Source organism: Mustela erminea, chromosome X (assembly GCF_009829155.1).
Source record: "Mustela erminea isolate mMusErm1 chromosome X, mMusErm1.Pri, whole genome shotgun sequence".
In the NCBI taxonomy this organism is placed as follows: domain Eukaryota; kingdom Metazoa; phylum Chordata; class Mammalia; order Carnivora; family Mustelidae; genus Mustela; species Mustela erminea.
In genome coordinates this window covers 54,628,457-54,700,545 of record NC_045635.1, presented here as the reverse complement: position 1 = coordinate 54,700,545, position 72,089 = coordinate 54,628,457, and the positions used below count along the sequence as shown (strand labels likewise).

Here is a 72,089-nt window from a genome sequence, read left to right as displayed (position 1 = left end):
AGGAAGGGAAGTAGGCTCCCCGCTGAGCAGAGAGCCCGACGTGGGGCTCGATCCCAGGACCCTGGGATCATGACCTGAGCTGAAGGCAGAGGCTTTAACACACTGAGCTACCCAGGTGCCCCCCAAAACATTTATTTTTAAAGATTCTATTTATTTGACAGAGAGAGAGAAAGAGCAAAAGTAGGCAGAGTGGCAGGCAGAGGGAGACAGAGAAGCAGGCTCTCCGCTGAGCAGGAAACCCCACGTGGTTCTCAATCCCAGGATCCTGGGATCATGACCTGAGCTGAAGACAGATACTTAACTGACTGAGCCACCCAGGCACCTCAATAATTTATTAATTCTGAAGTTCCCAATATGTGACAGATATTTTTAAACCCAAAAAAATCCAACTAGGAAAGGTAAAGTCTTCTTGTTTTAATTGTACAAGTGGCCGAACAAGCCAAAGGAAATAAAACTTTCTAGAGATTGTTTAGTCAGTGTCTGAGCCATAACTCAAAGTTAAATTTTTCTTACTCCAAGGTTAATGTCATTTTTTTTCCATTTTCCAGTTTTTATTTTGTGTTTAAAATATAAGCTGGGAAATTAGGCCAACTTTGACACTAGGGAAAGAGACTAGAGTAGAATGGATTATCTAATTGCTTTATACTAGTTTTTCTTTCTTTGAAAGACCTCATTTAGAAAAGCTATTTAAGGGAGAAAAAGTCCCTAGTGCCAGAGGAAAGGCAAGCAACACCTCTACCTGGGAGCACAAGCTAGGCCATAAAACCTTCCTTTAGATGTCTTCTTGACCTGTTCCACTTGAATGGCTTTTGCAGAGTGAAACATTTTTTGAAGATATTCCTCAGAGCTGAATCCGGAGGTTAAAGCAGAAGCTACTTTACTCTTCTTCCTTTCTGGAGACTAGCTCTATCTATCACTTTTCCCATTGGATATGTAACAGAAGGGATGTGAGTCAGCTTCACCATCAGTCTGCAAAACGGAAGGTATTTTTCTGTGTTCATGGGAAATATGAGGATGGCTATAGTTTGTCTTGGATTAAAACTAACGATATATGTTTTCTATCTTCCTCACAAGACTATGATTTCTTAAAGGTAGAGAAGATGTTTTATTCACCTCTGTCTTTTTTTTCCTCTTGCCACCATGTCCTAACAGTATGCCTAGCATAGAAGGTACTTAAATATTTTTTTGAGAAAATGGAAATCCATCCTTTCCTTCCAGGGTGACTACATTATGATATCCTTTAATTACCCCAAAAGATATCATGACATTCTCAAAAATAAAGAAACTGTCATGTAACATATATGGTGGAATTAAAGACTAAGATGCCTTCACTTACAGGGGATTGTTAGTCACCATGGTAATGTGAGTAGCCAAAAGGACCACTTCCCTTCCATGGGCCATATCTTCCTGATCCAATTCCTTTCGGAACTTTTTTTGTGTTGATAAAATGAACCAAGTTTAGGTGGTGGGACTGTGGGGGAAAAAGAGAAGCTACAACCTACTTATTCACCTAGTAATTAGTCTTAAACCTGGGCCCACCCCTTCTTTAATTATGGGGAATAAACAAGCCACTGGGCCCTGAATTTGGTTACTTGGATTCTAGTCCTGTCTCTGCTACTGATCAACTATGTGACTTTGGGAAAAATTTGTCCCTTCTCTGGGCCTTAGTCGCCCCATCTAGATCATCAAGGAATGGGGTTAGTTTGCCTTGAAGAATCCTTTTGGGATTCCATGATAATACATTTTCAATTATCTGGTTCTTTAAAGTTTTAACCAGCTGCCAAAGAGGGAAAAAAAATAATAATGGAATATGCTGTCATGTGAATAGAAGTACCTATTTCTAAAAATAAATAAAATAAAATAAAATAAAATAAAATAAAAATAAATCAAGTAAAGCTAGATGGCATGTCTTTATTGGGCAACAGGCAGTTGTGGCTGTTTTAAACTTTCTTCTAACTCTAAGAAGAGTTTTAAACTTCCTTCTAACTCTAAGATTGTAGGATTCTGAAAATTGTCTTATAGAATGTATGTTTACATATGAGATCACAGGTTTCTTACTATATGTCTCACCTTTCTCCCACTACCCTGCCAAGTCTTATATGTGTCTTCTTTTTATTGGGCACCCTTAAAAAAGGCAAAAGTATTTGGGTATCAATATCTCATATCCTATAAAGGCAGGCATTATTTTATGGACTGGTTCTCCCATTTCTGTTGGAAGGATAAGTGGACCTGAGCTATACTCTCAAATGCTCATCAGGTTGTATGTCTGCTTCTTTAGGATATTTTATTCTATGGCCAATAAGGAAGGAATGGTATGCTTGATTGGATTTAGATTGCTTCCAGAGTTAGGGCACTGTTCTTACAGAACAGTAACTACTGTTAGATGTAACTACTCTATATTGCTTGGTAAATTGGACAGACTGGAGATAATGTGAAGCAAAAATTTAAAAAATGCTAATAGAAATCAGAAATTAATACCCTTGACTGAGTTTTATCCAGTTCCCAACCCTGCAAAGAAATCATACCATGAATCAAGTTTCCAGTTGGGATAACTCAGCCAAAAGCATATCCTCCTTAGGAAGTCAATAAATATTTATCCCCAGTCCTTCTGGCGGGATACTGAACTTTTGATGATCCTGTAATTTCATGGTGCCTGTGGTTGTTGGTACATTAATAAGTGACTCACTTTGGCTAAGACCACAGTGAACCAAAACAGGGACTTTGCATATTGGCTAAGTGTTTATCTGGCCTGTGGCTTGTCCCAGTTCACTTTTCTCCCCCGCACTGGGTAGGATAGTAACAACAATCAAAGGAAATCTCACATGTGTAGCACCAGCCAGAGTTTCCAGAGCACTCTCACATGCATTATCTCATTTTCCCCTTGAACATTATCCAGGGAAGTCTATGTCTTTGCTCCACTTGGAAAGACTGTTTCAACAATCATTAAAATGATATTTCCACCCTTATAATCAGCCCAAATTTTGCTGGCTTTAATTTCATCCCACTTTTTAAATTAATTATATTGTTATGTTCTTAGCTAAACACTTCTTTTCTCCCCTCCCCTTAACAACTTTTTTTTAGCAGTTGCCTAATAAAAATCATTTATTTATTTTATAGCTTTTTCTCCTCAAATTGTCTTTTAAGTTATGCTTATCTTTTTAAGTTTCTGAATTTTCGTTTTTGTTGTTCTTGTGAATGTATGTGCTCACACATGTTTGAAGGAGAAATAATTTAATTCATATGGTTAACATTTGCTTTTGGCTGAGTAAACATGATCCAGTTCAGTTGGTTATTAATCCTAACTATACAATGATTATATACTTTTAGTAAGATTTTTTTTCTACCCCAGCATCTTTATTCTAGCAGATGCATTGTCTGTTCTTCTGTATACTGGAATAAAAGACAAGGTAAATAGGTGAAGCTTCTTTAATTTTGCACAACTCCCTTCATTCTCCTCTGTTTTTTTATTAATTATTTTTATTAACATATAATGTATTATTTGCCCCAGGGGTACAGGTCTGTGAATTGTCAAGCTTGCACACTTCACAACAACCCTCTCCAATGTTCATAACCCAACATTCTCCTCTGTTGATAATCTTGACATTGCTGGACAAGTTGTTGCTATCACTAATAGTTGAAATTCTTTAGTCACTTTGGAAATGGAAAGAGAAGCCTGTTAAAAACTATAAGTACCACCTGTAGTATCTGAATCACATCTATGAATGCATTATCATCTACTCAAACATTAAGACAATTTACTTTTATTGCATGCCCACAAAATAAAATCAAAATAATGCATCCCCAATGTTGATGATCCTCTACCGCCCTGTACCAACAGTTGACACTGCAGTTCACCTCTTACTTCTTAAAACTTTGCCCTGTACTACCTTATCTGAGTTTTATTCTTTCTTCCCTGGCTACTGATTCTTGGTTGCTGCTGGTTCTTCTTCCTCTTCTAGCTTCATATCTGAACTGATATTTTTCTTTGTTCATCTAAGCCTCCACTATAATTTACCTACACCAGTGGTTCTCAACCTCTCTCAGATGTTTTGATTTAATTAATTTAGGATATAGGTATTTTTTAAAAGTCCTCTTGATGATTTTGGTGTGTATTCATCTTTTATGCATTTGACTTATCTCTAAGCTCAACCTATGTTCTGCGTATTTTGATTGCCTGCTAGGTACCACCACTGACATTTCCTCTGTCCTCTCCATACTTAAAATGATTTGAAAACCCAACTATATTGACTTTTTTTCTAACAAGGAACTCTCCTTTCACACTCTTCATGACCTAGAGGTATTTCTGATTTCCCTCAATCTTCTCTTACTCATATTTTTCTTTTGACTCTCACATCCATGGAATTGTAAGGTTCTGTTTGTGCTTTTTATGAAGCCTGTTCCCCTTACCTTTTATAAAGTCTGCTCCCCCCATTACTTTCTATTATTGCTACCACCCATGTCCTGGCCCTTATCTCTTAAGGCTTGTGAAGTAACCCTGTCTAACCATTTTTTTAAATATAATCAGATTAGCATTCGGGAAATACCTTCTTGCCAAACAAAGATATAACTGATGGAAAATTAAATTTCAGTGATAGCCTGGGAGGACCTCAATTCCCTATTTTAGAGTTCACTGCCTTAGAAAGCATGCCAGATTCATAGATCCTAAATTCCCTGTGGTCTGGTATTGTTTCTTACTATATAAATAAATTCAGAGGAATCATTTTTTCTTTGAGACTTTTTAAAAATTTATTAATTGGTGATGATAATCTCTGGCTTACTCCTGGGGCTATTGTAAGGATCCATTGAGCTAATAGGAAACCATTTAGAAATTGTGAAACTTTTCACTGAGGCAGAAGATTGTGGTCATTATTTCATAGTCCTTAACCACTTATTAATTCAACAAATATTAATTTAGTGTCTATTATGTGCCAGAAACACTGTTCTAAGTATATGAGATAAAGCAGTGTGATCTCATGGTACTTACATTCTGAATGGAGGAAGAACAGGCCATAACGGTGTACATAAGATATATAGGATGTTAGATGGTCATAAGTAATATTGAGAAGAATGAAATAACAAAGGGATATAGGAGATATGGAGGAAGATATAGTTTTAAAGGAATGGCCAGAGAAGCCTCACTAGGAAGATAGTATAATAAGGAACTGAAGAAGATAAGGGCGGGGAGTCATATGGATGTTTAGAGGAAAACCTGCCTGGCTGAAGGAGCAGCAGATGTGAAGAACTTAAGTTGGGAATAGTTCTGTTAGTTTGAGCAATAGCAAAGAGGCCATCATGGCTGGAGCTAAGAGAATAGGAGGAAGAGTAGTAGATCATAAAGTCAAAGATGTAATGGTATAAGGGGAAATAGGCACATCATCTAAGGCCTCACTGACATTCTAAGGACTTTAATAGTATTGTGTGAGGTGCAGAGCCATCAATAGGTTTTGAGATTGGAAATGACATAATCTAACATGTTTTAAAAACTAACTCTCCACTCTAAACTCCTTGTCTTCATCACCCATTTTTTTTTCTAAAAACAAAATAAAACAAACAAACAAACAAAAAGAAAACAATAGGTAGACTCCAGTTCACTCCCTCACCATGTTTCCTCTGAATGTGGGGGAAACAAAAAACAAACAAACAAAAAACCCCAACTTTTTCTGACTACAGCTTATAGTCAGGCAAAACAGACAAGAACAAGAACAACAACAAAAACAACAACAAAAGCCCTTAAAACAGTGATTTTCAAAGTGGGCTCCACACAAAAATCATCTGATAAACTTTAAAAGTTCCAAATTGAGGCCACACCCCTGACTGGTTACATTAGAATCTCAGGAATTGGATTATCAGTACTTTTTGAAGCTCCCAAGGTACAACCTATACAAAGAACCACTAGTCGAGATCAGCCAAATTCAGTATGACCTTGAGTCTAGCACTGGAGAGGAACATGCTTCTGATGGGAGAGCTGGGCCTGGGATCATTCACTATACTGAGGAAAGTAAAATTAACAGATAGTGGTGCAGGAGGAAGGTAAGATACTTGGTAGTCTGGAAGCAGGTTATAAGAAAGAGAAAGCTGGGATAGGAGTGGTAAGGCCAGGAAATGAAGGGTTGAGAGCCAGCATCAAATGATAAAGCAACAATTGGATTATAGGCCAAATGTCTGGAAATAATGAAGGCACTCATTATTATAATGAGATTAGAAGTTTAATTTTCAAAAAATCAGAGTTCTCAAGGCCAGACTGAGCAACTGCTTTTATTTTTGCCAGTCTTATGCATGTGTGCCACTGAGTAGGCCCACAAGAAGGGAATGTACAGTGCGTGGACCAGCTGCTGTCTTCCTCAATCTCTTTAATACCACAACTCCTGCACTGCTCAGGCAATGTAAATATGTTCCCTGAAGTTCTGAGTTCTTAATTTAGACCTGTCATCCTGTTCTGCCCACCCATCCTAGATACAAAGAGCATATTTCACCCCACAAGCATGTGCAAATTGAGAAGAGCAGCAGCTGAAAGCTGCGGCCAAAGGCAGCTGCACCAGCAGCAGCCTGAGTACCTTACATCTACCAGAAACTTGGCCAACATTAATTATTCAGGGCACAATTAGCTAATATCAGGATTATTATTAATGTCAGTCTCACTACTTCTCCTCTTCCCTGTCTACTTGCATTCTTACTCTCCTAGGTTATTGTTATTATTTATTATTTATTATTATTATTTTGGAATCAGGACAGAGGCATGGTCAGGGAGAGTAGCCACATGACAAAGAAACAAAATAGACTAGTTATTTTGCAACTTGTCAGCAAGTGATATATTGATTGGTTAAACCCAGTCAATATACCCAAACAACACTTTGTTTGGATAAATGTGGGTGAAAAGTTGAGTAAAAAAAAATCACTGTTAGAGGCACATATAAGCATATTCATAGTAGCTATTTAAAATTCTAATTTTAAGGCTAACTCAGGTAGGTAAAAACTCCTGGATAATACAGGGTAGTTCATAGTATTAAAGAAAAAGCTGAAGAACCAGCTTTAAAAAAAATAAAAAATTGAGTTATCATTTGCATACCATAAAACTCACCTTTGTAAAATGTTCAATTCACTATTTCTTTAACATACTCACAAATTTGTGTAAACATCATGACTGTCTAGATCTAGACCAGTTCATCACCCCAAAGTGAAGCTCACCCATTAAACAGTCATTCCTCATTCTCTCTTTCCCCTAGTCCGTGGCAACTACTAGTCTACTTTCTGTCTCTATGAATTATCTATTCTGGAATTTCAAGTAAATGTAATCATACAATATTTGTCTTTTTTTGTTTAGCTTAGCATAGTGTTTTCACAATTAATGCATGTTGCAACACGTATCAAGTACTGCATTCATTTTGTGGCTGAATAATATTTCATTGTATGGTTAGAGATGGACATTAAGATTGTTTCTACATTTTGGCTACTGTGAGTAATGATACTAGGAACATTTGTGTACAAATTTTTATGTAGATATATACTTTCAATTATTTGGGGTATATACCTAAGGGTGGAATTGCTGGGTCACATGGTGACTATGCATAACATTTTGAGGAAATGCAAAAACATTTCTCAGAAGGACTGCACCATTTCGTGTTCTTTTTTACATTATATTCTGCATTATATTTATGTTTCAAATTTTTTAGAAAAAAATTATTCAGTGTTTAAGATTAAAAACTATAAGATTTTCCTTGCAGCTGATGAGTAAAAAGAAAAAAAAAGTTAAACATCAATTACCAACTGCTTAGCTAGTTAAAAATGTTTTGACTCAATGTAAAATTATAATAGATATACCAGTTACTTTATATAGGTCTAAGAGTTCTGGAGCAAAATAGGTCTAAACAAAATATATCATCTGAGAACATAGAACTAATGGGTATTTGAAATACTAAATAAGAGAACTGATAAAGAGAGGTTGTGTCAGACCTTTGATTCTTTAAGGCTTCTAGCACTTGGTTACGACAAGCAAGAATCCAGCAGCCAGTTATTTCACCTTTTTATTTGTCTGAGTTTAAAAAAACTCTAACCCACTAAGCAGGAATAAAGAGACACCTTATAGATCAGCTGGAAAACAAAGCAGTCCCAATTCTCCAGCAATATATGAGAGTTCTAATTTCTGCACATCCTTGCCAACACTCCCTTATCTTCCCTGTTTTTTATTACAGTCACCCTAGTGGATGTGAAGTGGGATTTCATTGTAATTTTTATTTGCATTCCCCTAATAGCTAATGATGTTGAGCATTTTTTCATATGCTTATTGGCCATTTGTATATCTTCTTTGGGGTAATGTATATTCAGATACTTTGCCTATTTTTTAAGAAGATCTTATGTATTTATTTGAGAGATAAATAGAGATTGAGTGTTTGAGCAGGGGAGAGGAGTCGAAGGATTCTCAAGCAGATTCCGTACTGAGCATAGAGCTCCACTCAGGGCTCAATTCCAAGACCCTGAGATCATGTCCTGAGCCAAAACCAAGAGCTGGATGCTCAACTGACTGAACCACCTGGGCACCTCCACTTTGCCCATTTTTAATTGAGTTGTCTTTTTATTTCTGAGTTGTAAGACATAACTATATATTCGTGTGTTTTATTAGATCTCTAGAATTTTCAGGGTTTTTCTCCCATTATATAGATTGTCTTTTTATTTTTAAGTGTCCTTTGAAGCACAAAAAATTTACATTTTGATTAAATATAATCTAGTTTTTCTTTTGTTGCTTGTGCTTTAATGTTATATCAAAAATTTTGCCTAATCCGAGGTCACCAATATTTAAATCTATATTTTTATAAGAAACAAATGAGAAATTATTTAAAAATTTTTCTTAAAAAGAAAATTCTTATAAATAAGAGTTTTATAGTTTTGTCCCTTACATTTGGGGCTTTGGTCCATTTTGAGTTAATTTTGCATATAGTGTGAAGGGTTCAATTTGATCAATTTTCATATGACTATCCAATTGTTACACCACCTTTAAAAAACTGTTCTTTTCCCATTAAATAGCCTTAGCACTCTTTTTGATAATTAGTTGACCATAGCATAACAACTTTATTTATAATAGCCACAAACTGGAAAAAGCCCAATGTCTACCAACCCCCCCAAAAAAGTATAAATAAATTATGGCAAAGCCATATAATGAGATGCTAAACAACAATGGTAAGAAAGAAATGTTGCTGAGCACATGATGGATGAATCTCACAGAAATAACATTGAGCTAAGAAAGCCAGAAATAAGAGTATTTTTGTATTAATTCAATTTATATGAAGTTCAAGGACAGATAAAACTAGTAACAGTGTTAGAAGCCAAAATATAAATTACTGGGGAGAAGGGGATGGTATTGACTAAGAATGGCCATGAGACAGCTAGTTGAAGCAATGAAAGGATTCTGTATTTTATCTGGATAGTGTTTATATGATTATATACTAATGTAAAAAAAATTATAGACCTGTCTATTTGATTTTGGATGACTCAGCCTCATCTTCTGTGACATTTTAGAAGTATGTCGAGGTGTAGTTACGAGACACCTCAGAGTAGTCCTAATTTTCTCAAAACCTAATTGTTATCTCTTACCTTCTCTTACAATAAAAAGGCAATTACATCTGCCAGAGGACAATTGATGACCACAGAGAATAATTTGTCATAACTTCTGAGTTTGTCTTGGATAATAATATTTAACCATTATTAAACAGTTTTCCTATATACCCTGACTTCAAAGCACTCCAGAGTCTATGCGATTTTGTTCTCTGTAATAAAGACAGTTTCTTAAGTTTATAATGAAAGACAATTTATTTTATATGCTTTAGATAAGCAGTTTGACCAAAAAAGGGGGGGGGGAGACTGTCCGTTCATTCCCTGGATTCTGCTATGTGGATTTAGTAATAAGCCTAAACATAGGTCTTAAAGCCCATGTTAGAGGGATGTGTTAAGATTCATGACAAATGACATTTATTAGAGAAATGAGGCTATGGAATTCAAAAAATTAGAGTGTTTTAGACACCCAGAGGCTAGAAGCAGCTGCTGTGGAGATTTCACATGCCTACATCAGGAGCTTATCTCAAGGCCAGGGCTGCTCTTTGGCTTCTGCCAATGTTTCTGCTTTTGTGGGTAGGGGAATGATACAGGGTAGTTGTCTGGGCCAGTATACTGGCTCTGTGCCCATGACACTTAATTCCCTTTTCATAAGGCCCATGAGATCAGTGATGGTTTTGTTCCTTACTAAGAAGTGTAGGTATGGAGGGGACTATGTTTATTGAGGCTGACAACTACAGGCCTGTAATTAAAACAACACAAGTGGAAACATTTTTTAATTTGTGCAAAAATGAATTTTGTAGCCCACTCTCTTTTGAATAAAGGAATGAAGAAGAATGGTCCAATTGATGGTGGGGAAAGACACATTCAAGCAACAATGCCAGCCAGGATGACTAAACCTAATACCACTGGGGAATTTTAAGGGGAAGAGTGGTGGCCTCTCAGAGTTCACATTCACTCTCCTCTCTTCCAACATACATACTTGGGATTTTCAGCACTTTGAATAGCCACCTGAAGTTCACCTTGGTATGAGGTTAAGGAACAAGCAAAAGAATCTCCCTCCACCTCTGTCTTTGAACAGTTCAAATTGTCTATATCAATTACTTGAGTTTACTTCATTAAAATTCATCTCTGTAGAAACCTCTCTGTCTGTATACTTAATTCTGTCTTGTTTCGTCTATCTTTTTAAAGACTTCACAATGGTCTAATGGGCCTTAGCTCATTTAATCCTCCCAAGATCTATATAAGGTAGGTAAGAAACATATTGTCCATTTTTTTTCAGATTAAGTAATTGTGGCCAGAAAACACAAAGTGACTCATCCAAGGGCATAGGTTGAAAGAAAAAGAATTAGGTGAGTTGAACGACCATCCCAGTTTGCCTGAAACTGTCCCAGTTTTAGCACTCAAAACCCCATATGCTGGGGAAGCCTCTTGGTTCTAAGCAAACCTGAATGATTGGTTACCCTATAGCCAGGATTAAAATCTGTATCTCCCAGGTCTCAGGCCAATACTAGTAATGCTGTCTTATGCCATCTGTATTCTGAGAACTGTTATCTGAGTAGTATTTCTCCTTCTCTACACCTTAGTGTACCAGGATATTTCTTCATGATGGGTCACCTCCCATCCCACTCTCCCTAGGACAGAAACAATGACAGCTAGTAGTGGCCCTCAAAGGTATTCAAGACAGTTTTGCCAAAAGAAAACCATGTTTCAGTTTTCTTATCCACAAAACAATGACAATAATCCCTATATTGCTTACCTCACATGGTTGTTGTGTGGGTCAAATAATAATGGATGTGAAAATGCTTTCTAATTTGTTAATAGCTGGTCACATTTAAGAAATTGTGGTTATTCTCTACCCACCGAGGTAGATGTTAGCTCCCTGTCTTACTCTCCTTCCAGTCAGCAAGCTGTACAGCAACTAATAGTGTGAACTTTGGGAAATATCTTGGCCTCTGTGCCTCAGTTTCCTCATACACAGATAATAATAATCTCTCATATGGTGAGGTAAAGTATTCAATTAATTATTATTAAATGTAAAGCATTTAAAAGAATTCCTGGCACATGGTCAGAGCTATGTAAGTGTTAGCAGTTTTGGATTGGCTTTCTCACCCCCTGTAGCTCAGAGCCAGAGACTATATAAAGTGGACCCATAAACCAAGTGACACATAAAGCAAGCCACCACCTTCCCTTTTCACTAGCTCCCTATTTTTTGTGTTATGTATCCACAGCCTTCCCGCCATGGATTGCCAAGAAAATGAGTACTGGGACCAATGGGGACAGTGTGTCACCTGCCAACTGTGTGGACCTGGACAAGAACTCTCTAAGGTAAGTACCTCTGATCAGGATACTTACTTCTGTCATATTCTAGGACTCAGCCTCACAACTGAGTGGTTCCACGATTAAGAGAGTCATTAACCTGTGGCTAATCCAGTTTATCAGACAAAACATGGAATCCAAAGATTATGATAATAGCAGTGACAGTGCCAACAAAAAAGTCCACTTGACAGGATCAGGGTCAGGGGAGGATTCCATGAGATAATGGCATATATCAAGAGCAAATGTGGAATGCAGAGGCCTAAGAAGACTGTTTAGCATTAGGGAAATCTGTCAACTAAATTAGGGCCCACCCTCTTGGGATTCAGGTGCCAGATGTCAGGTCTGATCTGATACAGAGGTACTTCAGATCAGGTAGCAGAGGAAAGCCTCTCTAAGGAGGTGTATTCTGGGGACAGAATATAGCTAGTACAGAATCCCAAGGTGGGAATGAACTAGTTATATACAAGGAAAAAGAAGAAGGTTAGTGCAGCTGATGTAAAGTGAAATAGAGTGTGGTACACAATGAGGTTGTAGAAGAAGGTCTGGGCCAAACCATGTGGAGTCTTAAAATCTATGATGAGAAATTTTCATTTTTTCCCTAGCTACACCAGGTACCCTTTGAAGGGTTTGGATTAGAAAAGCGACATGATCCTATAAGTAAAATAAAATACAGTTATTTAGCCCACCTTCCTATCTCTTTATTTCTCATCTTCTTCAAGGTAGAAAAATTAGTCTATCTATCAAACTGCTGTTACCAAACTTTTAAAACATGACCCATGATGAAATGTACATTTGTGTATTTCAACACCACTAGAAAGCTCAGAGAAAACAAATGAGATGCAATGTTGTGTTCCTGCAATAGCTTTATACATAAACAGATTGTACTTGTATAGCAGTCTGTACCTTGTAAAGGACTTTCATGTGCATTGTCTAATTTGGCTCTAAGTCCCACCAAGGAGGTATTAAGAACCCCATTTTAGATTAGGAAACTAAGACTCAGAGGATGCATGACTTTCCCAAAGTCAAAATGGCTCAGTAAAAATAAACATGAGCCAGATAAACAAGGGTTTGAGTCTAAGCTTTGCTATGAGGGAATTAGTTTATCTCTGACTCAATTAAGATGTGTTGTGGAGCATAACAAATAGCATGGAGGACATGGGGACTTAGAGTGGAGAAGGGAGTTGGGGGAAATTGGAAGGGGAGGTGAACCATGAGAGACTATGAACTCTGAAAAACAATCTGAGGGTTTTGAAGGGACGGGGGGTGGGAGGTTGGGGTACCAGGTGGTGGGTATTATAGAGGGCACGGATTGCATGGAGCACGGGGTGTGGTGCAAAAATAATGAATACTGTTATGCTGGAAATAAAAAAAATAAATAAACAAACAAACAAATAAATAAATAAATAAATAAATAAATTAAAAAAAAAAAAAGATGTGCTAAGTTAAAAGTAACATAAAGCAACAGTAATTTGAATGCTAAACACATTTATTTATGTAATAAAGTCTAGAGGTCAGGAGACTGTGTTTGGTTGAGCAGATCAACAATGCTTTCAGGGACCCAGGCTCTCTTTATTCTTCATCTTCGGTATCTTGTTTTGTCTTCATGCTTGTGTCCTCTTTTGCCATAACTCAAAGCATCACATCTTCACAGCATAGTCAAAGTCAGGAAGAAGGGGCAGGGACAAACTAGCTTGACTTTTATTAGGGAAGAATTATTTTCCAAGAAACTCCTCAGAGTAGATTTCTCCTTTTATATTATGGGTGCAAATTCGATGTTGTATCTCTAAACTCCAAGAAAGGCTAGGAAATGAATACCTGGCAAGTGGTAATGGGATTACCAAGATTAAGGCCAACCAAGAATCAGTTCTTGAGACTGGTTACCTTGCAAGTGATAATGAAATCAATGTGCTATTAATAAATAAGAAAAAGGGGCAATAACGTTTAGATAAGCAGTTAACATCATCTGACACAGCCTTGTTTTTACAGTTACGTATATTTAGTTTTAAAATTTACTCATATGCTATTGAGGTATGTGCCCTCTATCCCTACACTTTGAAGAGTTTTGAAAAAAAAAAAATTTACTCATATGGATTGTAAACATTATTATAAATAAATATTTACAGAAAATCAACAATATTACATCAGGACATATTTCTAAAAGTGCTATTACTATGCAAATTTATTTACACTGTTTAGAAATTCTTGAAATATATTAGCAGATAACACTTCTGAATTTTTTTTAATAATGTCCATTACAATTATAATTATTTTCAATAGTGCATGGATTTCTTATATTCCAAAAGCCAAATCACACATGAACAATGCATGTTTCTATCATCTATTAATTTTATACATTCCTTTGTAGTTTAAAATTACTAATTTATGAGAACTTTATATTATCTTACCTTTTTTTTTTCTATTTGATGGGGAAAATTTTTTTGGGTTTATTATCTATTTGCATTTTCAATTCTGTGAACAATTTCAGATTGTTTTACTCTTCATTGTTTATTGTTTCTTCTTTTTTTATTGTGTTATATTAGGCACCATACAATACACCATTAGTTTTTTGTTATATGTAAACAAGATTCATTGTTTACATATAACACCCAGTGCTCCATGTAATATGTACCCTCCTTAATGCCCACCACCAGACTCACCCAACCCCCCATCCCTCTCCTCTCTAAAATCCTTAGTTTGTTTCTCAGAGTCCATAGTATCGTGATTCATCTCCCCTTCCAATTTCCCCCCCTTCCCTTTTCCTTTCCTTCTCCAAATGTTCTCCATGTTATTCCTTAAGTTCCACAAGTGAAACCATATGTTAATTGACTTTATCTGTTTATTACTTACGAGTTAAAGGCACATCAGTAGGCAGACAATATGGCAGCATATGGAGTGTTTTTAAATCTTTTATATAATATATAAGATTTTTAAAAATCAGAAATGATTACAAATATTGTCACATTTTATTAACATTTGTTGACAATCTCATCTATTCTCCCCTTAACATGTTAATTCGATTGTATATATCAATAAATTCTAAATATTGAAATATCTTATATTTTTAGGATAAGCCCATTACGATTGTGATTTTTGGTTGCATGTCATTTTATGTTTTATTTAATAAGTTATCTATAATAAATAAATACATTTATAACACTATCAGCATCAGAATTTATGTAAGAATTATGCTAGCTGGATTCTCATATCAGATAAATTAGATTTTAAACTAACAACTGTAGTCAGAGATACAGAAGGACACTACATAATTCTTTTTTTTAAAGATTTTATTTGTTTACTTGACACACAGAGAGAGATGACAGGTAGGCAGAGAGGCACACAGAGGGAGAGGGGGAAGTAGGCTCCTCACTGTGCAGAGAGCCCAGTGTGGGGCCTGATCTCAGGACACTGAGATCATGATCTGGGCCGAAGGCAAAGACTTAACCCATTGAGTCACCCAGGCACCCCAACAGTACATAATTCCTAAAGGGATTATCCACCAGGAAGATCTAACAATTTGTAAATTTGTATGCCCCCAATATGGGAGCAGCCAATTACATAGGAAAACTTTTAATGATGATAAATAGTCATATTGATATGAATACATTAATAGTAGGAGATCTCAACACCCCACTCTCAGTAATAGATCATCGAAGCAGAAAATCAATGAAGAAATAAGAGCATTGAGAGACACATGGGACCAGATGGACCTCATAGATATATACAGAACATTCCGCCCTAAAACAACAACTGCTGGAGTGTGCAAGGAACCTTCTCCAGAATAGACCACATACTGGGTCACCAGTCAGGGATCAACCAATACCAAAAGACAGAGATTATTCCCTGCATATTCTCAGATCACAATGCTTTGAAACTTGAGCTCAACCACAAAGAAAAGTATGGAAGTAATTCAAATACCTGGAAGCTAAAGACCACCTTGCTTAACAATGCTTGCATCAACCAGGAAATCAAAGAACTGAAACAATTCATGGAAACCAATGAGAATGAAGACACTTTAGTTCAAAACCTATGGGATACAGAAAAGGTGGTCTTAAGGGGGAAATACATAGCCATCCAAGCCTCCCTCAAAAAAATGAAAAAATCCAGAATACACCAGCTGTCTTTATACCTTAAAGAACTGGAGAATCAAAAGCAAATTAATCCAACTCCACACACAAGAAGGGAAATAATCAAGATTAGAGAAGAGATTGATGAGATAGAAATAAGAGATACAGTAGAATGCATCAATGAGACTAGAAGCTGTTTCTTTGAAAGAATCAATAAGATCAATAAACCATTGGCCACACTAATCCAAAAGAAAAGATAGAAAGCCCAAATTCATAAAATTATGAATGAAAAGGGAGAGATCACTACTAACACCAAGGAAATAGAAACAATCATCAGAAATTATTATCAACAGTTACATGCCAATAAGTTAAGCAACCTGGATGAAATGGATGCATTCCTGGAAACCGATAAACTTCCAAAATTGAACCAGGAAGAAATTGACAACCTAAATAGACCAATATCTAGTAATGAGATTGAAGCAGTGATCAAAACCTCCCAAAAAACAAGAGCCCAGAACCTGAAGGATTCCCTGGGGAATTCTATCAAACTTTCAAAGAAGAAATAACACCTATTCTCCTGAAGCTGTTTCAAAAAATTGAAGCAGGAGGAAAATTTCCAGACTCTTTTTATGAAGTCAGCATTACCCTGATCTCCAAACTGGGCAAAGACGCCCCCAAAAAGGAGAATTTCAGATGAATATTCATGATGAATATGGATGCTAAGATGCTCAACAGGCTCGTAGCTAATAGGATCCAACAGCACATTAAAAAGATTATCCACCATGACCAGGTAGGATTCATCCCTGGGCTGCAAGGATGGTTCAACATTGGCAAATCAAACAATGTGATAGAACAAATCAATAAGAGAAGAGAGAAGAACCACATGGTCCTCTCAATTGATGCAGAAAAAGCATTTAACAAAATCCAGCATCCATTTCTGATTAAAATGCCTCAAAGTTTATGGATAGAGGGATATCATCCTCATCCTCATTATCATCCTGACAGCCTTCCCTTTGAGATCAGGAACACAACAAGGATGCCCACTCTCACCACTCTTGTTCATCATAATATTAAAAGTCCTAGCAACAGCAGTCATACAACAAAGAGAAATAAAAGGTATCCAAATTGGAAATGAAGAAGTCTTACTCTTCCTCTTCTCAGATGACATGATACTTTATATGGAAAACATAAAAGACTCCACTCCCAAACCACTAGAACTCATACAGCATTTCAGTAATGTGGCAGGATACAAAGTCAATGTACAGAAATCAGTTGCCTTCTTATACACCAACCATGCAAATACAGAAAGGGAATTTAGAGAATTGATTCCATTTACATAGCACCAAGAACCATAAGATACCTGGGAATAAACCTAACCAAAGAGGTAAAGGAACTGTACTTGAGGAACTACAGAACACTCATAAAAGAAATTGAAGAAGACACAAAAAGATGGAAGATCATTCTATGCTCTTGGATTGGAAGAATAAACATTGTTAAAATGTCTATACTGCTTAGAGCAATCTATACTTTTAATGCCATTCCAATAAAAATTCCACCGTTATTTTTCAAAGAGGTGGTGCAAACAATCCTAAAATTTGTATGGAATCAGAAGAGACCCCGAATTGCTAAGGAAATGTTGGAAAACAAAAATAAAACTGGGAGCATCATGTTACCTGATTTCAAGCTTTACTCCAAAGCTGTGATCACCAAGACAGCATGGTACTGGCATAAAAACAGACACATAGACCATTGGAACAGAGTAGAGAGCCCGGATATGGACCCTCAACTCTATGGACAAATAATCTTCAACAAAACAGGAAAAAATATACAGTGGAAAAAAAGACAGTCTCTTCAATAAATGGTGCTGGGAAAATTGGACAGTTATATGGAGAAGAATGAAACTTTACTTCTCTTACACCATACACAAACATAAACTTTAAATGGATAAAAGACCTAAATGTGAGGCAGGAATCCATCACAATCACAGAGGAAAACATAGGCAGTAACGTCTTTGATATCGGCCACAGCAACTTCTTCAAGATAGGTCTCCAAAGGCACAGGAAACAAAAGCAAAAATGAATTTTTGGAACTTCATCAAGATCAAAAGCTTCTGCACAGTATAGGAAACAGTTAAAAAAACAAAGAGGTAACCCATGGAATGGGAGAAGATACTGGCAAATGACAGTACAGACAAAAGGTTGATATCCAGGATCTATAAAGAACTTCTCAAATGCAACACACACAAAACAGATAATCATGTCAAAAAATGGGCAGAAGACATGAACGGACACTTCTCCAATGAAAACATACATATGGCTAACAGACACATGAAAAAATGTTCATCATCACTAGCCATCAAGGAGATTCAAATTAAAACCACATTGAGATACCACCTTACACCAGTGAAAATGGCCAAAATTAACAAGACAGTAAACAACGTGTGTTGGAGAGGATGTGAAGAAAAGGAAACCCTCTTACACTGTTCATGGGAATGCAAGTTGGTATAGCCTCTTTGGAAAACAGTGTGGAGATTCCTTAAGAAATTAAAAATAGAGCTTCCCTATGACCCTGCAATTGCACTACTGGGTATTTACCCACATGATACAGAGGTAATGAGAGAAGGGCCATCTGTACCTCAATGTTCATAGCAGCAATCGCCATAGTCACCAAACTGTGGAAAGAACCAAGATGTCCTTCAACTGACGAATGGATAAGGAAGATGTGGTCCATATACACTATGGAGTATTATGCCTCCATTAGAAATGATGAATACCCAACTTTTGTATCAACATGGACGGGCCCGGAAGAGATTATGTTGAGTGAAATAAGTCAAGCAGAGAGAGTCAATTGTCCTATGGTTTTACTTATTTGTGGAGCATAAGAAATAACATGAAGGAAAGAGATGGAGAGAAGAAGAGAGTTGGGGGACATTGGAGGGGGAGATGAACCATGAGAGACTCGACTCTGAAAAACTATCTGAGGGTTTTGAAGGGGCAGAGGGTGGGAGGTTGGGTGAGCCTTGTGGTGGGTATTATGGAGGGCATGTATTGAATGGAACACTGGGTGTGGTACATAAACAATGAATTCTGGTACACTGAAAAGAAAATTAAAAAATAAATAAAAATTAAAAGTAAAATAATTGTGCTAGCTGAGTAAAAATGATTAACAGTATTGATATACTTCTAATTATAAACCTTGTTAGTTTGGGGAGCCACATTGTTTGAGATAATTACCTTTGCCACGTAATTAGTAAAGAAGATTCTCAATATAATTTTTTCATTATACTTATTTTTTTTAATTTTCTAGAAAACAGCTCATTCATTTAGTCAAGAAGTGATTATTGAGGATAATTTGATAGTGTTTATTTTTTAATATTTTTAAAAGATTTTACTTATTTATTTCAGAGAGAGAAAGAGAGAATGCCTGGGGGAGGGGCAGAGGTAGAGAAATAAACAGACTCCCTGCTGAGTAAGGATTTCCCCATGTAGGGGTGGATCCCAGGACCCTGAGATCATGACCTGAGCCAAATCCAAGAGTCAGATACCTAACTGACTGTGCCACCCAGACATGCCCCCTAAAAAATAGGAATAAATTTAGGTGAGGAGGGGAAAGTGTTCTGCACTGAAAACTATAGAACACTGATGAAAGAAAGTGAAGAGAACATATACAAATGGGAGGATATTTCACATTCATGGATTGGAAGAATTCATATTGTTAAAATGTCAATACTATTGAAAGTGATCTATAGATTCAATGCAATCTTAATCAATATACCTATGACACTTTTATAAGAGTAGAAAAAAGTACTCATAACATTTATATTGAACCACAAAAGACCCCAACTAGTCAAAGAAATACTGAAAAAGGACAAAGCAGAAGGTATTGTGCTTCCTGATTTCAAGTTATAATATAAAGCTATCGTCATCAAACTGTATTGTACTCCTGTATAAATAGACATATAGACAAATGGGACCAAACTGAGAGCCCAGAAACAAACACAAACATATACAGTCAACTAATATTTGACAAGGGAGCCAAAATACTCAATGGAGGAAAGATGATCTCTTCAATAAATGATGCTGCGATAATTGGATATTCATATGTATGAGAATCAATCTGAACCCGTGTCTAAACACCACTCACAAAAATTAACATTAAATGAATAAGAGACTTAAATGTGAGACCTGAAACCATTAAACTTCTAGACAAAAACATAGAAACAAAGTGACTTGATGTGGGTCTTGGCAATGACTATTTTTTAATGTGATACCTAAAGCACAAACAACAACAAGCACCACAGATAAGTTGGACTATATCAAACCAAGAAGCTTCTGCACAGCGAATGAAACCATCAACAAAGTGAAAAGATGACATAAGAATGAGAAAAATACTTGCAAATCATATGTCACAAGGAGTTAATAACAAAATATATGAAAACCCATATAATTCAATATCATAATAATAGCCCAATTAAAAATGGGCAAAGATGCTGAACAGACATTTCTCCAAAAAGATATGGTTTTGAAAGTACAAATCTTTTGCCACTTTGGTCAAGTTCCTTCCTACATATCTTACATATCATACCTTTTTATCATATCTTCCTACATATCATATCTTTTTGGTGCAATTGTAAATGGGACCATTTCCTTGATTTCTCTTTCTGCTGCTTCATTATTGGTGAATAAAAGTGAAACAAATTTCAGTATATTGATTTTATATCCCACAACTTTACCCAATTAGTGTATTAATTATAGTAATTTTTTGGTGGAGTTAGATTTTCTGTACAGAGTATCAAGTCATCTGCAAATAATGAAAGTGTTCTTCCAAATTTGGATGGCTTTTATTTCTTTTTGTTGTCTGACTGTTGAGACTAGGCATTCTATTACTATGTTAAATAACAGTAGTAAAAGTGAACATCCCTGTCTTATTCCTGACCATATAGGTAAAGCTCTCAGTTTTCCCCTTTGAGGATGTTATTAGCTGTGGTTTTTCCATATATCACCTTTATTGTGTTGAGATATATTCCATCTATCCCTACTTTGTTGAGGGTTTTTATCACAAATGGATGTTATACTTTGTAAAATGCTTTTTCTACATCTATTGAAAGGATCATATGTTTCTTATCTATCACACTGATTGATTTATGGATATTAAACCACTCTTGCAGCCCAGGATAAATCCCTCTTGATCATATTGAATGATTCATTTAATGTACCATTGGATTCAATTCGCTAGTATTTTGTTGTGAATTTTTACATCCATATTCATCAGGGATACTGGCCTGTGTTCATTCCACTTTTGTAGTGGAGTTTTTGTCTGGTTTTGGAATCAAGGTAATGCTGGCATGAATTTGGAAGTTTTCCTTACATTTTGGGGGAGGGTGTAATTTGAGAAAAATAGGTTTTAACTCTTCCATAAATGTTTGGTAGAATTCTCCTGGGAAGTCATCTAACCCTGAACTTCTGTTTGTTAGGAGATTTTTGATTACTGGTTCCATCTCTTTGCTGGTGATCAGCCTGTTTAAGTTTTCCATTTCTTCCTGTTTCATGTTTTAGTAGTTTATATGCCCTTAGGAATTTATCCATTTCTTACAATTGTCCAATTTGATGGCATATAATTTTTCATAATATTCTTTTATAATTTTTTTTTGCATTTCTGTGGTGTTGGTTGTTATTTCTCCTCTCTCATTTGTGATTTCATTTGGGTCATTTATCTTTCTTTTTTATAAATCTGGCTAGAGGTTAATCAATCTTACTAATATTTTTAAAGAACCAGCTTCCAGTTTTATTGACCTGTTCAAATGGTTTTTGTTTGTTTTTTCCCCCTACATTGTTTAATTCTGCTCTAATCTTTATTATTTCCCTTCTTCTGTTGTCATTAGGCTTCATTTTTTTCTTTTTCTAGTTCTTTTAAGTGTAAGGTTAAGTAACTACTTGCTTCTTGAGGTAAGCCAGTATGCTATATACTTTCCTCTAAGTACTGTTTTTGCTGCATCCCAATGGTTTTGGACCATCGTGTTTTCATTTTCATTTGTTTCCATGTATTTTTTAATCTCTCCCTTAATTTCCTCATAGACCTGTCCTTTCTTTAGTAGCGTGTTCTTTGACCTCCTTGTATTTGTGGTCTTTTAAATTATTTTCTTGTGGTTGACCTCAAGTTTCTTCACAGCATTGTGGTCAGATAGTGTTCATGGTATGATATTAGTCTTCTTGTACTTATTGAGGACTGATTTGTGGCATAGTATGTGATCTAGTCTGGAGAGTGCCTGCTGTGCACTTGAAAAAAATGTGTATTCTGCTGCTTTAGGATGGAATCTTTGGAATATATCTGTTATGTCCATCTGGTCCAATGTGTCATTCAAAGTCATTGTTTCCTTGTTGATTTTCTTAGATGATCTGTCCATTGATGTAAGTGGGATGTTAAAGTCCCCAATAATATTTTATTAATATCAATGAGTTCCTTTATGTTTGTAATTAATTATTTTACATAATAGAGTGCTCCTATGTTGAGGAAAATATTTAAGCTTGTTAGATCTTCTTATTGGGCATTCCTCTTTATTATGATATAGTGTCCTCCTTCATCTCCTGTTACATTCTTTGTTTTAAAATCTAGTTTACCTGATATAACTATTGCTATTCTGACTTTCTTTTGATGTTCATTTGCATGGTAATTGATTATCCATCCCTTTTCAATCTGCAGTGTCTTTATGTCTAAAATGAGTCTTTTGTAGAGAGCATATACATGGGTCTTGTTTTTTTTTTTTCCAATCTGCCACCCTATGCCTTTTAAAAGCAGCATTTAGTCATTTACATTCTGAGTAATTATTGATAAGTATGTATTTAGTGTCATTGTATTACTTGTTGTTGTTTCTGGAGATTTTTCTCTGTTCCTTTCTAGTCTTAGTCACTTTTGGTCTTTCCTTACCACTCAAAGAGACCCCTTTAATATTTCCTGCAGGCCTGCTTTAGTGGTTAGAAACTCCTTTAGTTTTAATTTGTTTGGGAATGTTTTTATCTCTCTTTCTCTTCTGAATGTTATTCTTATTGTATATGGTATACTTGGCTGCAAATAGTTCCCATTCAGCACATTGAATATATCATGCCACTCTCATCTGACTTGCTAAGTTTCTGTGGAAAGATCTGCAGCTATCCTTAGGAGTCTCCCCTTGTAAATCAGGGACTTCTTTTGTCTTGATTCTTTTACCACTTTTTCATTATACTATATTTTTCAAATTTAATTATAATATGTCTTGGTGTTAGCCTGCTTTTGTTGATTTTCATGGGAATTCTCTGGGACTGCTGGATTTGTATGTATGTTTCCTTCTGCAGATTAGGGAAGTTTTCAGCTATAATTTCTACACCTTTTTCTCTCTTTTATTCTGAGACTCCTAAAATATGCATGTTCATACATTTGATGGCGTCACTGAGCTCCCTAAGTCTGTATTTGTAGTCCAAAATTTGTCTTTCCATTTTTTTTTGTTCAACTTCATTACTTTATATAATTCTATCTTCTATCACATATATGTTCCTCTGCTTCTTCCATCCTTGTGGTAATTATGTCCAGTGAGTTTCTAAACTTAGTTATTGTATTTTTCATTTTGACCCGATTTTTTTTTACCTCTTTTATCTCTGCAGTAAATGTCTCCCTGATGTCTTCCATGCTTTTCTCAAACCCAGCTAATATCCTTTTGATTGTTGCTTTAAATTCTGGATCAGGCATGTTACTCATATCTGTTTCAGTTTGATCCCTGGATGTGATGTCTTCCTGTTCTTTTCTTTCTTTCTTTTTTTTTTTTTTTTTCTGGAATGAATGCTTCCATTTTGGCATTTTATCTAGGTATCTGTGTTCTTCTCTGTGTTAGAAAAACCTGTTACATTTCCTGATCCCAAGAGTAATGGCTTTATAAAGAAGAGGCCATATAATATCCAGAGCCTGCCACTTAGTGTCTCTGGTGTGTGCTGTGTGCACTCTGCTGCTGTGTTTTGGTTTCTCTACCCCTCATGTCAGTCATCTGCAGAGTTTCTCTTTACCTGCTCTGGGGAGTGTGTGACCTTGGCCAGAGAGTGGCAAGTTTTAACTAGGTGTGCTCTGGTCTGCTTGTTAAAAGAGAGCTGATGCTATTTCCACTAGAACTGAAATTTTGCAGAACTCTGGTTAGTAGACATAGTGCCTCTGGTGGTTTGTTCTGGTCTTCTTGGAGAGGGGCCCTCTGTGCTGGTTACTAGGCACAAATTTGCCCAATAAAATCAGTAGAAATAGACAAAAGGAGTAAAAATTTGGTTTAAGCATGTTAGGCAGCCAATGTTGGCCCCATAGTGTTTACTGAAGTTGGCTTATAATGAAGGGTGAGGTAAAGAAATGGCAACAGTCAGCTCCTTTGTCCCTGGACAGGGGAGTCCATGCTTGCTGCTCTCAGGGAGCTACTTTAAGAGGAACCAATAATTTCCCCTTATGTATCATAAGCATTTATCAGATTGCTGACTTCATACTGTCTCTGGGTCAGTAGCTTGTCCAGAGTAGAACAGCACAACTTTGTCTCTAACATAACTAGGCCTGCTGGTTTTTAAAATTCTATGAGTGTGAGGACCTAAGCTGGTCCCCTGGAAAGGCTCTTGCCTTACTCAGACTAATGCAGGTTTGACCCGGAAGTGCAGCCATGATAGAGTTCAGAGGCATGGATTTGAAGCAAACATGCCATATAACCAATGTATGGGTTAGCTGCCCTTAGCAACTGTCTCTGAACCTATGCTGGGGGGGGGTGGGGAGATGGTGCCTGCTGTTTCTTTTGTCCCCATAGAAACAATGCCACCTCTCACAGATGTGCTTCAAAAAGTACGAACAGAGGCACAGAGAACCCTCCTCAAAATCAATAAAAATAGGTCCACAACCCATCATCTAATGTAAAACTTACAACTTTTAGTGACACTAAGAAAATCCTGAAAGCAGCTTGGGACAAGAAGTCTGTAACATACAATGGTAGAAATCTTAGATTGGCAGCAGACTTATTCACAGAGACCTGGCAGACCAGAAAGAACTGGCATGATATATTCAGAGCACTAAATGAGAAAAATATGCAGCCAAGAAATACTATATCCAGGTAGGCTGCCTTTGAAAATAGAGGGAGAGATAAAAAGCTTCCAGGACAAACAAAAATTGAAAGAATTTGCAAACACCAAACCAGTCTTACAGGAAATATTGAAAGAGGTCCTCTAAGCAAAGAGAGAACCTAGAAGTAGTAGACCAGAAAGGAACAGAGACAATATACAGTACCAGTCACCTTACTGACAATACAATGGCACTAAATTCATATCTTTCAATAGTTACCCTGAAGGCAAATGGGCTAAGTGTCCCCATTAAAAGACACAGGGGAAAAAAACAAAAACAAAACAATACCCATCAATATGTTTTCTATAAGAAACTCATTTTAGACCCAAAGACACCTCCAAATTTAAAGTGAGGGGGTATAAAATGCTTTACCATGCTAATGGACAGCAAAAGAAAGCTGGAGTGGCAATCCTTATATAAGATAAATTAAAGATTTTAAGCCAAAGACTATAATAAGAGATGAGGAAGGACACTATATCATACTAAGGGTCTGTCCAACAAGAAGATCTAACAATTTTAAATATCTATGCTCCTAACATGGGAACAGTCAAGTACATAAACCAATTAATAACACAATCAAAGAAACACATAGACTATAATACAACAATAGTAGGGAACATTAACACTCCCCTCACTGAAATGGACAGATCATCCAAGCAAAAAACAAAACAAAACAAAGTGAAAACCAACAAACAAAAAAAAAAAACAAAACAAAACAACCCCCCCACACACAAGGAAATAAAGGCTTTAAATGGGACACTGGACCAGATGGACACCACAGATATATTCAGAACATTCCATCCCAAATCAACAGAATACACTAGTTCACATGGAGCATTCTCCAGAATAGATCACATCCTGGGTCACAAATCTGGTCTCAACCCGTACCAAAAGATTGGGATTATTACCTGCATATCTCAGACCACAACACTCTGAAGGTAGAACTCAATCACAAGAGGAAAGGTGGAAATAACTTAAATACATGAAAGATACAGAGCATCCTACTAAAGAATGAATGGGTCAACCAGGAAATTAAAGAATTTTAAAATTCTTGGAAACAAACAAAAAAGAAAACACAACTGTTCAAAATCTCTGGGACACAGCAAAGACAGTCCTAAGAGGAAGCTATATATTGAAACAAGACTTTCTCAAGAAAAAAAGAAAGTCTCAAATACACAACCAAACCCTACACAAAGGAGCTGGAGAAAGAACAGCAAAGAAAGCCTAAACCCAGCAGAAGATAAATAACAAAGATCAGAGCAGAAATCAATGAAATAGAAACAAACAAACAAAACAGTAGAACAAATCAACAAAACTAGAAGCTGGTTCTTTGAAAGAATTAATAAGATTGATAAACCCCTAACCAGACTTATCAAAAAGAAAAGAGAAAGGACACAAATAAATAAAATTATGAATGGGAGAGATCACAACCAACACCAAAGAAATACAAACAATTATAAGAACATATAATGAGCAACTCTACACCAACAAATTTGACAATCTGGAAGAAATGTATGCATTCCTATAGTCATGTAAACTACCATAACCAAACCAGGAAGAAATAGAAAACCTGAACAGACCCATAACCAGTAAGAAGATTGAAACAGTCATCAAAAATCTCCAAACATCCATGTTGTCGCAAATTGCAAGATTTCATTTCTTTTGATGGCTGCATAGTATTCCATTGTGTATATATACCACATCTTCTTGATCCATTCATCTGTTGATGGACATCTAGATTCTTTCCATAGTTTGGCTATTGTGGACATTGCTGCTATAAACATTCGGGTGCACGTATCATGCTTAGCGAAATAAGGCAAGCAGAGAAAGACAACTATCATATGATCTCCCTGATATGAGGAAGTGGTGATGCAACATGGGGGCTTAAGTGGGTAGGAGAAGAATAAATGAAACAAGATGGGATTGGGAGGGAGACAAACCATAAGTGACTCTTAATCTCACAAAACAAACTGAGGGTTGCTGGGTGGAGGGAGGTTGGGAGAAGGGGGGGGGGATTATGGACATTGGGGAGGGTATGTGCTTTGGTGAGTGCTGTGAAGTGTGTAAACCTGGTGATTCACAGACCTGTACCCCTGGGGATAAAAATATATGTTTATAAAAAATAAAAAATTAAAAAAAAATGAATGGAAAAAAAAAATCTCCAAACAAACAATAACCCAGGGCCAGATGGCTTCCCAGGGGAATTCTACCAAACATTTAAAGAAGGATTAATACCTATTCTCCTGAAACTGTTCAAAAAAATAGAAGTGGAAGGAAAACTTCCCAACTCATTATATCAGTCAAGCATTACCTTGATCCCCAAACCAGACAAAGACCCCAACAAAAGTGAGAATTCCAGATCAATATCCTTGATGAACATGGGTGCAGAAATTCTCATCAAAATACTAGCCAATAGGATCCAACAGTACATTAAAAGGATTATTCAGCACAGCCAAGTGGGATTTATTCCTGGGCTGCAAGGTTGGTCGAACATCTGCAAATCAATCAATGTGATACAATACATTAATAGAAGAAAGAACAAGAACCATATGATACTCTCATTCGATGCTGAAAAAGCATTTGGCAAAGCACAGAATCCTTTCTTGATCAAAACTCTTCGATGTGTAGGGATAGAAGGTATATGCCACAATATCATCAACACCATCTATGAAAAACCCACAGCAAAGATTCTCAATGGGGGAAAAATGAGAGCTTTTCCCCTAAGGTCAGTAATGTGGCAGGGCTGTCCACTATCACCACTGCTATTCAACAAGTACTAGAAGTCCTAGTCTTGGCAATCAGACAACAGAGGCATCCAAATCAGCAAAGAAGAAGTCAAACTCTCACTCATTGCAGATGATATGATACTTTATGTGGAAAACAAAAGACTCCACTACAAAATTTCTAGAACTCACACAGGAATTCAGTAAAATGTCAAGATATAAAATCCATGTGCCAAAATCAGTTGCATTTCTATGCACCAACAGCAAGACAGAAGAAAGAAATTAGTCGATCTCATTTACAATTGCTCTCAAAATCTTAAGATACCTAGGAATAAACCTAACCAAAAAGGCAAAGAATCTGTACTCAGAAAACTCTAAAGTACTCATGAAAGAAATTGAGGAAGGCACAAAGAAACGAGAAAACATTCCATGCTCATGGATTGGAAGAACAACTATTGTGAAAATGTCTAAGCTACCTAAAGCGGTCTACACATTTAATGCAATCACTATCAAAATACCATCTTTTTTTTTTTTTTCAAAGAAATGGAGCAAATAATCCTAAAATTTATATGGAACCAGAAAAGACCCAAAATAGCCAGGGGAATGTTGAAAAAGAAAGCCAAAGTTGCTGGCATCACAATTTCAGACCTCAAGCTCTATTACAAAGCCATAATCAACAAGACAGTATGTTCCTGACACAAAAACAGACACATAGATCAATAGAACAGAATAGAGAGCCCAGAAATAGACCCTCACCTCTATGGTCAACTGATCTTCAAGAAAGCAGGCAGGCATCAATGTCCAATGGAAAAGAAACAGTCTTTTCAACAAATGGTGTTGGGAAAATTGGAGAGCCACATGCAGAAGAATGAAACTGGACCATTTCCTTACAGTACACACAAAAATAGACTCAAAATGGATGAAAGACCTCAATATGAGACAGGAATCTATCAAAATCCTTTAGCAGAACATAGGCAGCAACCTCTTTGATCAGCCACAGCAACTTCATCTTAGAAACATTGCCAAAGACAAGGGAAGAAAGGGCAAAAAATGAATTATTTTAATAAACTTTTTAAAAAGGTATAAACAGGGTTGCCTGGATGGATAGTGAGTTAAGCCTCTGCCTTTGGCTCAAGTTCTGATCTCAGGATACTGGGATTGAGCCCCACATCAGGATCTCTGCTCAGCAGGGAGCCTGCATCCCTCTCCCCCTTTTCCTGCCTCTCTATTTGTGATCTCTCTCTGTGTGTGTCAAATAAATAATTAAATCTTAAAAAATGTATTAACTCTGTCCCCATGCCTTTTAGACAATCCTGAGATCACACAGTCTGCCACAGGTTTGTTTTCCTGCTTCTGCCCCAGGAGTAAGGTATTGTCCTCAGGTTTCCAACCCAGTCAATCCTGGGGATCTCTAAAACTCCAGCCTGTGAGGCCCATGGGTGAGGAAACCTCATGAAATTCAGCACCTCTTTTTCCCTGCCAAATGCTTTGGGGAAGTGTTTACATTGTGTGTATCCATAAGTGCTATGCTCTCTCACCTTTCTCTGTAACCAGGGCTCCTTCTCCCCCACAGAAACTAAGACCCATTTATCCCCCAAACCATTTCTCTGCACTTCCCACCTTCCTCAAAGTGACCTCTTCTCTCCCTGTATTTGTGCAGATTGTTCTATTAGTCCTCAGGTCGTATTTGTGGGACCACCTTCAAATTCTCCTCTCTCTTCATTTTAGGTTACTTTTTTAACTTAATTTTTTAGGGATTTTTTTCTTAATTTAATTTTGTTTTATAATTATGTAAAAATACTGTATTCCAAAGTCAAATGTATAAAACAAAGCATATTCTCAAATTCTCACTTCTATCATTGTTCTGTCCCTCCTAATCTTTACTTGCATTTAAAGTTAATTTCCCTCTTGCCTTTATTTTGTCATTTTTAGTTTTATGGTTTATATTTATTTTGTTTATTTCTGTAATATAAGGAAAAGTTTGTGTGTGTGTTTGTGAACTGTTACCAACCTTACCTTACCCACCTGTTAGATAAATGATATCGTGCTTTTCACTACCTTCATGTTTTTCAATTGATAATATGTTTAGGAGATCAACCATTCCATTATCTAGATAATCTCTATTCTTTTATGCCTGCAAATTATTCCACTGTATATATTTCACAGTTTATGCAAGCAGTCTTCTCTTGATGGACAGTTTTGTTATTAAAAACAGTGCTATGAGTAGAGTTATACACACACCTTTGTATATGGTTGCAGTTGTACTGTGTGATATATTTCTAAATGTACAATTGTTGCGTTGAGGAATAAATGCTTATGCAATTTTGTTAGATACTGCCAAATTCCCTTATCAAGAGGCTGTGCCATTTTATTTTTTCATTTTTTTATTATAAAAGATTTTGTTACATTTGGATCATATTTATGTTTCCCATAATGCGATTTTTATCTTATAGTGAGTTTGCAATCCACCATACATCCTAGTTCCTCTCCTATTTTCTTTTTAATGTTCAGTTAACCAACATCTATCGCCACCACAATATGCCTGTTTCCCTATAGCTTTAGCAACAGTGCTGTGAAACATTTTAAATTTTTGTTAATCTAATAGGTTAGAAAAAAAGTACTGCAAAATGATTTTATTTTTTAATTTTTAAAATTTCATTGAAATTTTTGCATGCTATCATTTATCCTATTAGTTTCAGCTATAAACCATATTGATTGCATAAATCTATGTATTATGAATTGATCCCCACGAAGTACATTTACCATCTGTCACCATAAAAAGTAATTTCAATATTATTGACTACATTTTCTATTATGTACAATACATATCCATGACTTGTTCATTTTATAACTGGAAGTTTGTCCTACTTAATCTGCTTCACCTCTTTCCCCCACCCCTAATCCTCCCCCCTCTAGTAACCAACAGTTTGTTTCCTGTATTTATGAATCTGTTTCCATTTTGTTTTGCTTACTTGTTTTGTTTTGTTTTGTCTTAAATTCCACATAAAAATGAAATTATGTGGTATTTGGCTTTCTCTGTCTGATTTATTTGAGTTAGCATAAGACCCTCTAGGTCCATCCACATTGTTGCAAATGTTAAGATTTCATTACTTTTTATGGCTAATATTCCATACCCACTGCATCTTCTTGTATCCTTCCACCTATAGATGGACACATAGTTTGCTTCCATAAGCCACATAGCTTGGCAAATGTGAATGATGTTACAACAAACATGGGGGGGTGCATATATCTCTTTATATTGAGGTATTTGTTTTCTTCAGATAACCACACAAAGGTGGAATTGCTGGACTGTATGATCTTTCTATCTATGTTTTTTTTTTTTTTGAGGAAATGCCATACTGTTTTGTATAGTAGTCGTGCATATATATATATATATATATATATATATATATATATATATATACTCAGAAACAGTGTATGAGGGTTCCCTTTTCTCCACATTCTTGTCAACATTTTTTTTTTTTTTGCCTTTTTGATGACAGCAAATCCAATGGCAATGACATGGTACTTCATTCTGCTTTTGATTTCCATTTCTCTGATGATTAGTGATGTCAAGCATCTTTTTATATGCCTTGTTGTACATCTCTACATCTTCTTTGTTTCTTCAAGTCTTGTGCCAAATATTGAATCAGACTACTTTCTTGTATGAATTTGTGTAAGTTCTTTATATATTTTGGATATTAACTCCTTATCAGATGTATGATTTGCAAATAACTTCTCCCTTTCAGTAGAATACATTTTTGTTTTGTGGATAATTTCCTTTGCTGTGCAAAAGTTGTTGTTGTTGTTGTTGTTGTTGTTGTTTTAGTTTGATGTAATTCTATCTGTTTATTTTAGATTTGTTGCTCTTGCCTGAGAAAACTGGTCCAAAGAACATTGCAAAGAAAATGTCAAATTGCTTATTGTGTTTTCTTTTAGGAGTTTTATGGATTTAGGTCTTACCTTCAAATCTGCAATTCCTTTTGCATTTATTTTTTCTGTGGCTTAATATGGTGGTCCAGATCCATTGTTTTCCATGTAACTCTCTGTTTTTTTTTAAATCATTTATTTAAGGGACTCTCTTTTCACCATTGTATTATACAGTTACTTCTTTCATCATAAATTAATTGCATATATATATATATATATATATATATATATATATATATATATATATTTCATGCCAGTGCCATATTATTTTGATTACTATAGTTCATAGTATAGTTTGAAATCAGGGAGTGTAATGCTTCCAGCTTTGTTATTTCTCAAGAATGCTTTTACTATTTGGTGTCTTTTGTGGTTCCATCCAAACTGTAGGATTCTTCTACTTCTTATAGAATGCCACTGTTATTTTGACAAGGATTGCATTAACTCTGTAAATTGCTTGGTTAGTATACATGTTTTAACAATATTAATTCTTCCAATCCATGAGAACAGATATCTTTCCAATTACCTGTGTCTTCTTCAATTTTTCTGGTCAGTGTCTCATAGGTTTCATTGTATATGTCTTTCATCTCTTTGCTTAAATTTATTCCTAAGTATTTTATTCTTTTTTAAGCAATTGTAAATAAGATTATAAGATTATTTTTTCTCAATTTCTCTTTCTGATAGCTCATTATTAGTGTATAGAAGCAAAACTGATACCAATACTAATTTTGTATTTTGTGATTTTATGGAATTTATTTATTAGTTCTAATAGTTGTGTAGTGGAGTCTAGGTTTTCCTATACTTGTATTTTTGTATATCATGTCAACTGCAAATAGTGATACTTTCACTTCATCCTTTCCAATTTGGATGGTTTTTATTTCTTTGTCTTCCCTACTTGGGCTGATTAGGACTTCCAATAGTATGTTGAATAAAAATTAGAGTAGACATGTTTGCCTTGTTCTTGACCTTATAGGAAAAGTTTTTTCAGCATTCAATAAAAGGTGAGATGTTGGTTTGTCCTATATGTCCTATTATACTGAAGTACTGTCCTTATGTACACATTTTATTAAGAATTTTTATAATAAATGTTTGCTGAGTTTTTTTCCAAATTTTTTTCTGTCTTTATTGAGACAACCATATGATTTTTATCCATCGTTTTGTTAATGTGGTATATCATGTTTGTTGGTTGGTATGTAGATGTTGTACCATCCTTGCATTCCTGTAATAAATCCCACCTGGTTGTAGTGTATGATACTTTTATTTATTTTTTTTATTTTAAGAAAGGAAGAGGAACTCTTTTTTGTTATTTTGGTTGTTTTTTATTTTCAGTTTTTTTTTTCCTTTCTTTCTTTATTATTTTTTTTAAATAGAAGGAAACAAAGAGAGAGAGAGAGCACAAGCAGTGGGTAGGGGCAGAAGGAGACAAGTAGGGAGAATCCTAAGGAGGCTCCACACCCTAACATGGGGCTCGACCTAACAACCCTGAGATCATGACCTGAGCCAAAATTAAGAGTCAGATGCTTAGGGGAGCCTGGATGGCTCAGTGGGTTAAGCCTCTGACTTTGGCTCAGGTCATGATCCCAGGGTCCTAGGATCAAGCCCCACATTGGGCTCTCTGCTCAGCAAGGGACCTGCAACTTCCTCTCTCTCTGGCTGCCTCTCTGCCTACTTGTGATCTCTGTCTGTCAAATAAATAAATAAATAACCTAAAAAAAAAAAAAAAAGTCAGATGCTTAACTAACCAAGACACCCAGGTGCCCCCCCCGATCCTTTTAATGTATTATAAGATGGGTTTTTTAATATTTTTTGAGAATTTTTCATCTATGTTCTTCAGGAATATTAGCCCTTAATTTTTTTTTTTTTTTTTTATGGTGTCTTTGTCTGGTTTTGGTAGCCTTTTAATTCTGGCTTTGTAAAATGACCTTAGAAGCATTCCTTTGTATTCAGTTTTTTGGTGTAATTTAAGAAAGTTAAGTATTAACTCTTTTTTTAAATATGTAGTGGAATTCACCTGTGATTCTGGTCACTGGATTTGTCTTGGGGGAGTTTTTATATTAATGATTCAATTTTATTGTGTGTAGTCAGTCTATTCACATTTTCTTTCTTTATGATTCAGTCTTGGAAGGTTGTATGTTTAAAGAAGTTTATCCATTTCTTCTAGGTTTTCAAGTTTGTTGCTATATAATTATTCATAGTAATCTACTATGACCATTTGTATCTTTATGGTGTCTATTGTAACTTTCCCTTTTACATTTTTGATTATTTATTGGGGCACTTTGTACTTAATGAATTGGGCTACAGATTTAGCCATTCTGACAGGTGCAAGGTGGTATCTCATTGCAATTTTGATTTGTATTTCCCTGATGAGTGATGTTGAGCATCTTTTCATGTGTATCTTAGCCATTTGTATGTTTTTGGGAAAAAAATGTAAATTTATGTCTTCTGCCCATTTTTTTTAATTGGACTTTTTGTTTTTGTTTTTTGGGGTGTTGAGTTTCATAAATTCTTTATATTTTTTGGATACTAATCTTTATCAAATATATCTTTTGAAAATATCTTCTCCCATTCCTTAGATTACCTTTTAGTTTTGCTGATTCTTCACTCTGCAAAACATTTTTATTTTGAAGAAGTCCAAATACTTTTTTTAAAGATCTTATTTATTTATTTGACAGATAGAGATCACAAGTAGGCAGAAAAGCAGGCAGAGAAAGAGAGAGAGGAGGAAGCAGGCTCCCTGCTGAGCAGAGAGCCGAATGTGCGGCTCCATCCCAGGACCCTGGGATCATGACCCGAGCTGAAGGCAGAGGCTTTAACCCACTGAGCCACCCAGGGGTCCCCCAATACTTTTTAAATTATTTTTCTTTCCCTTGTGTCAAGAGAAATATCCACAAAGAAGTTGCTACAGCCAATGTCAAAGAGGTTACTCCCTCTGTTTTCCTCCAGGACTTTTATGGTTTCAAGTTCAAATTTTGGTTTCATGGTTTCAAAATTCAAATTTTGAATTTTTTTGTGTGTTTGGTGTAAGAAAGTGGTCCAGTTTCATTTTTTTTGCATGTTGGTTTCCAGTTTTCCCAATAACATTTGTTGAAGAGACAGTGTTCTTTCCATTGGATATTCTTTCCTGCTTTGTCAAATATTAATTGACATTATATTTGTGGATATATTTCTGGGTTTTAATTTCTGTTCCATTGATCTATTTGTTTATTTTTATGCCAGTACCATACTGTTTTGATTACTAGAGCTTTGTCATATAACTCCAAGTCTGAAATTGTGATGCCCCTACTTTTGCTTTCCCTTTTTTAGGTCGTTTTGACTATTCAGGGTCTATTGTGGTTTTGTACAAATTTTGGTATTATTTGTTCTAGCTCTGTGAAAAATGTTATTGTTTGGATAGCATTGCATTGAATGTGCAGATTGTTTTGGGTAGTATACATATTTTAACAATATTTGTTCTTCAAATCCATGTACATGGAATGTTTTTCAATTTCCTTGTTTCATTTTCTATTTCTTTCTTCTGTGTTTTATAGTTTTCAAAAGTCAGGTCTTTTACCACTTTGGTTAAGTTTATTCCTAGATATCTCATGGGTTTTGGTGTGATTGGAAATTGGATTGATTCCTTGCTTTCTCTTTCTGCTGCTTCATTGTTGGTATATAGAGATGCAACAGGTTTCTGTACATAGATTTTTATACTGTAATTTTATTGAATTCTTGCATCACTTATAGCAATTTGGGGGGGGGACTTTTCAGGGTTTCTATATAGAGTATCAAGTCGTCTGCAAATCATGAAAGTTTAACTTTTTCCTTGCTCATTTGGATACCTTTTATTTCTTTTTTCTGTCTGTTTGCTTTGGCTAGGACTTCCAGTACTATGTTAAACAATACTGGTGAAAGGGAACATTCCTTTCTTGTTCCTCACTGTAGAAGAAAAAAGGAATAAAGCCATATATGAAAAGCTGTTTTTCCCCATTATGTAATAGATTAGGTGTAGAATTGTATAAGTTCTTTTTTATATTTTAGGTAGTAACCCTTTATCAGATATGTCATTCATAAATATCTTCTCCCATTCAGTATGTTGCCTTGTAGTTTCTTGTGATATAATTTTAGCCTGGTGTTTGATTAGCCTACCTCATTGGATGTTAAGATATATTCCCTCTTCTTTAATTTTTTGGAAGATTTTGAGTAATACTAGTATTAACTATTTAAATTCTTGGTAGAATTCACCAGAATAGCCATCTTATGCTGGACTTCACTTTATTGAGAGGTTTATGATGATTCAATTAAGCTCTTTGTAATAGGTCTGTTGATACTATTTCTTCTTGAGTCAATTTAGGTAATTTATGGATTTCTAGGAATTTGTCATTTCATCTAGATTATATAGTTTGTTGGTATGTAATTGTTCATATTATTCTTTAATAATCCATTTTACTTCTGAAATTTGGTAGTAAAATGCCCACTTTCATTTTGAATTTTAGTTATTCTTATCTTCTCTCTTATTTTTATAACATATCTAAAGGTTTATCAATATTTTTTTAATTTTTTTTTATAAACATATATTTTTATCCCCAGGGGTACAGGTCTGTGAATCACCAGGTTTACACACTTCACAGCACTCACCAAAGCACATACCCTCCCCAATGTCCATAATTCCATCCCCTTCTCCCAACCCCCCTCCCCCCAGCAACCCTCAGTTTGTTTTGTGAGATTAAGAGTCACTTATGGTTTGTCTCCCTCCCAATCCATTCTTGTTTCATTTATTCTTCTCCTACCCCCTTAACCCCCCGCCCCGTTGCATCTGTACTTCCTCATATCAGTGAGATCATATGATAGTTGTCTTTCTCTGATTGACTTATTTCGCTAAGCATGATACCCTCTAGTTCCATCCACATCATCGCAAATGGCAAGATTTCATTTCTTTTGATGGCTGCATAGTATACCACATCTTCTTGATCCATTCATCTGTTGATGGACATCTAGGTTCTTTCCATAGTTTGGCTATTGTGGACATATATTTTAATATATTATTTATTTAGTTAACAGACAGAGATCACAAGTAGGCAGAGAGGCAGGCAGAGAGAGAGAGGTAGGGAAGCAGGGTGTGTGCTGAGCAGAGACCCTGATGCAGGGCTCAATCCCAGAGCCCTGGGACCATGACCTGAGCCAAAGGCAGAGGCTTTAACCAACTGAGGCACCCAGGTACCCCACAAATAGCAAGATTTCATTCTTACCGATGACTGAGTAATATTCCATTATATTTATACATATATGTGTATATTATATAAATAAATATAAAATATATATTATACATAATTTTCATACATTTAATATTTATTGATATATACTTATATAATACATATCAATAATTAAAATTATCAATTAATAATATTAATAATAATAGGTATAATGACACATATTATATATTAATATATTATATAATATATTATATAATTATATACATAAACATATATAATATATAAATATATTATTTATATTTATATTTTATTTTTTATATTTTTATATATAAATATTTTTATATTTTACATATATTTTTATATATATTCTTATATATATTTTTATATATAAAATATATTTATATATACTTTATATTTATATTTATATTTATATAAATATACATATATATAATCTCATAATACAGTACCTCTTCTTTATCCATTCATCAATGGATGGACATCTAAGCTCTTTCCATATTTTGGCTATTGTGGATAATGGCTATAAACACTGGGATGCATATATCCCTTTGAATCACTCTCTTTTTATCCTTTGGGTAAATACCTATTAGTACAATTCCTGGGTTGTAGGGTAGCTCTATTTTTAACTTTTGAAGGAACCTCCATACTGTTTTCCAGAGTAACTGTACCAGTTTGCTTTCCCAGTAACACCATAAGATGTTTCACCTTTCTCTGCACCCTCACCAATATTTGTTGTTTCCTGAGTTATTAGTTTTAGCCATTCTGGCTGGTGTGAGGTGGTATCTCATTGTGGTTTTGATTTGTATTTCCCTCATGATGAATGACATTGACCTTTTTTTCATGTGTCTGTTAGCCATTTTTGTGTCTTCTTTGGAGAAATGCCTGTTCATGGCCCCTGCCCATTTCTTAACTAGATTTGTTGGGAGGTGGAGTGTTGAGTTTGGTATGTTTTTTATCTATTTGGGCACTAGCCCTTTATCTGATTTTTTTTTCATTTGCAAATATCTTCTCCCATTCCACTTGTTGCCTTTTAGTTCTATTGACTGTTTCCCTTGCTGTGTATAAGATTTTTATCTTGATGAAGTCCCAACAGTTCATTTTCACTTCTATTTCCTTTGCCTCCAGAGATGTGTCTAGTAAGAAGTTGCTGCAGCTGAGGTCAAAGATATTGCCACCTGTATTCTCGGGGATATCGATGGCTAATTGTCTCAGATTTAAGTCATTCATCAATTTTGGTTTGATTTTTGTGTATGGTATAGGAGAGTGGTACAGTTTCATTCTTCTGCATGTTGCTGTCCAATTTTCCCAACACCATTTGTTGAAGAGACTGTCTTTTTTTCCATTGGATATTCTTTCCTGCTTTGTCAAAAATTAGTTGACAATAGAGTTTTAGGTCCATTTCTGGATTCTCTATTCTGTTCCATTGATCGGTGTGTCTGTCTCTGTGCTAGTAACATACTCTCTTGGTTGTTTGTTTTCCATTTCTGGTGATGTTAGCATTGATCATTTTTTTCTTCTTTTTTTAAAAATTTTTATTCATTTTTTTAAAATTTCTTTTCAGTATTCCAGAATTTGTTTATGTACCATACCCAGTGCTCCATGCAATATGTGCCCTCCATAGTACCCACCACCAGGCTCACCCAGCCTCCCACCACCCGCCCCTTATTGAGATTATTCCCTGAATATTGTCAGATCACAATGCTTTGAAACTGGAACTCAACCAAAGAAATATTCAGAAGGAATTCAAACACCTGGAAGCTAAAGACCACTTCGCTTAAGAATGTTTGGATCAACCAAAAAATCAAAGAAGAACTTAAACAATTCATGGAAAACAAAGAGAATGAAGACACTTCCGTCCAAAACCTATGGGATACAGCAAAGGCAGTCCTAAGGGTGAAATACATAGCCATCCAAGCCTCCCTCAAAAAAAATGGAAAAATCCAGAATACACCAGCTGTCTTTACACCTTAAAGAACTGGAGAATTAACAACAAATTAAGCCAACTCCACACACAAGAAGGGAAATAATCAAGATTAGAGCAGAGATTGATGAGATAGAAACAAGAGATACAGTAGAATGCATCAATGAAACTAAAAGCTGGTTTTTTTTGAAAGAATCAATAAGATCGATAAACTATTGACCAAACTAATCCAAAAGAAAAGAAAGAAGATCCAAATTAATAAAATTATGAATGAAAAGGGGGAGATCACAACTAACACTCAGGAAACAGAACCAATCATCAGAAATTATTATCAACAGTTACATGCCAATAAGTTAAGCAATTGAGAAGAAATGGATACATTCCTGGAAAACTATAAACTTCCAAAACTGAACCAGGAAGAAATTGACAACCTCAATAGATCAATATCTAGTAACTAGATTGAAGCAGTGATCAGAAAACCTCCCAAAAAACAGAAGCCTGAGACCTGACAGATTCCCTGGGGAACTCTACCAAACTTTAAAAGAAGAAATAATACCTATTCTCCTGAAACTCTTTCAAAAAATTGAAGCAGAAGGAAATCTTCCAGACTCTTTTTATGAAGACAGCATTACCCTGATCCCCAAACCAGATAAAGACCCCACCAGAAAAGGAGAATTTCAGACCAATATCCCTGATGAATATGGATGGTAAGATTCTCAACAAGATCGTAGCTTATAGGATCCAACAGTACCTTAAAACGATTATCCACCATGACCAGGTGGGATTTATCCATGGATTGCAAGTGTGGTTCAACATTTGCATAACAATCAATGTGATAGAACAAATCAATAAGGAAAGAGAGAAGAATCACATGGTCCTCTTAATTGATGTAAAAAAAGCATTTGACAAAATCCAGCATCCGTTCCTGATTAAAATGCTTCAAAGTATAGGGATAGAGGGATCATTCTTCAACTTCATGAGATCTTTCTATGAAAAATCTATAGCAAATATCATCCTCAATGGGAAAAAAAGCTTGCAGCCTTCCCGTTGAGATCAGGAACATGGTAATGATGCCCACTCTCACCACCCTTGTTCAACATAGTATTAGAAGTCCTAGCAACAGCAATCAGACAACAAATGGAAATAAAAGGTATCCAAATTGGCAATGAAGAAGTCAAAGTCTCTCTCTTCGCAGATGACATGATTCTTTATATGGAAAACCCAAAAGTCTCCACCCCCAAACTACTAGAACTCACATAGCAATTCAGTAACGTGGCAGGATACAAAGTCAATGTATAGAAATCAGTGGCTTTCTTATACACTAACAATGAAAATACAGAAAGGGAAATTAGAGAATTTATTCCATTTACTATAGCACTAAGAACCATAAGATGACTGGGAATAAACCTAACCAAAGAGGTAAAGGATCTCTACTCAAGAAACTACAGGACACTCATGAAAGAAATTGAAGAAGACACAAAAAGTTGGGAGACCATTCCATGCTCTTGGATTGGAAGAATAAGCATTGTTAAAATGTCTATACTGCCTAGAGCAATCTATACTTTTAATGCCATTCCGATAAAAATTCCACTAGTATTTTTCAAAGAGCTGGAGCAAACAATCTTAAAATTTGAATGGAATCAGAAGAGACCCTGAATTGCTAAGGAAATGTTGAAAAATAAAAACAAAACTGGGGGCATCACATTACCTGATTTCAAGCTTTACTCCAAAGCTGTGATCACTAAGACAGCATGGTACTGGCATAAAAACAGACACATAGACCAGTGAACAGAGCAGACAGCCCAGATATAGACCTTCAACTCTATAGTCAAATAATCTTTGATAAAGCAAGAAAAAAATATAGTGGAAAAAAGTCTCTTCAATAAATGGTGCTGGGAAAATTGGACAACTATGTGTAGAGAATGAAACTCGACCATTCTCTTACACCATACACAAAGATAAACTCAAAATGGATAGAAGACCTCAACGTGAGGCAGGAATCCATCAGAATCCTAGAGGAGGCCACAGCAACTTCTTTCAAGATCTGTCTCCAAAGACAAAGGAAACATACTCTCTTATTAATTATAGCTTTGTAATACAGCTTGAAGAATTTTAATGTCTCCCACATTGGTTTTCTTTTTTTAAAAGATTATTTTGACTATTCAGGATCATTTCTGGTTCTATACAAATTTTAGGATTCATTATTTTAGCTCTGTGAAAAATGCTAATGTTATTTTTGTTAATTTTTTTTAATTTTTTATTTTTTATAAACATATACTTTTATCCCCAGGGGTACAGGTCTGTGAATCGCCAGGTTTACACACTTCACAGCACTACCAAAGCACATACCCTCCCCAATGTCCATAATCCCACCTCCCTTCTCCCAACCCCCCTCCGCCCAGCAACCCTCAGTTTGTTTTGTGAGATTAAGAGTCACTTATGGTTTGTCTCCCTCCCAATCCCATCTTTTTGCTAATGTTATTCTGATAGGGATTGCATAGAATTTGTAGATTGCTTTGGGAAGTATGGACATTTTAAGAATATTTATTCTTCCAATCCATGGTCATAGAATGCTTTCCATTTCTTTGTTTCTACCTCATTTTTTTCATATGTGTTCTATAGTTTTAAGACTACAGTCTTTTACCTGTTTGGCTAGGTTTATCCCTAGGTATCCTATGGTTTTTGATACAAATGTAAATGGGATCAATTCCTTGATTTCTCTTCCTGTTGCTTCATTATTGGTATATAGAAATGCAACACACCTCTGTGCATTGATTTTATATCTGGCAACTCTGCTAACTTCCTGTATCAGTTCTAGCAACATTTTGGTGGAGTCTTTTGGGTTTTCTACATAGAATATCTTGTCATCTTTGAAGAGTGCAATTTTGGCTTCTTTGATGGTTTAGATGCATTTTATTTGTTTTAGTTGCTGATTGCAGAGGCTAGGACTTCCAGTACTATGTCAAACAGCAGTGGTGGGAGCGGATGTCCCTGTATTGTTCCTGACCTTATGGGAAAAGCTCTCAGTTTTTCCTTTTGTGTATGGCTTTTATGATGTTGAGCTATGTGGCCTCCACCCCTACTTTGTGGAGGGTTTTTATCAAGAAAGGATGCTGTATTTTGTCAAATACATGTTCTGCATCTATTGAGAGGATCTTTTGGTTGCTATTCTTTCTTATATTGATGTGGTCTATCACTTTGATTTTTAGGGGATATTGAATAACCCTGCCATTCTGGAATATAGACCATCTATCCTTTTTATTATCATTATGTTATGTTAGTCACCATACAGTTTGTCATTAGTTTCTGATGTAGTGTTCCAAGATTCATTGTTTATGTATAACACCCAGTGCTCCATGCAATAGGTGCCCTCCTTAATACCCATCACTGGGCCAACATACCCCCACCCCACCCTCTCCTCTGAAACCCTGTTTGTTCCATGGAGACCACAGTCTCTCATGGTTTGTCTCCCCCTCCGATTCTAGCCCCCCTTCATTTTTCCCTTCCTTCTCATAATGTCTTCCATACTATTCTTTATGCTCCTTAAGTAAGGAAAGCTTATAATAATTGACTTTCTCTGCTTGGCTTATTTCACTTAGCATAATCTCCTCCAGTCCCATCCATGTTGATGCAAAAATTGGGTATTCATCATTTCTGATCACTGAGTAATGTTCCACTGCATATATAGACCACATCTTCTTTATCCATTCATCTGTTCAAGGGCATCTTGGAGCTTTCCATAGTTTGGCTATTATGGATATTGCTGCTATAAGTATTGGGGTACATGTGGCCCTTCTTTTCACTAGACCTGTATCTGTGGGGTAAATACCCAGTAGTTCAATTGCTGCATCATAGGGTAGCTCTATTTGCAATTTTTGAGGAATCTCCACACTGTTTTCCAAAGTGGCTGCACCAACTTTCATTCCCACCAGTAGTGTAAAAGAGGGTTCCCCTTTCTCCACAGCCTCTCCAATATTTGTTATTTCCTGCCTTGTTAATATTTGCATTCTAACAAGCATAAGGTGTTATTGCAATGTAGTTTTGACTTGAATTTCCTTGGTGGCCAATGATGAAGAACATTTCTTCATGTGTCTGTTATCCATTAGTATGTCTTCATTGGAGAAGTGTCTGCTCATGTCTTCCGCCCATATTTTGACTTATTTGTTTTATGGGTGTTGAGTTTAAGAAGTTCTTTATAGATCTTGGATATCGGACCTTTGTGTGTAGTTTCATTTGCAAATATCTTCTCCCATTCCATAAGGTGCTTCTTTGTTTTGATAACTGTTTCCTTTGCTGTGTAGAAGCTTTTCATCTTGATGAAGTCCCAGAAGTTCATTTTCATTTTTTTTTTCTTTTGTCTTTGGAGATGTGTCTTGAAAGAAGTTGCTGTGGCTGATGTCGAAGAGATTACTGCCTATGTTCTCCTCTAAAATTTTGATGGATTCCTGTCTCACACTGAGGTCTTTCATCCATTTTGAGTTTATCTTTGTGTATGGTGTAAGAGAATGGTCAAGTTTCATTCTTCTGTACATAGCCATCCAATTTACCAGCACCATTTATTGAAGAGACTGTCTTTTTTTCCACTGGATTTTTTTTTCCGCTTTGTTGAATATTATTTGACCATAGAGTTGAGGGTCCATATATGTGCTCTATACTCTGTTCCATTAGTTTATGTGTCTGTTTTTGTGCCCGTACCATGCTACCTTGGTGATCACAACATTGTAATTAAGCTTGAAATCAGGCAATATGATGCCACCAGCTTTGTTTTTCTTTCTCAACATTTCCTTGGTGATTCAGGGTCATTTCTGGTTCCATAGAAATTTTGGATTTCTTTTCCAGCACTTTGAAAAATGTCATTTGGTATTTTGATTGGGATGATGTTGAAAGTATATATTGCTCTGGGCAGCATAGACATTTTAACAATGTTTTTTTCTTCTGATCTATGATCATGGAATGTTTCCCCATCTTTTTGTGTCTTCTTCAATTTCTTTCATGAGTGTTCTATACTTCCTCGAGTATAGATCATTTACCTCTTCGTTTGGGTTAATTCTAAGCTGTCTTATGGCATTTGGTGCTGTTGTCAATGGAATCAATTCTCTAATTTCTGTTTCTACAGTTTCATTGTTAGTGTATAAGAAAGCAAATGATTTCTGTGCATTGATTTTGTATCCTGCCACATTACTGAATGACTATATGAGGTCTAGTAATTTGGGGATGGAGTGTTTTGGGTTTTCCAGATAAAGTATCATGTCATCTGTGAAGAGAGAGAGTTTGAATTCTTTTTTACCAATTTGAATACCTTTTATTTCTTTCTGTTGTCTGAATGTTGCTAGGACTTCTTGTACTATGTTGAACAATAGGGACAAGGGTAAATACCTTTCGTCTTTGTGAATATTCCTTTTTTTTTTAAATTTTTTATTTTTTATAAACATATGTTTTTATCCCCAGGGGTACAGGTCTGTGAATCACCAGGTTTACACACTTCACAGCACTCACCAAAGCACATACCCTCCCCAATGTCCATAATCCCACCCCCTTCTCCCAAACCCCCTCCCCCCAGCAACCCTCAGTTTGTTTTGTGAGATTAAGAGTCACTTATGGTTTGTCTCCCTCCCAATCTCATCTTGTTTCATTGATTCTTCTCCTACCCACTTAAGCCCCCATGTTGCATCACCACTTCCTCATATCAGGGAGATCATATGATAGTTGTCTTTCTCTGCTTGACTTATTTCGCTAAGCATGATACGCTCTAGTTCCATCCATGTTGTCGCAAATGGCAAGATTTCATTTCTTTTGATGGCTGCATAGTATTCCATTGTGTATATATACCACATCTTCTTGATCCATTCATCTGTTGATGGGCATCTAGGTTCTTTCCATAGTTTGGCTATTGTGGACATTGCTGCTATAAACATTTGGGTGCACGTGCCCCTTTGGATCACTACGTTTGTATCTTTAGAGTAAATACCCAATAGTGCAATTGCTGGGTCATAGGGCAGTTCTATTTTCAACATTTTGAGGAACCTCCATGCTGTTTTCCAGAGTGGCTGCACCAGCCTGCATTCCCACCAACAGTGTAAGAGGGTTCCCCTTTCGCCGCATCCTCGCCAGCATCTGTCATTTCCTGACTTGTTGATTTTAGCCATTCTGACTGGTGTGAGGTGATATCTCATTGTGGTTTTGATTTGTATTTCCCTGATGCCGAGGGATATGGAGCACTTTTTCATGTGTCTGTTGGCCATCTGGATGTCTTCTTTGCAGAAATGTCTGTTCATGTCCTCTGCCCATTTCTTGATTGGATTATTTGTTCTTTGGGTGTTGAGTTTGCTAAGTTCCTTATAGATTCTGGACACTAGTCCTTTATCTGATATGTCGTTTGCAAATATCTTCTCCCATTCTGTCAGTTGTCTTTTGATTTTGTTAACTGTTTCCTTTGCTGTGCAAAAGCTTTTGATCTTGATGAAATCCCAATAGTTCATTATTGCCCTTGCTTCCCTTGCCTTTGGTGTTGTTCCTAGGAAGATATTGCTGCGGCTGAGGTCGAAGAGGTTGCTGCCTGTGTTCTCCTCAAGGATTTTGATGGATTCCTTTCGCACATTGAGGTCCTTTATCCATTTTGAGTCTATTTTTGTGTGTGGTGTAAGGATGGTCCAATTTCATTTTTCTGCATGTGGCTGTCCAATTTTCCCAGCACCACTTATTGAAGAGGCTGTCTTTTTTCCATTGGACATTCTTTCCTGCTTTGTCGAAGATTAGTTGACTGTAGAGTTGAGGGTCTATTTCTGGGCTCTCTATTCTGTTCCATTGATCGATGGTTCTGTTTTTGTGCCAGTACCATGCTGTCTTGATGATGACAGCTTTGTAATAGAGCTTGAAGTCCAGGATTGTGATGCCACCAACATTGGCTTTCTTTTTCAATATCCCTTTGGGTATTCGAGGTCTTTTCTGGTTCCATATAAATTTTAGAATTATTTGTTCCATTTCTTTGAAAAAGATGGATGGTACTTTGATAGGAATTGCATTAAATGTGTAGATTGCTTTAGGTAGCATAGACATTTTCACAATATTTATTCTTCCAATCCAGGAGCATGGAACATTTTTCCATTTCTTTGTGTCTTCCTCAATTTCTTTCATGAGTACTTTATAGTTTTCTGAGTATAGATTCTGTGCCTCTTTGGTTAGGTTTATTCCTAGGTATCTTATGGTTTTGGGTGCAATCGTAAATGGGATTGACTCCTTAATTTCTCTTTCTTCTCTCTTGCTGTTGGTGTAGAGAAATGCAACTGATTTCTGTGCATTGATTTTATATCCTGACACTTTACTGAATTCCTGTATAAGTTCTAGCAGTTTTGGAGTGGAGTCTTTTGGGTTTTCCACATATAGTATCATATCATCTGCGAAGAGTGATAATTTGACTTCTTCTTTGCCGATTTGGATGCCTTTAATTTCCTTTTGTTGTCTGATTGCTGAGGCTAGGACCTCTAGTACTATGTTGAATAGCAGTGGTGATAATGGACATCCTTGCCGTGTTCCTGACCTTAGCGGAAAAGCTTTCAGTTTTTCTCCATTGAGAATGATATTTGCGGTGGGCTTTTCATAGATGGCTTTGATGATATTGAGGTATGTGCCCTCGATCCCTACACTTTGAAGAGTTTTGATCAGGAAGGGATGCTGTACTTTGTCAAATGCTTTTTCAGCATCTATTGAGAGTATCATATGGTTCTTGTTCTTTCTTTTATTGATGTGTTGTATCACATTGACTGATTTGCGGATGTTGAACCAACCTTGCAGCCCTGGAATAAATCCCACTTGATCGTGGTGAATAATCCTTTTAATATACTGTTGAATCCTATTGGCTAGTATTTTGTTGAGTATTTTCGCATCTGTGTTCATCAAGGATATTGGTCTATAGCTCTCTTTTTTGATGGGATCCTTGTCTGGTTTTGGGATCAAGGTGATGCTGGCCTCATAAAATGAGTTTGGAAGTTTTCCTTCCATTTCTATTTTTTGGAACAGTTTCAGGAGAATAGGAATTAGTTCTTCTTTAAATGTTTGGTAGAATTCCCCCGGGAAGCCGTCTGGCCCTGGGCTTTTGTTTGTTTGGAGATTTTTAATGACTGTTTCAATCTCCTTACTGGTTATGGGTCTGTTCAGGCTTTCTATTTTTTCCTGGTTCAGTTGTGGTAGTTTATATGTTTCTAGGAATGCATCCATTTGTTCCAGATTGTCAAATTTATTGGCGTAGAGTTGCTCATAGTATGTTCTTATAATAGTTTCTATTTCTTTGGTGTTAGTTGTGATCTCTCCTCTTTAATTCATGATTTTATTTATTTGGGTCCTTTCTCTTTTCTTTTTGATAAGTCTGGCCAGGGGTTTATCAATTTTATTAATTCTTTCAAAAAACCAGCTCCTAGTTTCATTGATTTGTTCTATTGTTTTTTTGGTTACTATTTCATTGATTTCTGCTCTGATCTTTATGATTTCTCTTCTCCTGCTGGGCTTAGGGTTTCTTTCTTGTTCTTTCTCCAGCTCCTTTAGGTGTAGGGTTAGGTTGTGTACCTGAGACCTTTCTTGTTTCTTGAGAAAGGCTTGAACCGCTATATATTTTCCTCTCAGGACTGCCTTTGTTGTGTCCCACAGATTTTGAACCGTTGTATTTTCATTATCATTTGTTTCCATGATTTTTTTCAATTCTTCTTTAATTTCCTGGTTGACCCATTCATTCTTTAGAAGGATGCTGTTTAGTCTCCATGTATTTGGGTTCTTTTCAAACTTTCTTTTGTGGTTGAGTTCTAGCTTCAGAGCATTGTGGTCTGAAAATATGCAGGGAATGATCCCAATCTTTTGATACCGGTTGAGTCCTGATTTAGGACCGAGGATGTGATCTATTCTGGAGAATGTTCCATGTGCACTAGAGAAGAATGTGTATTCTGTTGCTTTGGGATGAAATGTTCTGAATATATCTGTGATGTCCATCTGGTCCAGTGTGTCATTTAAGGCCTTTATTTCCTTGCTGATCTTTTGCTTGGATGATCTGTCCATTTCAGTGAGGGGAGTGTTAAAGTCCCCTACTGTTATTGTATTATTGTTGATGTGTTTCTTTGATTTTGTTATTAATTGGTTTATATAGTTGGCTGCTCCCACGTTGGGGGCATAGATATTTAAAATTGTTAGATCTTCTTGTTGGACAGACCCTTTGAGTATGATATAGTGTCCTTCCTCATGTCTTATTATAGTCTTTGGCTTAAAATCTAATGGATCTGATATAAGGATTGCCACTCCTGCTTTCTTCTGATGTCCATTAGCATGGTAAATTCTTTTCCACCCCCTCACTTTAAATCTGGAGGTGTCTTCGGGCTTAAAATGAGTTTTTTGGAGGCAACATATAGATGGGTTTTGTTTTTTTATCCATTCTGATACCCTGTGTCTTTTGACAGGGGCATTTAGCCCATTAACATTCAGGGTAACTATTGAGAGATGAATTTAGTGCCATTGTATTGCCTGTAAGGTGACTGTTACTGTATATGGTCTCTGTTCCTTTCTGATCTACCACTTGTAGGCTCTCTCTTTGCTTAGAGGACCCCTTTCAATATTTCCTGTAGAGCTGGTTTGGTGTTTGCAAATTCTTTCAGGTTTTGTTTCATTTTCTTGAGGTATTAGGAGGACAGACAATAAATAAATAAATAAATAAATAAATAAATAAAAATAAATAGTGCAGATGGTGAGGATAAGTGCTATGGAGGAAAAATAAAGAGGAAAGAGGACACCAAAATGCTGGTGGAGGGCGGAGTCAAGATGGCGGAGAAGTAGCAGGCTGAGACTACTTCAGCTAGCCGGAGATCAGCTAGATAGCTTATCTAAAGATTGCAAACACCTGAAAATCCATCGGCAGATCGAAGAGAAGAAAAGCAGCAATTCTGGAAACAGAAAAACAACCACTTTCTGAATATTCCTTTTAATATACTCTTGGATTCCATTAGCTAGGATCTCATTGAGAATTTTTGCATCAAGTTTTATCAGGGATATTGGTCTATAATTCTTCTTTTAACTGGAGTCTTTGGTTTGGGGATCAAGGTAATGCATGCTTCATAGAATAAGTTTGGAAGTTTTCCTTCCATTTTGATTTTTTGGGACAAGTTGAGAATAATAGATATTAACTCTTCTTTAAGGGTTTGTTAGGGTTCCCCCTTGAAAGCCATCAGGCTCTGGACTCTCCTTTGTTGGAAGATTTTTTTTTATTCAATTTCTTTTATGTGTTTGTTCAGATTTTCTATTTCTTCCTGATTCAGTTTTTGTAGTTTATATGTTTCTAGGAATTTATTGATTTCTTCCAGATTGTGTAATTTGTTCACAAGCAACTGCTAATAATATTCTCTTATAATTGTATTTTTGTGGCATTGTTTGTGATGTCTCCTCTTTCGTTCATGCTTTTATTTATTTCAATACTTTGTCTTTTCATTTTGATAAGCCTAGCTAGATGTTTATCAGTCTTGTTAATTCTTTCAAAGAACCAGCTCCTAGTTTTCTTGGTCTGCTCTACTGTTTTATTGATTTGTATATCATTGATTTCTGTTCTAATCTTTATTATTCCCCTTCTCCTGCTGGCATTAGGCTTTATTTGCTATTCTTTTTCCAACTCCTTTAGGTGTAATGTTACATTGCATATTTGAGACTTTTCTTGCTTCTTGAGAATGGTCTGTATTGCCATATACTCCCCAATTAAGAGTGCCTTTGCTGCATCCCTGAGGTTCTGAAATGTCGTGTTTTCATTTTCAGTTTCTTCCATTTTTTTTTTAATTCTTCCTTAATTTCCTTGTTAACCCACTTGTTCTTTAGCAGGGTGATCTTTAACCTCCATGTATTTGTGGTTGTTCCAAACATTTTCTTGTGGTTGACTTCAAATTTCATAGCACTCTGGTCTGAAAATATGCATAGTATGATCTCAGTCTTTTTTGCAGAGGTTGAAGCCTAATTTGTGACCTTGTAGTTGATCTATTCTGGAGAATATTCCTTGCGCACTCGAAAAGAGTGTATATCCTGCTGCTTTTGGATGAAATGTTCTGAATCTGTTAAGTCCATCTGGTTCAGTGTATCATTCAAGCTTGTTTCCTTGTTGATCTTCTGCATAGATGATCTGTCCATTGATGTGAGTAGGGTGCTAAAGTCCCTTACTATTACTGTATCATTATCAATCAGTTTCTTCAAGTTATTTTTTTATTAATTGATTTACATATTTGGCTGCTCCCAAGTTAGAAGCATAAATATTTAAAACTGTTGGATATTCTTGCTGAGTGGACCCCTTTACTATTATATAGTGCCCTTTTTCATCTCTCATTATGGTGTTTGTTTGAAAATCTAGTTTGTCTGGTATAAGTATGGCTACTCCAGCTTTCTTTTGATGTTCATTAGCATGATAAATGATTCTCTACCCCCTCACTTTCAAACTGGAGGTGTCTTTGTGTCTAAAATGAGTCTCTGGTAAGTGGCATATCAATGGGTCTTGAAGATTTTGTTTTTGTTTTTGTTTTAATTCATTCTGATATCTTATGCCCTTTGGAGCATTTATTCCACTTGCATTCAGAATAATTATTGACATATATGAGCTTAGTGCCAGTATATTACCTGTAAAGTCTCTGTTTCTGTCTAGACTGTGTTGCTTTTGGTCTCTCTTTCTCAGTCAAATGGTCCCCTTTAATATTATTGCAGAACTGGTTTAGTGTTCATGAACTTATTTAGTTTTTACTTATCTGAGAAACTATATCTCTTCTTCTATATTGAATGCAGAATAATTATTGACATATATGAGCTTAGTGCCAGTATATTACCTGTAAAGTCTCTGTTTCTGTCTAGACTGTGTTGCTTTTGGTCTCTCTTTCTCAGTCAAATGGTCCCCTTTAATATTATTGCAGAACTGGTTTAGTGTTCATGAACTTATTTAGTTTTTACTTATCTGAGAAACTATATCTCTTCTTCTATATTGAATGACAGACTTGCTGGATAAATAATTCTTTGCTGCATATTTTTCCTTGTAGCATGTTGAATATTTCCTTCCACTCCCTTCTGGCCTGCCAAGTTTCAAGGGACAGGTCTGCTGCTACCTTATGTGTCTACACTTGTAGGTTAAGGACTTTTTTTTTTTTTTTCTCTCATGACATCAAATAATAAAGATGTAATATATGTTAGCTAGCACAACAAATAATTTTTTAAAAATTCTTTCCCTAGCTGCTTTCAGAATTTTCTTTTACCCTTGTATTTTACAAGTTTCACTGTGTTATGTCTTGGTGTTGACTTGTTTTTATTGATTTTGAGGTAAGTTCTCTATGCTTCTTGGATTTGAATGCATATTTCCTTCCCCAGATTTGGGAAGTTCTCAGTTATAATTTGTGTCAAATAAACTTTATGCCCATTTTTCTCCTCTCTTCTTCTTCTGGGGCTCCTATGATATGGATATTATATTCCTTTATGGACTCACTGAGTTCCCTAAGGCCACATGCATGATCTAGTAATTTTCTTTCCCTCTTATTTTCAGCTTCATTATTTTCCATAATTTCATCTAGCTATTTATTTATCTATGTATATCACCAAATATCTCTTCTGTTTCTTCAGTTCTTGTTGTGATTGTATCCAGTTTTTCATCTCAGTTGTAGCAATTTTTATGGCAACCTGACTAATTTTAATTCTTTTATATCTGTAGCAAGGGTTTCTCTGGTGTCTTCTGTGCTTTTTCAAGTCCAGCTAGTAGTCTTATGACTGCTGCTTTAAATTATTTTTCAGATATATTGCTTTTATCTGCTTTGAGAAAGTCCTTAGCTGTGATTTCTTCCCAACCTTTCTTTTAGGGAGAATTTCCTCCATCTTTTCATTTTGGGTAAGCTTCTGTCTTTTGCATGTTTTATAAGTGTGTTATCTTTCCTACACCTGAGAGTAATGCCATATTAAAAAGGGGTCATACACTGTCCAGGGCCTGACACTTTAGGAAGTGTTTTTCATGTCTGCTATATGTACTTTGTTGTTGAGTTTTGTCTGCTCTTTTCCACTGGTCCAACCCTGTAGAGTTCCTCCTTACTTGTGGTGGGGAGTGTTTGGACCTTTAACTAGGAAAAAGGGGGGGAAATCTGATTAAAAAAAGAAAAAATAATAACAGGAATAAGAACAAATAAAAACAATCAGAAACCTATAAGCCTGATTCTTAAGGAAAGAAAGAAAGAAAGAAAAGGAAAGCAATTCTGATCCCATGCCCCCCCCCCCCACAAAGAGAAAAGGAAGGAAAACGAAACAAACAGAAAACAAAAAACAAAAAACAAAAAACAAACAAACAAACAAAAAACTATGAGCCTGATTCTAAAGAATAGAAAAAAACTAAGAAGTAAACCCTGGTCCTATGATCACCAGAACTGCTGCTGACACTTTGAAGCACCCTATGATCAGTAGACCTTGTGCATGTGGGGTGCTGCCTATGCTGGTCTTCTAGAGGAAAGGCTCCATGCACTGGCTCAGAATCAAACATGTCCCAGTACATATGCAGTCGCTAGGCACAGGGGGGCAGGTTTTGGTATAAGCAGGTCTCACCTCCTCTTGGGGCCACTGTGTTGCACTCTAAAGTCTGACTCTGTTTTTTGTTTGTTTTTGTTTTTTAAGATTTTATTTATTTATTTGACAGAGAGAGATCGCAGGTAGGCAGAGAGAGAGAGAGAGAGAGGAGAAAGCAGGCTCCCTGTGGAGCAGAGAGCCAGATGCAGGGCTTGATCCCAGGACCCTGGGATCATGACCTGAGCTGAAGGCAGCGGCTTTAACCCACTGAGCCACCCAGGTACCCCAGACTCTATTGTTTTTGAGAGGAAAAATGGCTCCACCCCACTCTCTTGTCCCTGTCAGGAAGACCTTACAAAGTAGCAGGGACCCTCAGCCCACCCAACACCACAGTTCTTCATTTTATCTTTGCTGTTTGATGAATTCAAAATTTCAAATCTTAGAGAACCTGGCACTGCTTGGGCCTATCCCCATCCTTTAGCATGGAGCCTCACCCTGCTGTATCTGGTGTCCTTTATCCCAGAAAAACAGTCCCTTGCCTGTGCAGTGCATGGAATCTATGCTGTAGCACAATGAAATGCAGCAACCAGGTTAGCCACCCTCTGAATGTGCCTTCCCCTATTGATGAAAGGCCCTTTGCTGGCACCTGAAGTATCTTTTGTCCTTAGAGAGGCAAAATACCCTCTTCCAAATGTACTCCAAGAAGGGGAACACTCTCTCCCAGTGTGACCCAGGATATTCCTACACCACATTATATGCTCCGAGGCTAGCTCCCTTCTCCCCAGGAGTGCATGTCATAGTTGCACTCTGGTGAAAGTCATGTTTTTCCAAAACCTCAGAGTTTGAGTTCCATACACTATTTGCAAAAATCCTGCAACACTCACTACCCCTCACTCTCCAGTCCTTGGTCCAAAGAGGTTTTCTTCTTGTGTGAACCTGATGCTACATTCTTTCAACCCTCTCTCTTTCTCTCTTTTTTCTCTCTCCATGGAAATTATTCCCTCCTTTCTACAGAACCACAGTTTTTCTCTCCTCAAATTCACTTCCATGCACTTGGCACTTGCCAGGTTATCTCTCTCCAAACATGGGTATCCTCTCCCATTCATCAGGTTAATTTCATGGATGTTCTAAGTGATATGACCTCAGTACAGCTGTGTTCAAGGAATGAGGAAAAGCCCAGGGTCCCCTTACTTCTCTGCCATGTTAACTGCTCTCCCCTCTTCTTTGTTTCTTATAGATTTCTTGTTGTTGTTGTTGTTGTTCATGGTCTATTTTATATGGCATCAATACAGATACCCCAGGGCTCTTTTTGTTACTATTTGCAAGGAATATGTTTTTCATCCTTTTACTTTCAATCATTTGTGTCTTTGAATCTTGTACGCAGCATATGGGTGGGTCATGCATGTATATTTTTGTTGTTATTTATCCAGTCTGCCAATCTCTACCTTTGGAGCATTTAGAACATTGACATTAAGAGAAATACTTAAAAGAGAGAGAGAGACAAAGAGAGAGAGAGAGAGACAGAGAAAGAGAGAGAGATTGTTAAGGGAGTACTTCTTACATCTTGTTATTTGTCTTATGTATGGTTTATACCATTTTTGTCCCTCATTTCCTACATTATTACCATTTTTGCTAGTTGATTTTCTTTGCAGTGAGTTTTATTAATTTCCTTTTCATTCCTTTTATATATATTTTAGTTATTTTCTTTGTGTTACCATGCAGATTCCCTTTAATATCCTAAATTTTAACAATGTAGTTTGAATTGAGATCAAGCTAACTTTAATAGCATACAAAACCTCTAATTTATACAGCTTTGTCTCATTTCTCTTTATGTTATTATTTTCACATTTTATATTTTATTTATTTATTTGGCAGAGAGAGAAGTAGATCACAAGTGGGCAGAGAGGCAAGCAGGGGGTGGGGAGCAGGCTCCCCACTGAGCAGAGAGCCCAATGCCAGCCTTGATCCCAGGACCCTGAGATCATGACCTGAGCCAAAGGCAGAGGCTTAACCCATTGAGCTACCCAGGTGCCCTTCACTTTTGTCTTAACTATGTGCCAATATCATATATTTATAACTATTGCATTTTCTTTTAAATAGTATAGGAAATAAAAGGTGGAGTGGAAAACTTAAAATGCAGTAATTATGCCTTTTATATTTGTTCATGTATTTACCTTTACCAAAGATATTTATCACTCTGTATGGCTTTAAGTGACTATCCAACATCCTTTCATTTTTTTTCTTAAAGATTTTATTTATTTATTTGACAGAGAGAAAGAGAGATCTCAAGTAGGCAGAGAGGCAGGCAGAGAGAGAGAGGGAAGCAGGCTCCCCACTGAGCAGAGAGCCCAATGCGGGGCTTGATCCCAGGACCCTGAGACCATGACCTAAGTGGAAGACAGAGGCTTAATCCACTGAGTCACCCAGGAGCCCCCAGCACCCTTTAATTCTAACCTAAAGAATTACCTTTAGCATTTCTTGCAGTACAGGTCTGTTAATATTAAACTGCCTCAGCTTTTGCTTATCTAGATATGTTTTAATTTCTCCTTCATTTTTGAAGAATTTTTTTTTTCCTGGATAAAGAATAATATGTTAGCAGTCTTTTTCTTTCTATACTTAAATATGTCATCTTATTGCCTTCCAGGCTCCATATTTTTTTTTTTTAGGAAAAATATGATCTCTTGTACTTGACAAGTTGTTTCTCTATTGTTATGTCAAGGTTTATTCTTTGTCTTTGGCTCTGTATATCTTATTTTTAATATGTCTTATTATGGGTCTCTGAATTTTCCTATTAAAGTTCATTGAGAATTATGGATGTGTTTATTAATATCTTTCATCACATTTTGTAAAATTTTAGCCATTATTTCTTCAAATATGGTTTCTGCTTGTTTATTTCTCTCCTTTCCTTCTGGGAATCCCCATTGTTTGTTACTCCCCTTTTTGGTGTCTCTTAGTTTTTGTTTACTCTTTTCACTCATTTTTTTTTCTGTTCCTCAGACTTCATAATTTCAACTGTCCTCAAGTTTTCTTATTCATTTTTCTACATGCTGAGAGATGCTGTTGAACACTTATAATGAATCTTTATTCCAATTGGTTTATTTTCAGATCCAGGATTTCTGTTTGGTTTCTTTTTTTATAATTTTTATGTTACCATTTTGTTTAAACACTTATTTCTAATTCCCTTATTTCATGAGTTTTTAATATATTTAAGATATTAGTCTTCTAGTCTTTGTCTAATAAGTCCAATGTCTGGACTTCCTCAGAAACACTTTCTATCAATTTTATTTGTTTCTTTAAAGAGCCATACATCCCTATTTCTTTATATGCTTTGTCACCTTTTTGTTAAAAACTAACCATTTTTTTTTATTATAATGTGGTGTTAATCAGTTTTTTTTTCCTTCTTCACATTTAGTTTATTTTTTTAATGAATTTATTGAAAGTTTATTGGGTCACTTATTTAGGTGTTTTTCCAAACTCTTTTTTCAGACACTGTATTCGTTGCCATATGTTGTCATGTAATCTGTGTTCATTTAGATCATGGTTAGTCAATATTTGTATTTTATTTATTTATTTATTTATTTATTTATTTAAGAAGGAGTGCATATAGGGAGGAGGGGCAGGGGGAGAGGGAGAAGCAGACTCCCTGCTGAGCATGGATTCCTATGTAGGGCTGGATCCCAGGAGTCCAAGATCATGACCTGAGCTGAAGGCAGAAACTTAGCAGACTTAGCCACCCAGATGCCCCAATAATATTATGATAGTGATTTCCTTGAGCATTAGAAGTTAAGCAAAATAAACAAAAAATAAACAAAAACACACCTTTCCCAGTCTTGGCAGATTGGGTTTGTGCTGAAGCATTCCTTAGCCAAAATTGCACTTAGCCTGTGGATCAGCCCGATGTGGAAGCTTTGGGTCTTCTCCTTTTATAAGCATTTCTCATGCCCTAGGAATGCATGTGCCTTTCTAAATTCCCCCATATATATGGGTGCTTCTAAATGTTTTCTTTTTTTTTTTTTTTTTGAGTTTACAGAATAACTTTATTTATTTTTTTTTATTTTCAGCATAACGGTATTCATTATTTTTACACCACACCCAGTGCTCCATGCAATCCGTGCCCTCTCTAATACCCATCACCTGGTTCTCCCAATCTCCCACCCCCTGCCACTTCAAACCCCTCAGATTGTTTTTCAGAGTCCATAGTCTCTCATGGTTGACCTCCCCTTCCAATTTCCCCCAACTCCCTTCTCCTCTCTAACTCCCCTTGTCCTCCATGCTACTTGTTTTATCCACAAATAAGTGAATGAAAACATTCACTTATTCATTTATCCCACATTTCTTTCATCTTTCCAAGCCTTCCAAGGTTAGGATGTCTATTGTGTTTATTTGCTTATAATTTCTTGCCCCAGGTATCTGTTGTTCGTTAGTTTGCTTTGCAATCTTTTTCTTTAAAAAATGCCTACCCCTTTCCCAGTTTGAATTATGAATTGAATGAAACAGAGGTGAACACTTTGTACCAGTCTTTCAGGTAGCCAACAGACAGGTTAGAACAGTCATACACAATAATTTTGAATAAGTTTTGCTCAGTTCACTCTGGAACTAGGGATGAAGTCCTCCCACTAAGAACACAGGTGTTGCCACTTTAAGATTGCCTCCACTTTAGGACTGGTGCTGCTCAGGAGAGGGGTGTAGTAAAGGCAAACAAAAATGGCATAAAATTTTCTTTTCATTTTCAAGTCGTCTTTTTTTTTGGTTCAGCATTTGCTTAATTGCTGTAAGCCTTTGTTTCCCAGAGTCCTGAAATATGATTGTGACAATTTCTGCATACTTTTTGTAAATAATTATTCATTTATTTGAGAGAGAGAGAGGGAGAGAGAGAGAGAACCCGGGCCACGGGAGGGGCAGAGAGAGAGGGAGAGGAACCCTCAGGCAGACACTCTGCTGAGCATGGAGCCAGATGTGGGGCTCAGTTCTGGGACCTTGAGATCATGACCTGAACTGAAATAAGGAGCTGAATTCCCAACTGACTGAGCCACCCAAGTGTCCCTCTGCCTGTTTTTCTGTGTTACTATGAGGAAATGAAAGCTTGGAGCTGCCACCTTCTCCATTTTCCTGATGTTCTGCCATTTTTAATATATTGAATTCAGCATTTCTCTGGGTGTTCCTGTGTTCCAGAAAATCACAGTATAAATAAAATTAAAGCATTTTTAAATACAAAATAAGTATAAAGAAAAAAAAAACAGGCAGTTTTCTTGGAGGCAGGCCTAAGGGAGGCAAACCTTACTTTATCCATATTCCATTAGCTAGAAATTAGGTACATGGATCCACCTAACTACAGTGGGGTTAGAGAATGTTGGCTAGTGGTATTCTCAGGAAGAATGGAGACTTAGTTTGGCAATCACCCTACTTCTGCCATAATTAGCAAATAGTTAATATCCCTTAATAATTAGAGTTGTATTTTTGAAAGAGCTATGATATATCAGGCAGGTGCCTTACACCTAAGTTAGAATGTCAGAGCTGGATGAGTATTTAGAGACTATCTACTTCAGCCTCTTCAAATGTTGGGGCTTCTGATCTTTAGAAATAGAGAGGGACTGGCTAGAGTCACACTGAGTCAATATTAGACCCAAGGTAAGAACCAGCTAGATCACTCATCTCTCCTCTATATCATTGGCATTCCAACATTTTCTTAACCATTACCAAGAGTAAGGAATACATTTTTTGTCACATTCTAACACATACTTGCATATATTTTATCTAAAAGTTTTGTAAGATGATATTGAGGTATTGGTAGTGATTAAAGCTGTTTGTCAAATATTTCCGCCTCCTTACCCTCTAGAACATTGTGGAATTGCACTTTCTTTTACTTGTGTATTTACTAATGGTCAGATGGTATGCGTGGTCAAAGACATGCAAGCAAAGTGAAATGGATCATTTCTGGAAGAAAATAAGAGCCAGTGGCAATTCACAATGTTCTCTTTTCCCTGATGTTCCAATCATGGCAACACAAAGATAAGCCTCTGTTACCTCGTGTAGCCCAATAAGAATAATGTAAAGCATAGCTCCTACTACACCTCTGGTAGGCTAATAGGATGATTGAGAAATAAACTTTGGTTCTTTCAAGGCATTGAGATTTGGAATTTGCTTTTTGCCAATGTCAGGTTTGTCCATCAAACCCAGAGAATGGCGAATGAAAAGATTTCTCCAGACACCTTAGTAGGAGAAAGAAGAGGCCTGAGGACAAGACTCTCTAGTGGCAAAAGACCTTGTGCCAAGCTTTGTCCTCACTTTTATTGGGATCTTAGCAATATATGAGGAAGTGCAAGTGCAAGTGCAAAGTGAGGAAGAAAGTGTAACTTTAATGGTCAGGATATTAATATATGGGGCAGTGTGTGATAAGCGCAAGAAGGCAAGGAGTCTGTGAAGTATGTGACCACAACAGGTGCCTTTTTTTTTTTTCTTCAGAACTTAAACATTTACTCCCTAGATTAGAACCTTGAACCTCAGTAAGAATTTGGCCATTTTCAGCCAAGAAACTTCAAAGGAGGCCGGTGTTCTGGGCACTCCTCCTTTGCTTTTCAATTAGTCTCATCCAGGGAGGCATATACAAGTCAGATTTTATCTATACAGGCACTGTAAATTCCCACATGCCATATTATAACCTAGCCTATGTTGACTGATATTTAGCATTAGCATATGTACACTGATATTTTTATCATTATTTTGTTTTGTTTTTCAATTTTAATGCTGATCTCAAACTAGTAAACTGATTTTGTGATTCATAAACGTATTTCAACTTGCAGTCTGTAAAACACTACTGTATACGATGTCCATTTGTCCCATAGCTGATCCTCTCTCTAAGTTTCTATAGAGCTGTGTTAGTGATTCTCATCTCTCTGCAGGATTGTGGCTATGGAGGCGGTGGAGATGCATACTGCATAGCCTGCCCTTCCCGCAGATTCAAAAACAGCTGGGGCCACCATAGATGTCAGGCTTGCATCACCTGTGCTGTCATTAATCGCATCCAGAAGACCAACTGCACAGCTACCTCTAATGCTGTCTGTGGAGACTGTCTGCCTAGGTGATCCTGCTCTGGAGACCAAAATTTTTCTGGACCTTTTTTATTCCTTGGAGGTCTTTTTAATCCTTACCTTTCAAAGTCTAGTTGAAATATTCTAACTGTCCATATCATGATGAGCTCAAAGTCCCATGAGAGAGAAGCAGTGTCTTCCCATGATCCCCTTACAATGTGCCTAGCACATGGTCAGCCACAGATGAATACTTAACAATTTTTTCATCATGCTGGCATGCTTAAGCCAAGGCCCAAGATTCAAGGTAAATTTCACTGTAGACCTAAAAGAGATCACAAAGCAGTTGATTTCAAAGCAGTGCTACCCTCTCTTATAAGATTAATTCTGTTTCTTAGCTATTGGTTCTGGTGAATGAGGGAGGAGGTAGAACATGTGGGACTCTGATTCAGAATCAGATATTGAGGCAGAGCATTCATAAGGGTTGGAGGTGGGTACCAGCTTCCAGGAGGGCAAGACTTTTAGAAGTTGCTTACGGTCTCAGTAAGGACCAGCCTACATGCATTGTTTATTTTATTACTTTGCCATTCCTTATTGCTCTGACCATAGGTTCTACCGAAAGACATGCATTGGAGGACTGCAGGACCAAGAGTGCATTCCATGCACAAAGCAGACACCCACCTCTGAGGTTCAGTGTGTGTATCCAGTTCTCTTCTCCTGTTTTCCTCCAACCCATTGGGGTGGTAGTAAGATAGGGTAGTAAAGACTTCCCTACCCCTTTGTACTCCTTCCTGTAGAGCAGATTGGCAAGGGAAGCAGTTAGATTTGAATTCTTATTTTATAATGCAGTGTCTGCATAACCCTCTTTACATCATCTGAAAAGAATGTAAGTCATGATAACCACCATTCTTCATACCTTATGGGATGGCTGTCTAGGTCTAATGAATTAATAAATTTAGAAAGCACTTTATAAATTATACTATTTGTATACTTATAGATGATAATGATGATGTAATATGAGGTTTAAAAGAGTCTCTATTGCTTAGGAATAGAAAAGCCTGAATGAAGTACTACGATCTAGTCTATGCCCATACCACCATCCATTTTTCTATCTATCATTTTTCTCTATTTATCATATATAGATAGATAGACAGATAGATATACTCACTCCTTACAATTATTGATATGTTTATATTATGAAATATTTCAAATATGTAGATGCTGCCCAGAGCAATCTATACTTTCAATGCTATCCTGATCAAAATACCACTGGCATTTTTCAAAATGCTGGAACAAACAATTCTAAAATTTGTATATAGAAATATTTAAAATGAAAAAATATATATAAAAATCATTAGTTGCAGGTGCCTGGGTGGCTCAGTTGGTTAAACATCTGCCTTTGGTTCAGGTCACGATCCCAGAGTCCTGGGATGGAGTCCCATGTCAGGCTCCCTGCTCAGCAGGGAGTCTGCTTCTCCCTCTGCAACTACCTTCTGCTCATGCTTTCTCTCTCTCTCTCTCCCAAAAATAAATAAATAAAATATTAAAAAAGGTTAATTGCACAATATCAAAAATTAATAACTTTTAACATTTTGTGTATTTATTTTAGGTTTTCTTTTTTTTTAAGATTTTATTTATTTATTTGACAGAGAGAAATCACAAGTAGATGGAGAGGCAGGCAGAGAGAGAGAGAGGGAAGCAGGCTCCCTGCCGAGCAGAGAGCCCGATGCGGGACTCGATCCCAGGACCCCGAGATCATGACCTGAGCTGAAGGCAGAGGCTTAACCCACTGAGCCACCCAGGCGCCCCTTTATTTTAGGTTTTCTTAAAAAGAACAAAGATTCCACAGATTTAATAGAATTTTTTTTCTAAAGATTTTATTTTTTTATCTGAGAGAGAGAGAGAGAGAATTAAGGAGGGGCTGAGGGAGAGGGAGAAGCAAACTCCCCTCTGAGAAGGGAGCCTGATGCAGGGCTCAATCCCAAGACCTTGGGATCATGACCTGAGCCGAAGGCAGATACTTAACTGACTGAGCCACCCAGGCATCCCTATAGAATTTCCTTTTAGATCCTCTCTGAATTTCATTCTCTCCCTATTCCCCCAGAGGCAACCTCTGTCATAAAATTGTATGCATCCTTTTGGTAGGCTATGCTACAGTAACAAACCCCTAACTTAATACAAAAGTTTATTTTTCACTATATAAAGACATTCCTCCATCTTGTGACTATACCATCTAGACCCTGTGGCTCCTAAGTTGATGGAACAGGGAAGATATGGAAGAAACATAGTGGTTCTTAATTACTTCAATCTGCAAGGGACACACATTACTTTCACTCATGGTCTATTGGCCAGAAGTACTCTGATGGCCTAACTACAAAGTCTCTAGGAAATACAGGGAAGCATGTGGATAATTGGTGAGCACTATGATTCTGCCAAACCCTCCACCCATGTTTTAATACTTGTATTTTTGTTACATAATTTCATATTTGATATTTTATATAAATTATTTCAAGTTATATCCTCACTTTCCCCAATTTTCTTTTTCCCTTCTGGATTATTTATATTGATCCATACAGGTTTTTTATTTTAAATTATATAATAATATTATGTCATTACATGATTTATTTATCCTGTACTCTACTGATGAACATTTTAATTTGTTTCTAGTTTTCTAGGTTATATAACTAGATATGACATGGAAAGACCATAAATATGTTTGTGTTTAAATAATTGTATTAACTTATACTTTACCAACAGTATGTGCAAGTTCTTCTATTTCATTCTTTATATTTTTGCCTTCTCTATGAATAATTAAAACCAGCTTAGCAGCCCTAACTGGGGGAGGTCCTAGGAAGAGGACAGTAGCTTACAGAAGTTCGGGCCCAATGTCAGGGTGACTATTAACTGCCCATAGTGACTGACTTCCCCTATTTTCTTATCTCACAGGTGCCTTCCAGTTGAGCTTAGTGAAGGCAGATATACCCACAGTGCCCCCTCAGGAGGCCACACTTGTTGCATTGATGAGCAGTCTGCTTGTGGTGTTTTCCCTGGCCTTCCTGGGGCTCTTCTTCTTCTACTGCAAGCAGTTCTTCAACAGACATTGCCAGCATGGTAAGGGTAGCTACTTCACATATCACATGAATCAGGAGCAAGGCTCTGATTAGCAGAAGAAAGGAATTTTCTGGGGTTGAGAGTTAATGGGCCTTCTCTACAGTGCTGAAAACCTCAGGGGTGGACTATCTGTGGGTGGCAATAGAAAGCATGGGACTTCAGAAACTACTGAGACCAACCCTGCAAGTTTATGGAACTTGATTCATTAAGGTAAAGGGATTCATAAAGGAACACAGCATCATGAGAAAACCCTTGGGGGAATATTGTGGATATCTAGGTTCTAAATCAACCTATGTATTACTATGCAACTTTGGACACATTGTCTAGCTTCTTTGGGCCTTTTCATCCCTAATCTTTAAAATGAGAGTTGGTGTTGGATTAGTTGGTTTCTAAGTTCTTTTCCAATTCTTCATTCCTACTTATAGGTATAGATTCTGGAGCTTATCAGGAATAGAGGATGAATGGCTGGTTTTGAGACATGACTGTAATAAAAGTGGGTGAGGTCTTGGGCAACTGTTAACAGAATAGTTATATCTCAAATGTGGTAACTGAGAATCCAGTTTCCAGAGGAGCTGGTGGACACAGACATTTACTCCCAGACAATACTGACACCCAAAGAGGTCTGGCCCAGCCCATAGGAGATTGCCATGGAAATTGCCAATGGAAGGTCATAAAGTCAGGAGTACCATTGTGATCTGCTTTAAGCACAGCTCTAGCCATTATCCAAAAATGTAGGACAGAAAGTCCAGGTCAATGAAGGCAAAGATAGGAAGAGATGGGATGATGGGCTGGCCAGGAATAGGCAAAGGGTAGAACAAGAGCCCAGAGTATTAAGGTTCTGTGCAGCTTTTGTGTCATTGAGAGAACTGAGAGCTAGGCAGAGACACCTAAACAGGAATCCAGGCTAATGAATAGAGTTTGTTTAGTAAAAAATGGGGAGAATAAACTTTCTTAGTTATACTGGTGCTTAGATTCCTCCTCAGCCCACCAGATACTGGGCCCAAAACAGTATCACTTTTTTAACTTCTCTCTATGTGGGAAGATCTCTTTATATAGATCTCCTTGGGTAAGTTTGGTTTTAGGACATGCCAGATAATCTATAGAAGGCCTAGCATATAGGTTTGGCTTAAGCAATGGTGAATCTAGCATTTCTTGGACTGCAAGGATGCAAAGGGAACACTGTTACCCCTTTATCACCCCTCTCAAACTCTGTTTCTTTCTCCTCTACTATTTGGTGGATCTTGGAACATTGTGGTTCAGGGTGGACCTTTCTGACTTTGGAGACAGTTTCCCAAATAAGAGATCTGTTGCCCAGTCCCTGGGCATGGGCCTGAAACATAGGCAGTGAAGCATTTGGGCTCCACACCCCAGAAGGATGAAGATGAGGCAACATCTGAGAGTTGCTTATGTCCCTCCTTTTGCCTCAGGAAAGGAGAAGTGTGTAACCCTTTTCTGCTCCTCCCCTGTCTTCAGGATAATAATTAAATAGCCTTCTCTGAGGATATGAGGGCAAGTATTTCCCTCAGAGTCTCCACAGGAGAAAGAGGACAAAACTTTATTTATTTATTTGTTTGTTTGTTTGTTTATTTTCATTTGGAGAGGGTGTTTATCAGGAGTCACTGACTAATATGCATACTGGAGTCATATAGGAGAAATCATTGTGTGAATTAGATTCTATGTATTACATAATAGAGAGGAGTAGGGACTATGGCAAACTAAAGAGTTAGTTCATTTTTTTGCCTAAAGGCGAATCCGCTACTCAACTCCAAGTGGTTCCTTCGTTCTTCCTTTCTTTCTTTGTCTCTTTCTTCCTTTCTTCCTTTCTTCTTTCTCTTTGTTTTATCATGGAGGAATGTTCAATGTTTTAATATTTTCTGCATTTTCAGAGGAATACATAAATCCAAATTTCTGTATGTTAGTTTTAAGCTCTGATGATGAATTACAGTAATAAAATACATGTGTACATACTGAATGACTAAATGAATGAAGAAATAGATAAACAAAAAAACAAACAAATAAATAAAACAACCACAATGCAGAGAGTCAAACAAATACACACCCCATGGACTCTCAGTTCATAACCTAATGCTGCATTAGACTTATACGTGAAGCATGTACTCCTTTTCTGTCGCTGCCATAACAAATTAACATAAATTTAATGGCTTAAAACACTTATTTATTATCTCACCATTTCCATGGATCAGAAGTTTTGTGGACTTAGCTGGATCTCTACTTAGGGTCTTACAAGGCCAAAATAAATCTGTTCACAGGACTGTGTTCCTTTCAGGAAACTGGAGGAGAGAATCCATTTCCTTGTTCATTCAGAAAAATGGAATAATTCAGTTACATGCATTTATATGAATGAGGTCCCATTTCCATGCTGTCTGTCCATTGAGGGCCATTTCTAGTTTCTAGAGACCACCTGCATTATTTGGCTTATGACCCTTATTCATTTTCAAAACTAGTAATGATGGGTCAAGTCCTTTTCATGTCACATCTCTCTGATGCTCTCTCTGATTCTCCTGCTTTTAAGAGCACATAAAATGACATTGGGTCCACCTGTGTAATACAAGACAATATCACTATTTTAAGATCCATAATCTTAGTTACATCTGAAGTATGCCTCTTGACATATGACACAACATAACACATAGGCATAACACTAAGGGATGAAGGTCATGGGAAAAGAGGGTCAAAGTCCTGCTTCCCACAAAGGGTTTCTCATTCTCTGGAGAAATTGACTCTTTTTCCTGATCCACCACTAGGTAGCCTCAATTTGATACCCCAGTGTAAATGTTTTTTCCAAATTGTATTACCTCAGCCTAGTGCTAGGTACTTTGATCTCCAGGGAGGGGAAGGGGAGCACTACTTCCCAGGCCCTGCCCATCTTGTACTCCGGACAAGGTCCTCCACTGAATGGATCTCGTACCTTTGTGTGATGCAGTGGCTTTCTGCTTCACGTTGCAGGAGGTTCGCTGCAGTTTGAGGCTGTTGAGGCAGCAGAAGAGGAATCTCTCTTCACCATGCCACCTGGCCAGGAGACCAGTCCTGAGTCTCCCCTGAGTGAAAGCATCTGTGAGACCCAGCCACTTAACCCCATCCTGGATGACGACTGCAGCTCAATTTGTGGCTTCCCCACACAGGAGTCTTTTACCATGGCCTCCTGTGCCTCAGAGAGCCACTCCCACTGGGTCCACACCCCGATCAAATGCACAGAGCTTGATCTACAAAAGTTTTCTAGTTCATCCTCCTATACTGGAGCTGAGACCTTGTGGGGGAACAGAGCTGAAAACTCTGAAGACAGACTGAAGTTCAAGATGCCATTTGAAGTCTCTAGCCCTTAGCTCTAGTGAGGTGAGCTGGAAAGGTGGGACAGAAAGACCAGAAACTGGGGACCACCCCCAAGGAATTTTTCTCCGGAATATTGTTGTTTGGTAGGGCTAGGGGTAGAGGAAGAGCAAGCTAGAAACAATGGAGGGGCAAAAGTGGCTACACTAATCTTTGGAGTCTGTCAGCTAAACATCACATTTCTGGGCCTACAATGGTCAAGGAAGTAGCCAGGTTGACATGGTGCTGGTCTTTCTATCCTGGTTTTTCACAAGCCCTCTTGACCTCACTGTCTAATATTCATATTCAGTTATCTCCATTCATGTGTAGAAGCACCATGACACAATGGAAAAATAAGTAAGCCTTGCCATCTGGCATCCCTATATTTGAAATCTACCTCTATTCCTTAATAGCTCTGTGAGCCATGTGTATATCTCTTTACCTCTCTGTAAACTATAAAAAGTAGAGAGCACTACTTACCCCATAAGATCATGTGGGAGGTTGAGTAAGAAATGTATGTGCAAGCATCTTTTATAGTGTCTAAGGCATTCAAAATGTTTAAATCTTGTTAATTTTCATTCCTTCTCCAACCCTAGTTCAATTTGTATACCCTTCCAGATTGGCTACACTTATCTGATCTAACACAATTTTGTGGTAAGCAGGTCAGAGTTTGTTAGCCTCATTTTGTAGAGATAGAAACTGAGACAGAGAGGGAAAGTGATTTGCTCAATGTCACGGAGCAAATCAGTGCTTGAATTAAGCTAGAGCCCAGCTGGGGACTCCATTCCAGAGTTTGTCTAACCATATCAATGTGAATATTCCATAGCCAGTGTTACTTTCTCAGAGGCTTAAGTAATATGAGGTAATATGAAGCAGGAGAGCAGGTAGATTCCTACTTTTCAACTAACCAACTACATTTTAAAACACTTTTCCATATTTCTGCAGGTAAGATATTGTCTAGGCCCTCTAATGTCTCCCCCTCCCCTATATCTACTTAAGAAAATGTGAACAAAATGTAGGTGAAATCTAACACTGCTATCAAACAAGTCAGCTTATTTATCTTCAGGGTTATCTAGTCCAACTTCCCTTCCAAGTCTTCCAATCCATGTTTTAGTTCATTTTGTAATGTCCCCAACAAATGTTTGTATCCCATTTGCTCACATACTTACAGTGTCAGAGAGCTTACTACTGCCCCATGTGTACTGCAACTATAACTGGTAGATTGGAGCTCAATGTAAAGAAAAATCTTCTGTCTCCCTATAATATCTACTCATGGGTCCTGGATCTGTTCCTTGGGCCACACAGACCTCATCTGCTTTCTCTGCCTTGTGAAATCCCTGAAGAGGTCTAAAGATAGCCTTTCCTTTCTGGGAGGTACCACTTTGTTTTTCTCTGGAGAATGTGGAGCTTAAAACTGAACCCAGTTTCATGAGGAATGGTATCACCTAGATAGAACAGGGTAGAACTATCATCAACCTAGCTAAGTGATATATTTCTACTGTTGAATCTTCAACCATTGACCTAAACTATAAGTGATTTTTGTTTTTTGTTTTGTTTTGTTCTGTTTTGTTTTGTTGGAGACATAAGGAGAGCAGGAGAATAATGAGATTGCTCCACAGATTTTTAAGTTGCTCTGCTCCCTCCCTAGGTCTCTTGGGCTTCAGCAACCTTGCCCAGTCATTCTTTCTGGAATCTCCTGCTTTTTTTTCCTATATACAACAGTATCAGGGGCCTGGGATGTGGTATCCACAACAGCCATTACTCTATGAATGGGGATATCCTATCCCATTCCACCAAAGGATTGATTCTTTACCATTTTCCCAAGATTGACCTGCAGCATTTCTTGCTTCCTTATTATAGCTAGCCCAGAGAGAAATATTCTTTGCCATGGAACTACCAGATTCGTTCCTAGCTTAGCTTAATTATAGAGACAAAAATGAGGGGATGCCAATGAATGAGGTAGAGTTTTAATGTTTGGATGTTTGTCAGGTAGACCTTGAGGAGAGACCTCTCAGGATAATACAGATACTGATATTTCTACCTAGCACTTCAGGGACAAAATCAAACCCTTCCCCCCTTTAACTCCTTCACACTGCCCCCTCTATAACACACACACACACACACACACACACACCTTTACACACATCTTGGGGGAGGCCTGACACCTTGATTCCCCACTCATCTCCTAGACTTCTGTGGTTGGGACAGGTCTGGAGCTAGCCCATTTGCCAGGGTCTTCCTCCCCACACATAGGTCATTTACCCCTCTTTAGTGAAGACTGAACTCAATATTTTTTTATCTTTTAAATGATATTTCCTAAAGTTCCTTTTATTTGTTTTTATCTTCCTACTTTTGCCTCTGTAGTCCCTTCCTGGTACCTGGTCTAAAATAAGGCCCAAGGCTAAATCTCTAGATCTCAATGACCAAACTCACTTCAGAGCTTTGATCTTTGAAGTGACAGTGAAGCTACTGAGGTCTACAGTGGGGGCACTGAGGACAGAAGGTTCTCACTGAGGCCTGATTTTAGGGGAGCTCAAAGGCTATTGGTGCTTTCTTGGTTTAGAGTAGAACAAAATCGGCTTCTGACCCCTCACCACCAGCTTCACATGCTTCTCATAATAAAGTGGAACTTCAGTCTCCAAGGCTGATGACACAGGACGTACGAGAAACTCAGTGTAGAGATCTGAGCATTGCAGAATGCTTTTAAGTCCCTCTTAGGTCTATAATGGGTCACTTGAGCTGATGCCCACTCCCTCACAGTGGATCAGATTTGAAGAAAAACAGTTCTCAGATGAGTGGAGCAATTATCTTCTTTCTCTGGGAACAGTATATATAGTCCAGAATGTTGGGTGTAACTTAATTTATAAAAACTCAGGTTAGAGATAGGGCAGAGTTATCCTAGGGTGGAAGTGTTGAAATTTACTGCATATACAGGTGCTGCACTTTACAGTTTGTGGTATGTGTTACAACCATTATGTCACAGGATCTCAGATTTTATTTATTGTTTTGACAGAGAGAGCACAAGCAGGGGGAGCAGCAGACTTCCCGCTGAGCAGGGAGGCTGATGCAGGGCTTGATCACAGGACCCTGGTATCTTGACCTGAGCTGAAGGCAGCCACTTAACTGACAGCAACACAGCCACCCCTCATTGGACCTTCATAGAAACCCTGAGATGGGCGATACAAGGATTACTATCCCCAGTTTGCAGATAAGAAAACTGAGGCCCATAGATGGAAAATGACTAACCTTAAGTTACTTGGTGATGTAGAGGTAAATAGCAAGCCCTCTCCAGTATCTTAAAATTTTAATTTTCTGAAAGACAGTGTTATGGAATAAGGAGATACTGATTTTCTGGCATATCTGTTCCAGAAAACAATGATCTTTGGTAGGAAAAAGGGTAGAGATACAAATAAGGCTTTTATGTGAATGAGGTAATGTTTTTGCCCACATGCCAAACCTATTCTCACCCCTTCCCTACAACTCCACTACACCTACCCTGCAGCCACCCTTGATGTACATTTTCTGCCAGGTCTGATCCTAGTGTAAATCTAAGAGATTTCCCTTTTAGTACTGTCCCTCAAGAGGTCAAAAAGTGAGAAGGGCTGCAAGGTCAGACAAGACACTTTTTACCTGTATTATTTTATTTTGCCTCTGGAATATGAAAAGATTGGCTAAAGGCTGGAGGTAGTAAGAACATCCATTCTATTCCCCCCTCCCCACATTCTACTGTCCAGTTTAAGAGTCTCTGATCTTAGCTTGGACAAATATTTGAGACTTTTCTTTATTCAGAAGTGGGAGGAGTACAATTATTTCATCTTTAAAAGCCTCTTCCAGGTAGATTGCAGATATTGGAGTAAATATGTCAACTATAACTTCATTACTTTATAGTCTATAAAAGTTTATTTTTAAAAAGGTTTATTCACACATTATGCCCATTTTAAAGGAGGAAATCGAGGCCTAGAAAGACTAATATATTATCCAAAGCAATGCATATTTGGGAAATACAACCTTCCCCACATACCCACTCCCACCCCAAACCCAAGTGTTGATCCCAAGGCTTAGTGTTTACTCCAGGGAAGAACAAGTACAGCAGAAACTGCTTTTGGCTATGAAAGGACAGGGAAGGGCACTAGTTCTTTCTCTCCATTAGATACTGCCTAAATAACCCTAAAGCATCACTAAGGAACTTAAGGAAGAGACTTAGGAGATGGATTGAAGCAGCTCATCCCTACTACCAGGAAAAACATCTGACCTAATATTCAGTAAATTGTTGCTGAGTTAACAGTGATATTCCATCGAAAAATAGCACATGACTTCATCTGCATCCAAGATATAGATGTCTTTTCTTTCTTTTTTTTTTTTCCTTTCCTTTCCTTTCCTTTCTTTTTCTTTTTTCTCTCTAGTTCTTACCTCCTATGGCCTATAAAGTTTCCTCTGCTTTCCTCTTCTGTCAGGTTTCTCCAGACTCATTGCACTCCCTGGGTCAGCTGGAAGCTCTTAAGACATGTTTGAAGAGCAATGTTTCTGCATTGCAGCAGAGAGCAAAGAAAGTGATTTCCCAGGGGATCGATTATCTGGTCTCACTCTTTATTTGAGGTGGTATAACTCTCCAACTCCAGGAGGGAACAAAGCTAGGTCTTACTGTCTTTGAAACTTACAGAAAATTTCTAAGCCATGTTGACCTTCCTTCTGGGGCCTGACTTTCCTTTTTTTTTTTTTTTTTTTTTTTTTTTTTTAGTTATCAAGTTTTTAAAGATTTTATTTTTATTTATATGAGAGAAAGAGAGGGTGCACAAGCAGAGGGAATATCAGGCAGAGGGAGAGGGAGAAGCAGACTCCCTGCTGAGCAAGGAGCCCCATGTGGGGGGTTGCAATCCCAGGACACAGTGATTTTGACCTGAACGGAAGTCAGATGCTTAACTTACTGAGCCACTGAGGCATCCCTGGGGTCTGATTTTTCCAAACTATCCCCCAGAAAGATACTCTAATTAACTTGGGGGCAGCTGAGTGGGAGAGGAAAAGGAACCCCATTGTGTTTTTGCTTTAGGTCCTACTTATAAATCCCATGACCAGAGAGGAATAAGCTCCTTGGAGACTGTATTCTTCTTTATTGTCTGGTTATTTTTCTGAATCCTGTAAAGCCAGTTCCCATCCCATAAGTACTTGGTGGTTAATGAAATGAGTTAAGCACCATGAGCACTTCATCACCAGGTTTTAACCCTGGAAAAGGACTGTTCTCTACAGCAAGACCTCTGCTTTCAGGATTTTATTAAAAGCATCTTTGGGGATATTCTATCTATAATCATTGATTAAAGGTTCCTGGGTCAACCCATTGATGAGAGTGCTAAAAGCACCTGAGAAAAAGTAAAATGGCCCATTCTACTGGACTGGGAACTAGAAGCAATTGATTTACAAGGCTGCAAGGCTGCACCACACAGTCTGACATTGCACAGGTATTAGCAAATATGTATGAGCCAAGGTTTTCAGCCATGGCATTTAGATTCTCTGTTCTTTTATTTCTGGGATGGTTTATTTTTCTCACTGGCTTTAATTAGTCTTGTCTACACCTTCTGGTAGGGTAAGAACTAGTACCCAAACAGAAGATGATTCAGCTTGAGCAGGCCTTAGGTGTGTTCAAAGGTCGCCATGCACCTGACAGTGGCTCAAGTCCAACACTACTGTTCTATGGGAAAGGTGGTGATTGTAACACAGCAATAATAGCAACAATACAGTCATGAAAATGACACAGCCTTCTTCATTATGCCTTCTCTAGACTTTAGAATTTATGAAGCACATTTACACCCATTTCATCCTCTTAAGACCCTGGATTGGGTGTTATTTTATCCCTTTTTAAAGAAGAAGACGTCATCTCAGATTAGATATATGGTTTGTTAGGCCAGAGGTCAGTCACCCAAGTCTTCTAATCCCCAGAGCAAGGCTTTCTCCTCTGCTTCAAGGCTTCCCCCTAACAACTGATTTAGGACAGTACATAGTACAAGTACCATAGTGGAAACAGGCCAACATTGCAGAAAACAAGACAAAACAAACAACATGCAGGTATCAACATCTTCCATTGGTGTGTCTATAAACACAGTAACTACAAAGCTCAATGTGAGCCCCACCCCAGACAACAAACTTCCTGAATGGAATACCTAGCCTAGAATAGCTTCTTGGCACTGAGTTTTTTCTGTAGCAATGCAGATACTAGCCTTGGTTGCCAAGGCTACCTCAGTGCACAGGTGTGCCAGCCAAGAGCAAAGTCCTCATGATATGAACATTGTGTGACC

At 37.0% G+C, this 72,089-nt stretch overlaps 1 protein-coding gene across 3 annotated transcripts; it reads left to right on the top strand.

The window, feature by feature from the left end:
* The first annotated feature begins 11,784 nt into the window (after positions 1–11,784).
* EDA2R (ectodysplasin A2 receptor) lies at positions 11,785–65,819 on the top strand. 3 transcript variants are annotated; one of them, XM_032330784.1, is made up of 7 exons: positions 11,785–11,871; positions 59,239–59,417; positions 59,974–60,059; positions 62,311–62,475; positions 63,094–63,095; positions 65,210–65,264; positions 65,437–65,819. In XM_032330784.1, the coding sequence occupies exons 1-7, from the start codon at positions 11,785–11,787 to the stop codon at positions 65,817–65,819; spliced, it is 957 nt and encodes a 318-aa protein (XP_032186675.1). The 3 variants fall into 3 exon arrangements, with proteins under 3 accessions (XP_032186675.1, XP_032186678.1, XP_032186677.1); XM_032330787.1 differs by lacking the exons at positions 63,094–63,095; positions 65,210–65,264 and having other exon boundaries at positions 65,443–65,819; XM_032330786.1 differs by lacking the exons at positions 63,094–63,095; positions 65,210–65,264 and having other exon boundaries at positions 62,311–62,481; positions 65,443–65,819.
* Positions 65,820–72,089: the final 6,270 nt, after the last annotated feature.

Coding starts and splice junctions, on each gene's coding strand:
- EDA2R (XM_032330784.1), top strand. CDS start 11,785: ATGGATTGCCAAGAAAATGAGTACTGGGACCAATGGGGACAGTGTGTC. Junction 11,872..59,238: donor CTGGACAAGAACTCTCTAAG/GTAAGTACCTCT, acceptor ATCTCTCTGCAG/GATTGTGGCTATGGAGGCGG. Junction 60,060..62,310: donor ACCCACCTCTGAGGTTCAGT/GTGTGTATCCAG, acceptor CTTATCTCACAG/GTGCCTTCCAGTTGAGCTTA.